Raw genomic sequence first — 59025 nt, forward strand, 5'->3', positions numbered from 1 at the left:
GGCTTGCTTCACTGATAGTGACAGCTCTTTGGATCTCATCTTGAGAGTTGACAGCAACAGATTCCAAATGCAAATAGCACACTTGAAATGAACTCTGGACCTTTTATCTGCTCATTGTAATTGGGATGAGGGAATAACACACACCTGGCCATGGAACAGCTGAGAAGCCAATTGTCCCATTACTTTTGGTCCCTTAACAAGTGGGAGGCACATATGCAAACTGTTGTAATTCCTACACCGTTCACCTGATTTGGATGTAAATACCCTCAAATTAAAGCTGACAGTCTGCAGTTAAAGCACATCTTGTTCGTTTCATTTCAAATCCATTGTGGTGGTGTATAGAGCCAAAAATGTTAGAATTGTGTCGATGTCCCAATATTTATGGACCTGACTGTATAATCATTTGGTTTTACAGGAGGATAGATCCTGATATACCTTTATTTTTTTACTACAGCTCAAATACACATTAGCCCTCTATTAAAGGCTTGTTTATAATCAGATGGCACAGCTTGGATTGTAGCAGACAGCTGAAGCAGAAGCCCACAGTGGAAAGGTGCAGTCCTCACCTGGGATCCGATGTCATGGTACATGGAGTTGACAACATTGTCCAACAGGTTGATGTCCAGTCTCTGACTGAAGTCCAGCAGTTGTCTGGCTGGGTGATCTGCCAACATGGTAATTTCTGCTGGCATAGAGCTTCTGAGGAGTGGGGAGAAGAAATGATTGGACTTCAATCACGGCAGCACTGTAACAGTAAAAACACTCAAACATTACAAACATTTTCAGGAAGAGTTTGAAGTATGAGTGTTAAGAACTTCAGCTATGAGTATTAGTGCGGGGCTATTAATATTTCAATGACTATATTATAAATCAGGGAAAGCCAATGCATGCATAGCTTTTAAAAACAGAGGAGTTAATTGTAAGCACGGTCAGGGTTTCTCTTTCAAATTGTGTAGCACGCACAGACAAATGTCTCAGTAGTCAAAGATCTTGTTCTGACAAAATGTGCCAAGGCAGCCAGCCTGAAGTCAGACCTCGTGCTCCAGTTATGGCATTAAAACTAATCATAACTGGTACAGAGTGCAACAACGCCCCCATCTGGCGAAGTGGGTGCGTAGAGCTGCAGCCAACAGAACCCGACTGATAACGTTGGAAGTGTTTAGCGACTGTTGAGAGCAAATGAAATATGTAAGCAATGATGGAAAACAGACTGAGATGTCAGTCTTATACAATGCGTTATTCCATGTTTACCATGTCTAAGTGCTAGTTAGACAAGCTCCAGACAAAACTAGCAGAGTACTTTTGAAACTGACGGATACTAACGTTAGCTCACGCAGGGTAAGTTCGATTAATGTTGATCGGGTTTAACTTACCTGATAGGTCCTGTCCGCTCGTCGAAGACGAGTTTTGGTTAACTTGCAGCTGGAGACCAAAATATTAATCCTCCCAAAGCGTTAAGACGGTGTAACGCTAGCTCATGGCACACACTGCTTCTTGCTTTCGATAGCCAAAAGCTAATGTTGCTGGGTGGCACTAATCCCTATTTTGAAAAATACCGTTACGGTGTTTACTTCGCAATTCTGGCGTTGAATTTAAAGCTTTCGGCAGTTTACCATTCTTACTAGTTCTTGTCTTCAACCACTCAAACATACATTTCTTTAGCTACTAGTGATTACCGAGTCCCACAAGGCTAATAGCAACTTAGCATGCTAATGGCAAAGTCAATGATGATTCAGGTCCACTGGCTAATGAAACGTTAAGCTAAGCTATCAACACAGATTCACGGAGTTACACTTGGACCGATGTTCCGGCTCATAATAACGAAGTGAAAGAGTCTCGTTTTTATTTCTGTTTCTATTCGCACATACTGTTGGACAGCAGAGATATTTTAATGCGTGCAAATGTGCTCTTCCTCCACGCTCATGCTTCCAACTACAGACCGGTTGAAACCGGTTGAGACCGGGATATATTTTCTCCGTATTTCGGCCCGTCGCACGCGCCGCCTAAAATTTGGACCATGTACTCGCCCCTTCGGCACGTGATTGGCTCTGCCGTTACTGACGTATCGCGTTGTCATATGTTGGGTGAAGCCGTCATTCAGACGCAACTTCCCTCCCTCGGTTACACCTTAAAACACAGACCCTGATCAATATTTCATAACTTAAATTCTTAAAATTAAACTAGTTGTTCTTAAATAAAAGACGGGGGCGCCTTGGGTTCGGTGGGTACAGCAGTCGTCTCCTAACCGGAGAGTCGAGGGTTCGAATCTCGGTGCCTGCAGTCCAGGCGTTGAAGTGTCCTTGACCAAGACACTGAACCCCCAAGTTGCCCCCGATGTTTAGAGTCATCGGTTGAGTTGGCGCCTGCCATCGGTTCTGTACCGGAAACAAATTCCATGTGTGTGTAACATACTTGGCCAATAAAGGTGATTATACTTATTCTTATAAATGTCTTTATTGTGGACATCGCCCAGGTCATGATGACTACAAACTGAAGTATTTCATATTTCTTTTAAATACTAGTCAGTTACTGTTAAGTCATAATACACAGTCACTTTCGGCTTGTCCCATTTATATGGAGATAAAATACGTTCAAAAATGTTACAAATGCGTGTTTAACGTTTTGTCTGTAACAAGCGATTTGTGTGTGTGTGTGTCATGAGGATCACAAATGCGTGCTGCGCAATCTGCACGTATAAAGCCATTTGTGTGTGTGTGTCATGCTGTTCACAAATGCGTGCTGTACAAACTGCACATAAAACACATTTGACAAATGCTTAAAATCGATTTTTCGTGTGCAGTTCTTTAGAAAGTACGTACACATTGTTGCCTACGCATGCGTGGATCGTATAACACACACGAATCACCTTCCGCGCACACACGGATTTTTGAGAGTGTTTTTCCGCACTCTCAAAAGTCCACGATCCACGAATGCACGGTGCGTTTAAGGACACGTGGAAAACTCGGACATCTGAGTTTACCAAACAAAAGTATTTACACAACGCTATTCCAAATGTATATTACATAAAATAAACAAAAATATCTAATACATAACACGTTTTAACAGAGAACATCCCAGCTGCCTGCAGTTTGTGGTGTATGTTCTAAATTTTTATATATTAAATATATGCTCCACGGTTTGTCGTGCTATGCTAGATAAGTGGATGGTTCGATATGATGCCACTAGGTGTCGGGCTAGCTTGTCATGCTGTTAATCGCAGCAGCCATGTCAGGACAAAGTCGGCCTGGCTCATCTTCTCCCGTGAGTATAAAATTAATGATCATTCTTAATCACAACATGCCTGCATTGTCTTAGTAACATGCTCTTATGATCAGTAAACCTGAACATGCGTCCTGTTCACACCAGGATCATATGCTTACAGTGTTTCGTTAGCTTAGTAGCTAGTTAACTAGTTAGTTAACTTTAGCCTTTAGCTACCAGCATTAACTCAATGTAACTTTTTGTCACGCATGCGTAGGTAACAATTTGTACGTACTTTCTAAAGAACTGCACACGAAAAATCGATTTTAAGCATTTGTAAAATGTGTTTTAGTGCAGTTTGTACAGCACGCATTTGTGAACAGCATGACACACACACACACAAATCGCTTGTTACAGACAAAACGTTAAACACGCATTTGTAACATTTTTGAACGTATTTTATCTCCATACATTTAAGGGTCACCACAGCGAACCGTCACACTGACGTTTGGCACGTGTTTCCTGACACAACCGGGCCCTTAACCACTAGCCTACCAGGGACGGCCCAAGTCAAAATGCACACTACTGTTCAAACTGTTTAGAAACTAAACGTAAAGTGAGGATCCTTTAAAAAATGTTGCAGTGAATAGTTTTTAGCACTTAACACCATACAAAGTGCGGTATACAGGAAAAACCTAAATCAGATCCACATCTGCTGTGACCCCCCTTTGCCTTTAAACCAATACCAGACGCCTCAGTACAGGTGCACAGTTTTTCCAGGTATTTGGCAGGTAGGTTGTTCCAGCGTCTGGGAGAGCCTGCCACAGTCCCCCTGTGGGTTCAGGCTTTCTTCACATGATCCCAGACTGACTCCACCATGTTGAGGTCATGGCTCTGTGGGGGCCAAACCATCTGCCGCAGGACCCCGGATCCTTCTAGTCTCTGAGCTTAGTTCTTTATGACTGTGGCTGGAGGTTTGGGCTCATTGCAGAATGCACCTGGAACCAATCATTACATGATGGATAAGAATCTAAACATCTAAACTGTGTACCGTTCAGTCACCTTTTATCTGAAGTGCATCCAGTAACACCAGTATATATATATATATTCTAAAACAAATAACTGAAAGTCATAATCATTACAGAAACAATGGCAAGTTTATTTAATTTATTGTTGTTTGTGGTACTGTTGTAATAATAATAGTAGTATGTTGTAATAACACTGTAAGACAACAAACTGGCCACTGGATAACCAAAGATGTAAATAATAAAAGTAAAGATAGCTTTAGTAACAAAGTCCAGTCAAGGTGACAGATCTGTACTACATACTCAATCTGAGTAAGGTCTTCCTATGTTGTTGCTCTCACCGCAAAATAAAGCACTGCAGACTCAAACCAGACAGAATGCAGACAGTGGATTGTGCCTGTGTGCTGTTACAATAACATAAACCTCCAGGACAAACAAGCTTCTGCTTCAGTGCTCCTCCTCACTTGACATGTTCGGTTTTTGATGAAGGGTTGTGAGATCATGAAGTCTGATGACATCAGTCGCTGGCCTCCTGCTGCCTGGTGTCAGCATCGTGCTCGCTGTCATCTGAATAACCCTCATGATCGCCTGAGTAGTGGTAACTTTCATCAGAATCATGGGGCTCATCGCCCACATCTTCGTCATCCAGGAAGACCTTTCTGTAGAGAACAGGCTCATACCCCATGTCTTCCACCTGCTGGTCACTGATCAACAAAATAACACAGTCAGATCAGAGCACCAACATCCTATACATGTTTATACTCTCACTCATAGTTCATAGATCACAACTGTGTCCTTTTCATTTTTCTTCTCAGCCACTAATCAGCAAGATCATCAAGACTGGATCTTCACCATTTTCATATAGTATTTTACTTAAATGTTAAAGCTGAGATTTGGAAATTCTTTCAAATGTCCAGAGGCTACTCTGTGTTTCCAGTTTTGTTTTTTTGTTTGTTTTGTTTACAGAAGCAGCTGAAACAGTGAAGGGCAACACACATCAGTTGCCCATGACAAGCGATAAAACATTCGTCATTATACATCAGCCCACCCTGTTTCCCAGCCCTCTAAAATAGCCAAGTCATCATATATTAACAGACACACTTCATATGACCTGACACTCTGTGACACGGCCAGTTTGTGTTGCGCTGAATTCAGTTTAGTAGTTCATTAAAAGTAATTTATTTTGGATCAAAACTTTACAAACCTGTTTTTTAAACTCCATACTGCCCGTCACATTAATAGTTGCACATGTACTGTATTCACTTCAGTAAAACACTTCTGCCTTAACATCTGTTTATGAAGCTCAGAATGTTTCAGTTTTTGGTGAAATAGTTCTAAATGTATACATTTAATTATATATTCATTACTGAGGTGGTGTTGTACTGGACTACCTTATATTCAAAGGTGTTCCTAATATTCTGACCTCTCATGTATGTTGCTGGGGACTCGTGAACAGCGATGTTAACCAGCTCCACTGAATCCTTCTGGTCTTTAGCTGTTACTCACTGATGATTCTCCTTTGGACTGATGTTGGCCGGGTGCCCACTCCCATGGAGAACAGCCACGGCACCAGATCGTCTCCATTTATAGACAATACGTCTGGACTGATGAATAAGTCTGTGAGACGACTCTGTGGCCCTTTCCAGCTACACGCAGATCAACAACTCTTGATCGTAGACTCACATCAGCTGATGCTGCTTGTGAACAGCACACTGACGCTGTCTGAGTGTTTTTAAGTCAAGGTCGTTCTAAACTACACCTCCTTCTCATGTCATTGACTGGACTCCAGGTTTGCTAACACCTGACTCCAGCTGACATTTAGTGACATCAGAAGCCTGGTGTTGCATGGCTTTGTCCAAAATCACTGTGTATGTTTAATGGGACTGTTCAATAAAGACATGAAAGATCAGGACTGTTTGTGTTTTATCAGCTTAGAAATATGTTTGTTGATGTTTGTGACTTTGGTGAAGATCTGATCCCATTTCATGACCAATTTATGGAGAAAACCAGGAAACCTCAAACAGTGCCATGACTTTATCTTGTTGGTTACAGTTTTAAAAACATGCTTTCTTTTGAGTTGTAAGATAAATTAAATGATTCAAGATTTTGATTGTTAAGACTAAAGGCAATTTTAAGACATCACATGAGGAGTGAATTCTACTTGTACTTTGCTCTGAAGCACCAGACCAGCTGGGTCAGTAAACCTGTACAGTTTGCACAACAAAGACGTCACAGATTTACCTCCGTTTGCTGTCACCAGATGGGGAGGCTTGGCGTGCAGATCCTGATTTGGCCGCCTTACTGCTGATGAACTCTTCAGTCAGATTGCATCCATGCAGGACGTCTGTGTAGCGCCTCTCTGCAGCCTGTTTGGCATTCCTCTGGTACCAAAGCACACAGTAAGAGAGCTGGTGTAGGTAAAGGCAGAGTAACCAAAGTTCAGGAAATAGCCTTGGCTCACTTGAATCTCCTTAGTGAGTCCCTACAGCCCCCTGGATTACCTGCACATCTCATTCAAAACCAACCCTAAATTATGACTTCACAGCAGTCTGAGACATTTACAGATCCTGGAGTAGGGGTCAAATATCAGTGTCAAATGGAGGCTCTAGACTGCAGTCCACAGTTTCTGCAACAGAAAAAGCTGGTGTTGTTGGCAGTGACTGGATACGTTACATTAAAGCACCTAAGTTTTGACAGATGTGCAGAAAACCCCTTTATGGTTGGATGCACCAGAGAAGTTAAGTTTGCAGTAGTTTTTTCATCTATGTTACCATAATAAAGGGTAACTTTACTTTCAGCCCAGTATCCTCATTTAAATTTGTTATAAACTGGCAGGCTTTTAACACAGTGAATAGTTTATATCATTGTATGTTTTTAAACTACTACTTGTGTTTTAACTACCTTTACTGCTTTTCTTGCATTTGTATGTTTTTGTTCTGCACCATTTTAGATGTAAAACACTTTATCACAGTTAGGACAGGTGTCTTCTAGTCTCTGTTCACCAAGCCAAACAAATGCTCACTGGTCGTTTAACCTTGTGTGTTTAATTCATCTGTTTCACTATAAAGGTTCTGCTGCATTTAGGCTTGTACATGAATTAATGGCACACAATGTGCTGTAATTACAATCTGTTTGTGTGTGAGTAGGTGAGACAAGTCTGGGTGCAAGAGGATGGGTGAGAGATGATCACATGGACACCTGTGAGTTCTGATCCACCTGTGCAACCTGCTCCAGCAGCAGCGGCCTCCCCTTCACTCTTTGCCGCATCTCTCTGACCTCCTGCTGGTACTCCTTCTGGCGCTGGTGGTCTTGTTTCCTGCAGGTAACTCAGGGTTATGGGTGGCCCCGTTCCATTCAGCAGTTCAGGTCATCAGGATGTATTGAGGGTACCTGAATTCCTTGAGTTTGGTCTGGTGGGTCTGTGACAGAGCCTGGTGGGGGTCGTTGGCATGGGCACGTTTTGACACCACCCTCTGCAGCTTCTTCTCCCTCTGCTTCTGTCTCTCCCTCCACCGCTCCTCCTCCACCTCAGCCTTCTTCCTCTGCTCAAGGACCTTTCTACTCAGGGAGACAGTCTGGTCACAGATGGAGCAATGTTTGGGTGGGATGGGGTCTTCTGCAAGGTGGGGGCAGATAGTTGAGGATATGGGTGCAACAATCAGCTATAGGGTGTAAAAATATTAGGATGGGTGTGGGGTCATAAACACACAGCAGGGACATTGGGAAAGGTAGTCCCAGAGAAATCCATTGGTGTGGATTTCAAACACAGAAGGAAGCTGCTGAGCTCACTATGTCTGAGGCTTTCTCTACTAAAATGGTGGAAGACTTTGGAGTCCTAAAGAGGTACCTCACGGCCTCGTGGCGCTTTTTGGTGGCATCTGTGACTTTGGCAGGCAGGAGTTCCATGCTGCCTGAGAGGGACGAACAGAGGCTGGAGTTTGGCGTGTGAGCTGGCCTGGGGCTGATGTGTGGCCAGCGCTGCATCCAAGGGCTGCGCCGCTCCTGTTCGATGTCAGCCAGGATGTGTTCACGATGCGAGGAAATCTGTGACGTCCTCAGTTCAAAGGGTTCACATGCAGTCGTGGGCTTCACCTCTTTTCGTTTCTCCAGGTGTTTTTGGAAGCGTCTGTAGCTGGCGTTGAAGTCAGGGACCTCTTTGTTAATCAGGGGCCTGTGTGTGAAGCTGTTATCCCCTCCCGCTGCAGCACTGCCATCTTTGGTCTTGCGCTGGCTGAGTTGCCGTGCGAGCATGCTGGGAGGCATTGAGGCACTGTGGAGCAACTCCTGGGCCCTCATCTGTATCTTTATAGAGCGGTACAGCTGCTCCTCCTTCATCTGCTCCCCTGATGCTGCTGCGTACACTGCCTTCGGCACAGGCTTGGCCTTGAAGGGTTTGATTCTCTCCTGGTCGGATGGCTGTGGGTGACGCAGCTGGTTCTGCTCCTTCTTCAGCCGCTCCCTCTCCAGGAAGCTGAAAGGTTTCTGTATGCTTTGAAGATGCTGCTTTTCTCGCTCTCGCATGTTTTGCCGCCGCTCCTCATTTCGCTCCTGCAGCTCGTCATAAAGTGGGAGGTGAACGTGAGCAGGTACGGGGCTGGCGTGGAACTTCCTCTGGCACTCTGTTAGTTCTTCTAGCTGCCGTCGCAGCTCTGCATTTTGCAGTTCGATCTCCGAACCCAGCTTCTGCCTGCCAGCCTCACGCAGTGTCATCTGGAAGGGTTTAGGAACAGTCACCCTGTGTTTCCAATGCTCCTGCTCTCCATCTTTAAGCCCCTGCCTCTTCTTCCCTTTTCTCTTTCTATTCTGGTCTCCTGGTAACGAAGAAGACGACAGGTGACGATTGTGAGGGGACATCTTGAAGTCTCGCCACATGTTCTTAATATGTTCTTTGGGAGAAAAAAGCAGGCCTTTCTCTACTGCATCACAGGCAGCTTCATCCTCGTCTAATAAGTCTGAGTGTCCAGAGCTCCGCCTGAGTTCAACGGCAGAGCGTGACTTCCTCAGACCACGTGAGGCTGCTGGGCTGGTGTTTGACCACGGCTGCCTAAAAAGAAATATGGACACCTGACTGTTAATACAGTTACTCATCCTTCACATACAGTGAAATAGACAACGGGAGCTGCTGTCTTTAATAAATTCACATTAAGTGAAATTGTGGGCTGCTATTCTCGTTACAACTCAGCTCATAGGCAACATATACATGCTCAATAAAATTACATTCATTAAACCGCATCAACATTTAAAAAAAAAAAAGTCATCTCAGTTGTTTTATCAATTAATTGATGAATCAACTATCAGAGAATTGTGAAACATGTCCATCACAACTTCTGTGACATATTCTAATTGCATATGACAAGTGCAATCGCTATTTAAACTTATAGTTTATCCAAATTATGAACCTACTGACAGCAAAAGATGTGTTTTGCCATGCAAACAGAAAACTAATATCAGTATGGGAAACTATTTAGACAAATTGCATTTGGGTTTTTCAAATTCATTTACAATTGCATTTCCACCATACTGGTGGCAGGAGGCCAAAGTCAAACAGACTCCAACCCAGGGCACATTAAACAAACCTATGGGTAAATACCAATTCCCTTAACTGCATCTGGTACTTTTTCCTTGGGTCTTAATTCTGCCCACGTAAGATGAAATGTCCTTTCCTCCGATCTTTCATCTGAAGCTCTGATAAAGGAGAGTGTCTGTCCATAAAGGACGCTCTGGTGTGTTCCCTCTCATGTCTCCATGCTCCTCAGAGCGGGTATAAGAGCTTTTGGACAGTACTCAAGATGCCAGATTGTAACAACTTCCAGGTCAAGCAAGGATTGAGGACTGATCAAATAAGGGAATTGGGATTTACCCTGTATCCTAAACACCACTGGTACTGAATGAGAAAAATGTTTTACCAAAATGAGTTAGATCAAGGATTCATATTAGCAGCTCACAACTGTCTTTGTTATATTTGTCTGCCTAGTGCAAAAAGTCTGTGTTAAAGCCATAAAATAACAAGACAAACCTACAAACATGAGAATCCCAGTGCTGTTAACCATGAGTCTCTTGCACCCACCTGTGCCCAGGAGTTGTCATGTCTAAAGGCTCCAAAGCCTTGAGCTGCAGCTTTTGCCGATAGAGGTTCTCAAGTTCTGCCATAGTGTGCAGGTGGGCCTTCTTCAGCTCCTCCAGCTTGCTGTAGTACTCCTCGTTGGACAAGAAGATTTCAGTCAGGTCCAGATGGCCTCCTGCAGCTCTGTAGTTGTTCATCACCAGACAGTCCTCATCACAGAAATCAGAGCCTGAGTCCTCATACTCTGTCTGAATAGAACAACAGTAGACTTTTACCAAAAAGTGGTCTGGGTAGAAAATAAACAACAGCATGGATGGACTCACATAGTGTAATTTATGTGATATAAATAAACTGATATTTGTTTTGAAGTTTCCAGAAAATTTTAGTTTATGTTGGCTTTAGAATACGTGTTTGACCACCAAGTCGTCCTGGAGAGGAGCACCCCCACCCAGCAGCACTAGGGCTCCTCCAGGACTAAGCCTATTATCCTGGTGCAGCAGTGACATGGGCCATATGGTGGAGCACAAAGGACAGCTTAACACGAAAAGAGCTCAGCTGACGCACATCTTCCGTCAGACGTCTGGCTCATGAGGTGTTTGCTGCAGGATCCTACAGGGTTGTTCTCCACAGGAAAATTAAGCATGTTGGATTATAAAGTCAATGTGACATCTGATAATCTAATCGAGGTGGAAGTCCAGAAATAGTCGGGCCAAGAAATAACACAGGTCAGATCCCTTCTACCACACAGACTGACTGAAACTGGCCTGTTAACTGGACAGGAGACTGTCTGCTGTTGACAAGATAAACAAAGTTATACTGGTTAAAGTGGTACACTGCAACGATATGAATTGGTGAAGGGAAAACCCCTTAAATTCAAAAGTAGCTGGTGAACTAAGGTAAAACCTCATTCAGCTGGGTTTCCAGTCCTTATTAGAACAAACAGGATCTTTTTCATTCACAGATATAATACATGTATAGACTAAACTGTGTATATTCAGTAGAGATTTCTCTTTGGTGCTTGATAAAATAATCCTAGTTCTATCAATTTTACCATTTTTGATAGAAAATGTAATAATCTCTAAAACATTTGGTCTAAATTGTACTTTTAAAAGGCCTGAATTAAAATGCTTTAATTTGACACATCATTGTTGGAGCATCAACATTATTAATATCTGAGTTTGGTGGTTTAACCTACTAGACCTTTGGTTAGACAACTAGTTACTTAGGAGACATCGGTCATTTTGAAAGTGTTTAAATCAAAAAGTCCAGGTTGGTAAACGATGCGCCATAGCTTCGTGCTTTGAACCCAGCAGAGTGATTGTGTAGTGTCTTTACCTCCTTCTCCTGGTCCCGGTTGTCCATATGACTCGGAGCCGTGTGTGGCAGCGCTCTTTCCCGCTCGTATGACGCTAACGGCGCTTTGGTGCGCGGGTCTACCGGCGTTTTCAAACACGAGGAGACCATAACGTTTGTCCGGTGGCCGTTCGCCATGGTACGTAAATAATTCAAGTACTGTTAATGTAAAACCAGTGGGACCGATATGTTAGCTAGCCCGTTAGCGCTAATCCAGTCAATGCCCTCGTGCTAGCAGGTGTCAGTCGGTATCCACGCAACAGGTGAGCTCCTTAGCAACGAGCACCGCTTGGTTGGGAAGCAGGAGGTGACGGACCGTGACAGGAAATGACGTAAAGCAGTAAAAAGTACAAGAATTGTCTCTGAGATGTAGTGAAGTCCAAGTTAACATTGTACTTCAGTACAGTTGTTGAGTAAATGTACTTACGATGGATATGTAATATGTATTATTTAGTGGCAGTTACACTTTGACACCATTTTCTTTCAAAATAACATGAAAACCATGCAAAATATATTTTTTCTTTTGCTGTCACCCCCACTTACATTGGAAAGAAGCTAAAGAATAAATGAATGGATTTTACCAATGGATTTCTCTGAGACTACATGTGGATATAATCTGACTAGTTATAAAAAACTGAGAAATGATTAACACGATTCTCGTTGCAAAGTGACATATACACAAAGCCAAATTCAGAAAAATCCCACCCAATTTAATACTTTCAACGAATCCCAGCTGTACTGAAAATCTCAAAAATATTTAAAATGTGCACAATACCCATTCAGATCTTTATAACTTACATATTAACAGTGGCTTTAATTTAAATAGAGGACCACACACACCTCTGTGTGTTTTCTGTCTTACACCGTTTTACTGATCCTTGTTGCTGGTGCTTTGGTTCCTGAATGTTTGCTCTGCTCATCAGACACATGCCAATGATCTGTAATAAACTGAGTGATTGGCCAAGATATTAAACTATTACTGTACCAAAATAATTATTTTCCAGGTATCCAGTGGCCTCTTTAAAAGGTCCAGAGTTTAAAAATACTCTCAAACAATATCTAAAGAAAAGATGCATTGACTCACTGGAAAAATAATCACACAGGCGACAGCTGGAGCATGAACAACAAAAAAACAAGCCTATTTTAATTCAATTATGCAACGTAACAACTCCAGCAGAAATCTGAACAGACTGATGTCGACAGTCCTCTGATCCTTCGCAGTACGAGCAGGCTTAGTGACGGAGTTCACGACCTTTACCGAGTGTTCACCTGTAACAAGAAAAATCACCTTCAGCTCAGACCAAATGGTGTGAGAAATAATGTCACCAGATATGGAAGAAGAAATATAAAGCCAGTGCAGGTAAAAGAATTCACTTTGAACCGTAAATCCAATCAGCGTTAAGGATGTGGAGTCTTACCACGTCGTCAATCTTGAGGATGCTGCGGACCGTCTCTGTGGCCAGGGTCAGTGCACAGATGGAAACCAGTAAAGGCTGCACCACCAGCTCCTCCAGGATGTTGGAAATACCCCCCTGTCACAGAGCAGTAGTAAACCAGTCACAGCTGAGCTACAGCTCATCCTAATGCCGGTTAGAGCAAAAGAAAACACTGCACAGGCACGTAACTGCCGCCAGAGGGACAGAACAATGGCATATGTTTTTCTTTTGCCAGAGCATTTGCTGTGATCGTTGGGTGAGTGTGACTGGAGTGATGTCCAGTTTTAAGACTCATTCCATTCATTTTCTGCTAATATTATGAAATTACTGATCGATCTTAAAGTCAGTAAAAACACACACACACAAAAACCGAATGATGCCCTCATAATTATGCTCACATCTTCAAACGGTCCAAAATCCAAAGATATTCCATTTAGAATATAAAACAAAAAGAGCAGCAAATTCTCACCAGGGACTGGAAAATATTTGGGTGTTTTTACTTGATCATTTCTGATGAACTCTTTTCAGTAAGAATGTACAATCAGTGCAACACAAACGCCGCATGGCACCGTGTAAATGGGGCCTCTTGTTGTTCAGTTCAGCTGGAGCCACAGACCAACACATTTAAAGGTTTCTCAGACACCAAGACGCCGCACAGGGGTTCGTAATATTCCCATGTAGCACTTTACAGCAGTTACAAGTTATTTTATAGTGTCTCAGTGAAGATTAAAAACGCCTGTCATAAGGCCATCTACCAGGAATGTGCACGCATTTCACTGGCCAATGCAGTGTCTTAGTTCATGTTGCAGCAAACCTGAACCTGGTGCAGCTTGTCTGCAGAACAACCCTACCCCGGCTGCCCCACGCGCTGAGAGACCGGCTCTGTTCAAATTAATCAGAAATCGGTGTTTTTCCACTGACGTTGGTCTGAACGTAGCCTTCATTATGCTCCTTCATAGAAAAAAACATTGGGAAGTAAACAAAGCACCGGCGGGGGGGTGGGAGGGACCTCACCTTGCGGATGTTGATGCCGGCCATCTTGTCTCCCTGGGCATGTCTGTTGCGGAGCTCCGTCACAGTGGAGATGGGGTTCAGGCCAGCGTTCTCAGCCAGCGTGGAGGGGATCACCTCCAGGGCATCGCCATACGCTCGCACGCAGTACGCCTCCATGCCGGCCAGGGTGCGCGAGTACTCTGCCAGACGCACGGCCAGCTCGATCTCTGGAGCACCGCCACCAGCTATCAGCGCCCTGAGAGGGGGAGAAACGCACACTTCAATACAAAAATATTAAAATGGGTTTTTGTAACAGAAGGCAAAGTGAGAAACAGAAAAACGCCCACTAACAGTTTCTTTCCTGCCTATCATCACTGACTAGATCAGTCAAAATGCTTTTTCACATTAAACATTCATCAAACTGACCTTCCAGTATTCCCAGGATATGTAACGTATGTGTGAAAACTCCGTGGCCAAGTTGCTGAACCAACCAGGAGTGGACCAACAGAGAGTTTTCCACAGTACTGTACCTCTGCTTGTTACGCTCCTGTAGGATGAAGCAATGCAGGAGCGCCTTTGTCAGAGGTCATCTGGCCTGTCACGGCAGCGTCCATTCAATCAGCAGGGAGGGACACGTTTCTTACTCAGGTTTCTACTTTTCTAAATTATCTCCGTTGTGTTAGCTTGGCCGAGCAGACTGACCTTTTCTTGACCAGGCAGCGGATGACGCACAGGGCATCATGGATGGAGCGCTCGGCCTCCTCGATCACCAGCTTGTTGGAGCCACGGACCACGATGCTCACCGTTTTCCCGGGGTTGGTGCAGCCTGTGATCTGCAATGAGCAAAGGTTTACTGGAAACGCAATAACACGACACCACAGTTTTGTTTTATGAACTCTAAGTCCTTACTGATGACCTGAAAACTGCTGTAACATCCAGCTGTGAATAAACCAGGACCTCAGTGCAAAGACTCAGTCTGATGTGTACCTTGACCAGCTTGCCAGAACCGTCCAGGCTGACCTCCTCTGCCAGCTCCGCCGTGCCGAGCATCTCAGGCACGAAGTGGTCGATGTGGGCAATGGGTTTGGTGCCAATAGTCTGGAGGGAAGCAAAGTCTGGTTTATTTAGCTGAAATACAACAGGTTCATTTAAGGAACACCACACAAAGGAGATGAGTTCTGGCTCCAAAGCAATTTATACATAAGAATTAAACGCTGATTATAAACACCACTCATGAAGAGATGCTGACACCAACCTAACTCTGGCTGTGTGAAAGCCAACTTGTCCTCACATAATGAGAACATCTGGTATGACCCAAACTAACACAGCATGTGTTCCTACACAGACACTGATCACAGCTTCAGAGGGTGAAGGGTCTGCTCGTCTGAGCGCTGTCACCTTGCAGATGAACTCGATGTCCTCTCTCTCGATGTCCTTCACCACCATGATCTTCATTTTGTTGAGGAAGTGTAGGGCGAGGTCACTCATAGCATCTCTGTCACAGGACAGGTTGTTGTTAGATTTCATCTCCGAAATGAGAACCAGCCTCTGCTACTGTGTCAGGTGTGTCCACGTACCTGAGGATAGACTTCTGGATGAGCAGCACATTGCAGCCGGCCTTCTTGATCTGTTTCACCAAGTTGAGGATGTAAGCGCGCTCCTCCCGCAACACACGGTCCATCTGGGCGTAGTCTGAGACCACGATCTGGTTGTCCATCTGAACAAACAGCAGGTCAAACAGTGGACCAGGACAGAAACTGATGTTATATATGGAATAGAGTTTGTTCTCTGGAAAATCACCACGTCAGTGTGAAATTCAGAACTCAGGACTTGATCCTGTTTACTCTACATAGATGATTCATCGACATAAGCACCTTCTGTGGAAGGACACAGTGTTGTGGCTGAAACGCTGTGTAACCTAAAGCGAATTTCAATTTGAAAATAACAGTTTTTTGCTCTGAGATGACTCACATCAGTTTTGGGAGGAGACAGGCAGAACTGGATGAGGCCGATCTTGGCCTTCTCCACACGGCTCACGCCGGTGTGGGACAACCTCTGGGTGAGCACCAGGCCTTCCACGAGCTCACAATCATCGATGGTCCCTCTGAAACAACAAGTCCGAATCAGCTACAGTGGCTTAAAGACACTACTTGAGACTCGTGTCTAAACTATCATAGAAAATTCATTAAATTCACAGCAGTATAAAAATAAATGAACTAAAATAACACCAATAAAAGAACCTCTTTAATAACTCTTTAAACAAGATTATAATGGTAGAAATGGCACTTAAAAATAAGCACACTAGGAAAATGTTTATTACTGTAACACATATTTATACATGTACTAAATAGAAAAGTTCAAACTAGTTTAAAAAACATATTTCTAAGTGGTGAGAAAAACTCACCCAAGCTTCTTGATGATCTTGATGTTCTGCAGGTCGACGCTGGTGGCTGTGGCCGGGTCAATGACTCTCATGACGGCGTCAACGCTCATGGGCGCCAGCAGGCTGGAATACTGCGACACCACCTTGGAGCACAGCGACGTGGTGGCGCTGTTGAGAAGTGTCTCACGGTCGCTCAGATGCACCGGGCGGCTCATGGCCGTCAGCACCTCCACTCCTTTCTCCACCGCCTTCTGGAACGACTCTGAGATGATGGTGGGGTGGATACCTGACCAACAGGGCAGAGTGGAAACGTCAGCGCTGAAGCTATACAACACAGTCATTCTGCAGGGAAGTCATCTAAAACATTTACCAGCCAAAAACCCCAAATAGCAGCTACAGGTTCATACAGCGTACATTCAATCACTGTGGTTTCAGCTGCTAGTCTCTGCTAACCTGGGATTTTTGCCATTTCTCCACTGTTTTCTGCCATTTTATATATCAAATGGTTCGTGAGTGAAAAACACCGCTTATCTCTTCTTTAAGCAAGCTCACCATGTGATCTCAGTCACTGATGCAAACAACAGTATGAACAGTAGTGGCTCAGTTTCCAAGTCAATCAAAAACATGTTGGATGAGCTGCACATCCTGCAGGTGATCATCACACTAACTTCACTCTGGTGTCTGTACTCCTTTATAAAGCATCTCAAAGTAAATATGGCAAAAAAGCTTTTTTCTGAACTTGAACAATCTGCTCAGTCTGACACAGCAGCTATGACTGTACCAACATTTCTACCTCTAGCTTTTCCACTTTTTACCTGAATTTCTCTGACAGCTGGCTAATCAAATTACCAAACCGTCACCACTCCCCACTGATTCTTCATGACAAAGCCCAGCTGCCAAGATATGGATTTACAGTAGCTGCGTGAATTTCTTTTTACTGTGCATCTGTCCCCACTTCCATGTAGCTCTCACCTTTTTGCAGCAGTTTGGAGCAGGAGTTCAACAGCGCTCCAGCGATCACCACCACAGAGGTGGTGCCGTCACCAGCCTCAATGTCCTGGGCTTTGGACAGTTCCACCAGCTGAAACGCACATTTCAATCCAGATTAGTCAACAATATAATCTAACAGTGGGAAGTTTTGCAAAATATCTCAGGAAATAAATAAAGATAAAATTCATGCTCTCAGGTTAACAGGTCAAAACACATCACTACAGTCGGAGACAGTAAAACGCACACCACCAGACAGCGTTCGCACCGCTGCTGTACATCATACCATTTTGGCAGCAGGGTGAAGCACCTGCATCTGCTTCAAGATGGTGGCCCCATCGTTCGTAATGGTCACGTCACCTTTCTCATCCTGGATCTGCAACACAATACACCTCTCCTTAGATACACATGTATGACTGAGGAGCTGGGTAAAGTTAGCCTGAAGCTAAAAGCAGTTCACTGACCATCTTGTCCATGCCTTTGGGTCCCAGGCTTGTTCTGATGGCATCTGCCACAGCTGTCATACAAGCAAGTGATGTGTAAGAACAGTTACAACAATCATCTCAACATCTCTTGGATTAAAAGCATGAAAAATCACAATCACAATATATGTGTGGGGATTTTAAGGGCTGCCAGAACCAACACTGCTGACACACAACAATACATCCTTTAACATCCAGTCTTAATCTTCTCAGTACACTAAAGAAATGCTGCATGTATGTTTCAGGATAATCAAATCAACACAGCACATACAGATTTCACAGAAGTCCGATGTCACAATAAAGAAAATCAACCTGTCAAAATCTAGTCTGCACACAACTGACTGAAAACAAAGTTACTAAAAGATTTTCTGCTTCAGTTTTTATTTTAGATACTTCAGTAAAACCCATTTTAATACGTAGTCATCAGGAGCATCTCGTATGGAGCCAACACCAAACAGAACTCCAGTCAAATTGCTGGAAATTGTTGACTCATGCTGCTCTTTACGTTAAGCTAGACTGGAAGAAGCTTTAGTGGTAAGAAATCCCAAATTTGAGGTAAGTCTTAGCAAAATAAGTGCTATGCCGGGTAAATTCATATTAGCAGAATAGATATAGGATTCTCTTGAATTTTTATTTCTTTTATTTATTTATTTTTTTTATTTTTATTTTTTACCTCCAGTATCTGCTGAAGCCACTAAGTGATGTATATCTATCGCAGAACAAGGCTGTTAAATCGGAATTTCATTGACTGAGGTTTCGGGCCGGGAAGAAGCTACGCCTGGTAACGGTGCCCAGCCCAGTCCAGAGCTCCAAATCTGATCGGGAAGGTGGAATTTTGGGCCGGATATCAACAGCCTGCAAGACGCATTTAACCTACCTTTGGCAGCAGAAATGTTACTGAACCGAATCTGGGCCGGCTTGTCGCGATCCACATACGCCCCTCCTTTGTTTCTGCCTCCGTTTGAGGCTCTCGGTACCGTCATTACTTCAGGCATCGCGACTATATAATCAAGGGAAACTGTTAAGAAGAGTCTTCAGAGTGTGACTGATGAGCCCCGGAGATGAATTACTGCGGTTCTGGTTCGGATGGACTCAGATGCAAGTTCCTCCACCCGCTCCTAGTTAGAACCTTCCAGAGCCACGGGCTTCTGCGTAGAGAAGGACCCGGCTGTCAAACTGCCGGTGCATGGAGATGACGTTTCGAGACATTATGTGTTGAGAACCGAACTGAGAGAATTCATTTATATTTCTTTATTGATTCAAAATAGTGTTATATTTGTTTATATTTTACGAAATATGATTTGCCATCTAAGTTTAACAGAGTATAGTTATTATATTGTTCGTTACGTTTAAGATTAAAGAAGACAATTGATCCGGATGGATTAGTTTTGTCTGACAGGCAGAGAGTAGAGGGAAGAAGATGCCTTTCAGTTCAACATGTTAACAAGTGACTGAACACGGTTTTCTTTATTTTCTGTAAATCTTCTTGAATTAGCCACTTTTGCACAAGGTTGGTTCATTTCGGGTGTTTAGCACCAGCTCACTGTGTTTGTCTGCACATCCTGTCGCTGTGACTTTTAAAAAGTTAGTGTTAGCTAATTTAGCTTCGAGTATGGAAGGCGCTCATGTTTAGCTGCAGCTGTGTTGTAGCTGTTTATTATCCGTGTTTTGCGAGAATAGTCGTTTGTAAGTCCTATTTATGCATTTAGAATAAATATTAAGTTAAAGAATAAACCCCGTAAAAGAGTACCCTGGCACTTCCTGGTCAAGTTATTATTGCTGGACTGGTCCAGTGTTTAACTTACAGGTGCAACGCAACCACAACTAAATGTGGTGAAACTTTCAATAAAAGCTTTTCAGCCTGCTGTTACTAAAAACTATGTATAACATATAGATGTTAGAGCCGAACAGTACTGGCTGTTTGAAGCTTTACTGGCCAGGTGTGTTGGACACGAGGAATTTCACTCAATGTGCATGTACATATCCATGCAAGGCAACAGCAAGGGGCAAGTAAACAAATACCAACATAAGGCTGTGTAGTGTAACAAAATAAACAGTGTAAACAAGCGATAAACAATGCAATAATTAAATTATCAAATAATAATGTATTACCCAGAATTCATTTTTACATCAATACTGTTTGCTTCTTTGTTAAAGACTCGTGACCAGGATATGTATTGAATGAGGCACTTTACAGTGGCCCTGTGTTTGATAATGACTGTCTCTGCTCCTCGCCCTGCAGCCATGCTGCCGCTGAAGGACAAGGACAAACCCATGGTCCAGATGCTTCTGTTGGCCGGCTGCTGTGCTCGCTGCATCCTCAGATTCTGCTGCGTGAGCGTCCACGCCGCCTACAGACAACCACCACAGGCAGGACCCTCATTCCACACCAACATGAAACACGCCTTCTGTGTTCTTTCATGAATATGTTCAAATAGCCCGTTCCCCCTAATACCAGGGACTTACTGATCTATCACTGACTGTCATCTTTTCTCTTACACAGAATACGCTCAAGCAGCTTCAAGCTTTCATCAGTGATACAGAAAACAGCAAATCCCAGGATTCAGCAGTACCAGAGCCACCTGAAGACCCACCTAGTAAAAGAGCTAAACTGGAGCCTGGTGTGACAGATGCTGTCTTAGAGAGAGATGACGAAGCTGCTGCTGCTCCCGCTCCCGTTGTCAGGCTAGAGGAGGAAGAGCCTCGAGTGTGTGTGGTGTGTCTGGGGATCCTGCAGGACATGTGTGGCACAAGTCAGGCTGTAAAGGTGTGTAACACTGTCACTGACAGCCAAGGTGTCAGATTGTGCTGTTGTCCTGATAAGCATATTGTGTGTTCGCAGATAGCAGAGGCAGTGAAGGCAGAAAACTACGAGTTTGACACAGTGGTGCTGTCAGTCTCTCTGCCCGCTCAGCTGTGTGTCCGAGAGGTTGGTGTGTGTCTGTGTGTGTGATGTAAATTAGCAGGTAACAGCTAGAGCTGCAACTAATGACTGATTTGTCGACTAATTGTTTCAGAAGTTGTCCTTTTTTCCATCTGCCTTTATTAACTCTTGATGTTTACTTCTGCAGCACTCTTGTTGGCTCCATGTGAAGAAGGAAGTGAGGTAAAGGATTTTGTCTCGACTCATACACTTTGAACACCGCTATACATGGACTCAGACGTTTGGTTTAACTTTGACACTCTTACCGTACCCCAGAGAGAAGGGCCTGGTGCTTGACAAGGATGATGTCATCCAGGTGAAGGAGGCCTTCAAGTGGATCATGCAGGGCCTGGTGGCCAAGGAGCTGGGGGGCATCGCCGTGGTAACCAAGGTGGGTAACATCCATGATGAGAAGAAAAACATAGTCAAAGAAAGTTTCTTTACAGAGAACATTTTCAAACTTGACTTTATACGTTTTATTTCCAGAGGGATAGAGTTCAGTGTCTTTTTCAGTGACACTCAGGGGAACATGTTTCTGAAGGTCCTTAAAGCCCTACAATCCAGGAATCTGACATTTAGTGCACTTCAGTTTCACACATTTCCAGGCTGTTTTAACATTCCTCTGCTGAAGGGAACTCGGTCAAACTAAAGGTTCACCTGTAGATATCCGCAGATGTCAGCAAACCTCTGGCCTCACAGGAGCCAGAACTAACTTTGCAATGACCTCTGAATGTTGCACGTAATTGATGGACTCTGGTTTCTCTTCACATGCGTCACACCTTTTTGCCAGTATGGATATGAAATTTGTCTTTAATTGGACTCAGAGTGGTCTAAAAAAAGGTTGTAAAAGTCTTTAAGCTAACTAAACCTGCAGAAATCCCAGTCTGTAGTTTCCATTTCCCTCTGCTGTGTCAAAGAGAAAAGTTAATTTTCCACATTAGATGACAGATGCACTGTTCAGAGATGGAGCCAACTTTGTGTTTTGTTTTTTTAGAGTGCGTTTGAGGTCGGTGTGGAGTTCACTCACCCAGAGACAGACGCTGACTGTCACTTCCTGTGAGTACTAGATCATCTGCCATGTCAAGTTGCTGAAACACTAGAGCAGAAATTACATTTCTGAATCACCGAAGTTGAAAGTGACCAAGAACAAGCTGATCCAAAGTCAGAAGTACAGTTAATGTCATGTTTGTCCAGAGGCAGATTGAGGTTAAAGCTGCTCAAAGTCAGACGGGAACCAGGTGATGATCGAAGAGAGAGGCTGAAGTGTTTCCTCTGACCTGAACGTGAAGCGCCTTCTGTGTAAATTGTGTTTTCTGTCCTCTCCACAGAGCAGCAGTGTGTCACGACTGCTTCAAAACCACCAAGGACAAACAGGTGAGGAGGCCACAGAGTTAAGAGGTTTACCTTTCAACATAATACAAGGGAGACTGAGCTCATGGTCTGTACGAGACATAACTCTTATTTTCATCAATGTCTTTTTTACATTTTGAAGATCTTTTATTATCAGTTTAGGTAAGAATTGGAGTTACACTGTATTTGATATGAAAGGAGCTATAAAATATTCCCTGGGCTGAAAAGGTGTCCATAGCTTGTACACTACCTCTGCTGAAACCCCACAGGTCATCGTTTACCGCTTGACTTTAGCTAGGCGTACCTATTAAAGTCTGTCCAACAGTGCCGGACTAAATTGTCCTTCATGAAGGTGATAATGTTCAGTCTTTGTTCCAGCCTTCTGTGGCTACACAACATCCAAAGGGTCACTACAGGAAGTGACTTCAGCAGTGTGGGTCTTTGTCTCTGTCTGCAGTTGGTGTTCACCAGGATGGCTGTGGTCAAAGCTCTGGAAAAGATACCCGATTTCAAGTTTCTGAAGTAAGCATCATCCTGATATCTCTGCTGTTTCTCCAAAAGTGCTGTTTGAAAAGATAGTTTTTTTTGTTTGGTTTAGACACTACCCATGTCCTCCAGCGCAACCGACCAGCAGCTGCAGCCCCCAGGACGTCCGGTGCCTCCATGGGTCTGTCTTTGTAGCAGGTAACGTAGGACACTAATGGGCTGTTCACACATACTGTAGGAGACAAAGTAGTTGGCTGGCGCCGGGCTCTGGCCGTGCTGTGGTTCTCAGCATGTGCTGTGTTGAGCACATCATCTACAGAGCCTATAAAAACTATTCACCCCCTTGGATGTTTTACCCTTTTATTGATTTTATAAATCAGTCGTGGTCAATATAATTTGTTTTGTTGTTTTTTTTTGGACAAAAAAACTCTTTAATGTCAAAGTGAAAACAGGTTTCTACAAAGTAATGTCAATTAAATAAAAAGATACAAATATGTAATGGGGAAATAAGTGAAAACTATTGCTTCCATTTCCACTGGGATCCAGATCATCCCGACCATCGCTGTCACAGCATAAATATGAGCTTTCCCCAGCTCTGGGCTGTCGTGTCACCGGGTTCCTTTTCTCTCTGTCTCACATGACAGTGACACCTGTCGCTGGCCCAGGGATCCATCACCGAGTGTGTGAATTCCCTATAAGAAAGTCTTTTTTGTTGTCTAAAGTAGAGGCCACATTTGTCCTACAGTGACTTTATCTCCTGATGCTCAGGGAGATACAACAAGTTCTGCCGCAGCCTGCCTCAGACGCCCTGGGTGATCGATGGAGAGAGGAGGATGGAGTCCTCGGTGGAGGAGCTGATCGCAGCGCCTCTCCTGGCTGCCTTCAGAGCTGACGGTGAGTTCAGTCTCTAACTCCCTCCTGGAGCTTCTCTGGAAAAGGTTTGTACTATGGATAGACAGGACCGCGGGAGGTCGCACTGCTGCAGAACATGTTGGACAGTAAAATGACCTTGAGTGTGTTCTGATAACCCTGCTTTTGTTGTTTGTTTCAGGTTTTAACTTCTCCTCATCTGGCAGGGAGGATGTGGATGTCCGCACCCTTGGAAATGGTGAGAGCCGACGTATCTACAGTCTGCGCTTGCATAGGACTGTGTCACCTGAAATGTTTTTCATTCTCTGTTCTGGCTGCATTTGGCAGGTCGTCCGTTTGCGATGGAGCTGCTGAATCCTCACAGATCCAGATTCAACAGAGCAGAGATGAAGCAGTTGCAGGAGGTGCTGGCTGTTCACGTCCACAGGCTTCACATGCGTAAAAGACGACAGTGACGCTTCACAGTGATGCTCACTGAGGGATTTTCTCAGGACAGATCTGTGATGCTGGTGTTTCTCCAGCACACGCCAAAACATTAAGTCTGTACACAGCAGTTTTCATAATGTGGCAGGTGATTGCCATGAAATTTAAAGAGCACATTCATGCTCTGAATCCAACCTGGGTCTTTTCCCTCACAGCAAAAACAAGAATGAATTATCTGCTCAGATGTTATGACAACCCGACACATAGATGTTAGTAAGTCAGTGAACGACAGTATTTAGATTGATCCACTGGGGACCTGACTAGTGAAAGCAGACAGAGGAGGCCACACGTGCACATCATGTTTTCAGTCTGGTTAACTCATCTTTTGTCGTTTTTAGACCATTAATAAGTCTTCAGACAAAATCAGAGTGAGAGACCTGCAGATTGTGACCAGGTGAGAACGATGAAACCATAAAAGTAAAAGTAAAAGTACGCTGTGTTAAACTGCATCTACCCTTTATTACATCGTTTATACGATTATTGACTAATAATCGATGAATAATAATGTTTTGACTGTTCTATGTAGCGGTATTACAGTACTAGAGAATCTCATGGCCGACATCATTACATGATACAGTGCTGTTGTATAATGTCTATTAATGTAATAATATTACAGCTGTAGTGTGTGTGTGTGTGTGTGTGTGTTAAACTGCAGACAGGCCATGAGTCGGATGAAGGAGGGCGAGGAGGAGAAAACCAAGTCGTACACGGCACTGATCTGGACCCAAAAACCCATTCAGAGAGAGGACATCACCTTCATCGACGACATCAAGGTCACTACAAAGCACACACACACACACACATGCACACGTCTGTAGGCTGAACACTGATCCTCCCTGAATAAACCTGAGGTCGACTTACAGTCAGCTGACATGTTGACTGACACTATGCTGCGGCAGGAACGATTCATATTATTAGACAAAGTGTCCTACTGACTGGACAAAGATCAAACCAGAAAATCAGCAGTGCAGCTGATGTCTGTGTCACCAGGATCTCACTGTGGACCAGAAGACTCCCCTGAGGGTTCTGCACCGCCGGGCGCTGGCCGTCCGACCGCGAGTCATCCACAGCATGAACGCCCGCTTCCTGGACCCACATCACTTCTACCTGGGACTGAAGACGCAGGCCGGGACGTATCCTCCCACCACAGCTACAGACACATCACTCAGTCATTGCATCAACAAGAGGAAGTTTGATCCAGTAGTGGAAGAAGTAGCAATACCACAAAATACTGTTAAAAGTCCTACGCTCACATTGTTTTACTTAAAAATATTAACATGATAATATACTTCAAGTAGCAAAAACAAACGTGACCACACGTCACATTAACTACCTTATACACTTGTACTGTGAAGTACTTTACATCCTGCTGGGTAGCTGGTTAAATTCCCACTGGGATCAATAGAGTCTGATGATTATTTTGTTTTATTGATCTGATACTGAAATGTAACAGATTATTAATCAGGTGTATTGTGTAGCTAAATAGGCATTAATTGTTATTCCACCATTTATACCGTTACTGGCTATATTTAGTTAGATTTCTGTACCTGTACTGTAAAAGGCTCCTTAACCTCATCCACCAGTTACATCAAGGAGTTTGTCCACGGAGACTTTGGTCGCACCAAACCCAACTTGTGCCAGCTGCTGAAGACAGACACTGACATCCTGGAGCTGGATGTGGAGGTACCACAGGAACTCTGCTTCAATCAGAAATGTCACCCCTTTAGTATTTTATGCGAGAGCAGAGTCTCTCGTCATACTTTAGCAGTGACCTTTGACTGTCACAACCTCCGCTGTCCTGAAACAGATCGACTTCATCAGATCTTTGCACAACAAAAACTTTTTACAAAGCTAAAGCTACTCCATCAGATTAGAGGGTCAAGTGAGATTCAAACAAACTGACACCAGAAGCTGCTCTAACAACAGGAGGCTGTAGGCAGCAGAGGGTCATGGAGGGGGGGGTGTAGCTGAGAGACACCATGTCCTGTCCCACTGTCACTGGGGTCATCAGACAATATACAAAATCTTAGTTACTGCACCTTTATAGAGCAAAGTTATGTTAAATTGTGTTACCACTGAGCATAACTTGTTGTTTCCTCCCCAGTCTGTGGATGTGGACTGGCCTCCTGCCATACCAGAGTGAACGCTGGACTTGCCCTGGATGTGAGGCCACAGGTTCGACCTCAGTGAGGACCCTCATCCATCCACAGGTGGATGCTACACCAACTGTCACCCTGGTTCCAAGATTGAAAACCATGAAGTTGAGCCCCACAGAGCTGCAGGCTGCTTTGTGAAGTCTGATCTTTTTATTTATTTATTTTTTTTAATTGAAGGTCAAACCTGACCATCTTCAGTTGGGTCACAGAACATTTTTGATAACACATTTTAGTGGCCTTTTTCTGTTTAGGCAAACCATTTTGTAATAAGACTTCAAATCTACAGCAGCCGCATGAAGCACTAATGGTCATTACAGCAGAATTATTTCTTCAGACAACTTTGTGGAAAAGCCTGTAAAGTTTGTCGAGTGTGGTGCCAAACAGGGACCAAGTTGTTAAATCCCTGTGGAAATTCTAAGGCCTGTCACACTCAGATCGCCAGACTTCACTGTACTTTGTCGGCCTCAGCTGCACTTCAAGCCTGATATTAAAGGGGACGGTTGGAATTTTGGGAGATGTGTTTTTTTCACATTCTTGGCGAGAGTCGGACAAGACGGTTGACCCCAGTCTCATGTCTGTGTGTTAAGTACAAAGTCAGGAGGCGATTAACAAACCAACTTTGTCATTGTCCATTCAGTGTTTCTGTGGAGCGTATCACAGCGATGGCAGCTCTACGCCAAGAAACTCTTCCAGCTTATAACCGTCCATAAAAATCAGACCTAGTCTTACATTTCTGTTTGTGTATAAATTAAACTAATAAGGTACAACTTGAGCTTTGGACATAAGCTCACTGTTTCCCCCGCTTCCAGTTTGCATGATAAGCTAAACTAAACTAAGAATAGCCTGACTCCAGATCTGTCATCATCTAACTCGGCAACAAACGAGCATTTAAAATAAACGTGCTCAGAGTTACCATGTTAGCAGTCGGTATGTCTGCATGCTAACATTAGCGTGGTTCCTGAATGCACCATTTTAATGCAGCTGACAAAGCAGACATGTTCAACATGATCTAATATTAACTTACTGCTAATTTTCATAGCAAAATGAAGTGAAACTAACTTCATTTTGGAAAATAACTTCACATTTAAATGCTTAACTCTCTATGGAGTTTAGGGACGTGTGAAACTGCAGTACTTTTGTGGTAAACATGAGTGTTTTGATGTTGGCAACTGCTATTGTGGTAGTGATTCACATTTCAGTCACTTCTCAAGCACATGTTCTCTGGTTACAGCTTCACAAGTGTGAAGATTTGCTGCTTTCCTTTGGGTTGTAGATAAAAATGAGCAGTTTGAAGATGTTACCTTGGTGTGTGAGCACCTGATGGGCCTTATTTTGTCCCATAATTTCACACAATAGACTAAATGATGAATAAAAAAGATAAGTGGCAGACTAACAAAAATGGGACTATTAATTAAATGCAGCCCTTCCTGGTTTAAATCAAACATGTACTTTATTAGGTTCTTGTACAAGTGCTTGTGTTTAGGTAACAGTTAACATTTGAGAACTTTTGTCTTTGTTCAATGGCAGAAAAAGTTTTTTCCCTTCTAAGATATAGAATTCTTTTTCTATTTCTATAGCAAAATAAGTTCACATTGTAAAATTATTCCCAGTCCGTCCTCACATCCCCAGTGGTACGCTTTGGGAAAAAACTAACACAAAGTAAACATCGTACATTGTTTAAAAAAAAAAAAAACCTGTGTTGAAGTCCCGTTCTTCATTTCTGTTGTGGATGTGAAGCTTTGTGTTGTCAAATCTGCTCTGGAAAGGACTTTATTTTGTGACTTTAAACCAGAAGCTCTGGCTCTGAAGGCAGGAAAAGATTTGTTCAAGGCTGAAATTAAAAGAGTCACAACAGCAGAAACCCTGAAATGTGTTTCTTTTAATTTAATTCAAAATAAATACTACCACGGCAATGCAAGTCCACCACTGGGTTCTTGCCCTCATGTTTTGGTAAGAAAACAAACAAGCAAATGATACAAAAAGAAAAGAAACAACAAAAAAAAACAGACTTCAGTTAATGCGTCGTTCATCATCATCATCATCATCCCTCAGCGACTCGTAAGAGGTGCTTTTTAATGACATACAAGGTAACACTGCCTAGAATGACAAAGACTATGGTGCAAAATGACAGGGAGGAGGAGGAGCAGCTAGGGATGATGGGATTGGAACAACTAGATGAAACTATCACTGCAAAAAAATATAATAAATAGACAACGTCAAGCCATGGTCCTGCGTTGCGTTTCTTTCTAACGAGGGTGAACAAGAACAATAGTGCAGAGTCCACAGTTACAGTCACATCCTCAGGAAATTTTGGGAGTCAGTCTTCAGGATCCACGGTGAAGGGAGATTTGTTTCCATGGAAACATCCTCCACAGATGGGGGGGGCAGTAGAAAGGTCCGTTCTCTGACAGTCTTTATTTTTCCTTCTTTTAAACGCAGTTTGAGTCGTTTGTGGTGCTTTTTTCAGTCACTATTCTCTTCAGCAAATTTGAAGTACAGTCAAAAGAAAAACGTTTCTCATCTGGCCAGATGCCGCTAACGAGGAAAAAAAAGGCATTGCATATTTACATCAAGACGTTGGGGGTGACTTTTTCTGGCAGTCCTCAGTCTTCGTACATGAGTTTCTCATGGCTCAGTTATCTCATGGTCTGGGACATGATTTATGATTTACCGATACCCTCGGTTCAGATTCTTCTTAAAAATGTTTGTTTATAAATTCATTTTTCTCATATTACTGACAGGACACACAGGGACAGAGCTCCGTGTCTGGAGCTGGAAGCGTTAGCGTCTGTGATAAATAAAAGTTTTTTTTTTACTCTGATTTATCATCTAAAAACAGTCTCATATATCTGTGTGTGAATATTTCTGTTTCCGTTCTCTGTGCCATCAGGGTTCCTGCACAGCTTCAAACATCCCAACCTTTCCAGACATGTCAGCAGACCTGATGTTTGTTCTTGCTGTTTGTCATGTTTCAGTGCCGTTTCTCTGCACCGTGTCACCGCTCTCACACCAGAGGACATCAGGAAACAGTGTTCTAATCTTGTCAGCTGTTGTAAAAAGCTTTTAAGGCCTTTCTCTAAACCTTTCCAGGTGTGTGCAGGAACCCCAAAGAGTGTGTGAAACTGGTTTCAGCCTTTGACTCTAAATCAAGTTGGCAGTGTTCTCCAAAAACAAAGCATGTGATGTGTTTTCACAGGTCACGTTTAGCTTTGCAGTGACGGTATCGATGTCCCATTCAGTCAGCTCGTCTGAAGGAATCAGAGGTTTTCAGGTCTTTGAGTGTTGTGCACCTCACAGGCCACTAGTGGGCAGGACTCACTGACGTTGTGCCGATACTGACCATTAGTCAGAGTCCTACATAAAACTGGGACATCCAAGCTGGACTTACTGGTGCCAGGGAATAGAGACTGGTTTCAAGGTTAAAAGAAGAACAAACCTTCAGACACTTCCATGAATTTACTCTGATCCAAAACATGGCAGTACTGTGCTAGTAGAGTCTAACCAACCGGATTAATTACAAGTGGGATCTGGTCCCACTGGGGTCACAAGCTGGGTCTTGTAGAGCAGGAGGAGGATCCGTGAAGACCTGTCCTCCAGTGTCAACTGTCTTTAGTGCTGAGCACAAAACTGTCCAGAAACCACACGACTGGTTCAGTTTGGTTTCATTTCGTGTTTGAATTAGTTTTCTGATGGACCTCAGCTACAGTCTTGATCAGAAACACCTCCACATCTATCAGCTTGTTCAGTAGGAGCGACGACTACACACCATAAATACGCAGTAGGGAAGACAAGCTTATTTGAATATTTGTGTCAGCGATCACCTGCTGGGCTTTTGCTTCACCAGGCAGGCAACAAGTCACTGGGGACACCGATGTCACATCCCATGGTTAGTCTGCAGCTTGGCGAGTTTCCATTACCGCGGGCTGCTTTCCAGTGTGTTTAGACTCAGTGTGGTTCAGTGTGACTAGTCTAAGGCCATCAGTAAATAAAGGGTGCAGAGCTGTTGCAACATCAGATCATCACTGTGTACGACACATTCAAATCATTTAAACCCGTGTGTTGGACGGGATTTAACCCTTGCTACATGCAAAGATCCACAACATGAAGCGATGCAGTGATTTGCATACACATGTACATGATGCATCACTTGTAGGGTCATATTGACTGACACAAGTGTGGAATCTGAAACTGTGACATTCACAAATCCTGCAGAAATCCGTCTGAGTGTGGAGCTGCTGCAGCTTCACCGGACACACGCTGTTAAACACATCACCTGCTCATCTGAAAAAAAGCCCACACTGATTTTATTTTGGAGAAAACTGCCAATCCCAGTCTGATTAGTGTGGGAAACTCAGCGGTTTCCTGTTTGAGTGAAAATATGAACGTGTGTGTGCTATGACAGCATAAGTTTGACCCCCATTTCCCGCATACATACAGCACATACATCAAGCCAGGTATCCCTGTGTAAACATCCATCCACTAGTCCTACAGCACAATGAGGAAACAGGAGAGAGAAAAGCGGTGGGAAGGCAGGGAGAGGACTCGTCCCCCTGCCGGCTGTGGAAAGCTAGAGCCGTTGGCTGAGTTTGAACACGGTTGTGCTCTGTGGCGCCTGAGTGAACTGTGCAGTTTCTGGCAGTTTAGTGTTTCCTGTTTCAAAATAAAAAACAACAACTCAGTAGTAAAGCGCAAAAAAAAAAAGGGCAGAGTAGTAACACTGCAACGACACAGACTCATCTTCTCTCTTTTTACCCGCAGACAGTGACTTCATTGCCATGGGCCGGGGGAATGTGCACTGCCATGGCAAATGTATGACAAAGAAAATAGTTTGTGTAGCTTTTTTTTTTTTTTTTTTTTTTACCCTGATACTCTTTACTACTTCAGCCATTACCAGGCTAAAGTTTGTTAGGTTATCTAGGATTTAAATGAGTCAAAAGTTGTTGACATGTCTTTACAGCTTTATTTTGAATATGTGTTTTCAACTCTGAACTAAAAGCAGCAGTCATATGGTTTTCTTATTTGAATGTACAAACATGAGTACTTACATTGAGTATTCGTCAATACTGAGTGCCTACAACAAGTTAATAATGGTGCAGTATTTCTACTATAAAAAAATACAATTGCCATAAAGATGCAGTGACTTTAGAGACTGTTTTTATGTTCATGAGCTTCACTTTCTGAGTGTGGGTGGAGTATCAGTCAGCTTTACTTGTTGTCATCTCTTATCTTACAATATCCCCAAACTGCCGAAATTTCTTCTCCACTGCCTAATGACCGGCGTGAAGTTGACTTAATGTCGCCATAATGTGATACTGGTGTGTGTGTACTGGACAACTTTTACAAGTATAAGCATAGGGGGTGGTATCGGACCCAACACCCGGTACTAGTACCGATATCAGTGCATTGTTAAATACCACCAGAGCCTTAAGCTGAGGCCTTAAGAAACCTTGATTTATGAATGTGAAACTAGTTTCTTTGGGTGTTTACTATATTTACTCAATTTTACCTGCTAAACATCCTCACTCTCTCTCATACGCTCAGGACTCAGGCCACAGGTCACAGGTCACAGGACCGGCCTAGGTTCCTCAGAACCAAGTGAACTCATCCTCACTCCCTCTCATACGCTCGAGACTCAGGCCACAGGTCAGAGGTCGGGCCTAGGTTCCTCAGAACCAAGTGAACCTGTGAAACCTTTAGCTTGACAGTCTTGAACCACAAAAAGGTTTTCCATCGGACTGAAACAGCTGATCAAATACTGAATGACGTCCTGAGAATTCTCCTTCAGAGCCTTCATCAGCTCAGACTGTGGTTTGACTGCAAAGCTAATGACATTCCCATTAACCTCAGCTCTACATTGTGTCTAGTGCTAATTAGCTAATGTTAGCATGCTAACATGCTAAACTACGATGGTGAACATGGTAAACCTCATGCGTCAGCATGTTAACTTTGCCACTGTGAGCATGTTAGCATGCCGATGCACTTAATATCAGGCCACACAGCATCGATCATCTCTTCATCACCCTGTTTCCCACATTAAAGATGTCACCTCTTCAGAAAAACACCAGTTTCATCACATGAAATCCCAGAGTTTTAGACATGCTTACATTTTTCTGGAGGAGTGATGGTGATGGTCTGTGCTGTGAACTCCTCGTCGAAGTAGCGCGTGTCCGTCTCTGAGCTGACCTGGGGCTGGAAAGGCGGGACCAGCTGGAACAGACAGGAAGGTCAGTGAGCTGCATTTTCTTTCTGCAACAGGACTATGAAAGGATTAAAAAATATTATGCAGGATGAATATATCCATTAGACTGGCACCAGCTGCTACAACCCTTTACCAGAGAGGAGGGTCCCTCCTCAGACTATGGTCTGAATTTTCCTTTAAAGGTCGAGACTTTGGATGTAAACTTTGTATAGGTCAAGCACATGTAACATTCATTGGTTTTATTACATTTAGGGCATTTGTTTCCTTGTCTTTGGTTTTCTTATTCAAGTCTGTCTGGTGACGTTGGGCTTGCTGTCCTTCTCCTCTAAATATCTAGGAAGTTCTTCAGATCATGTCTAGTAAAGGGAGATGGTGGTGTGTGGACTGCATCATGTTGCTGAAAGGAGATACAGTTTCTTCTCTGTTCTATTTTGGAGTTTACATTTTGTAAAATCAGGTAACCCTGTTACCAGAATATCTCAGGTAGGCTGATTGAATACATTACCACTGAAGATGAGATGACGTCTCACAGCTAAATGCTGCTCTCACCTTCTTGTCGTAGACATCCTGCCAGTCGATTGTGCCAAAGAAACTGTGTCGCATGATCTCCTTAGCGTCATCCGGCCCGCCGCCGAGCCTGTCAGCGAGCAGAGAGAGAGGAAGAAGACATCCGGGTGAGAGATCAAACACTGCTTTGACAATGTCTCCATCAATGGATCCACAATATCCACCTGCTACTGATCCCAAAATAACTTTCTGGGATGAGTTTGTTCTGTGAAGCTGCAGTCGCCTCATTTCACCGTGTTCTTGGTTTGAGACAGAAAACGCAGCGGGGATCACCACCTTAACTGGCTGCTTCAATAGTGAAGAGCTGGCAAATGTAGGCGAGTACAGGACACTATGGAATAAATCGACTTTATTTCCTGTCCTGTGATTATGAAACACGACCCTTCCAGGCCACAGATTTCCTTCCTGCATCTTCAGCTATTTCATTTACAGTAAACCACAGGGATCTGAGCTGGAGGCCTGGGAACAACGTGGCATCCTCACGGAGAGAAGGCTGCTGCCACACACACAGTCAAAACATGTTCTCTCAGGCTTTGATTGAATCAGGCTGTACTACTAATAGACTTCACACCTGGTAGGGCTTTAACGGAAACAAAGACCAAAACCACAATACAAACGTCAACTGTCTCATCACGCCCCAGACCGAACTCCAACCCACTGCCTCCGCTGTCGAACTCTTGTTACATCAGTAATGTAACAATTCATTTTCATCTCAGTTAACTCTATAACACAGTGTAAGTCAGTTATTCTACTTGATAAGCTGTACATTTTGTAAATATTACACATTGCACCTATTTTATTATCTTGTGACTATTTGGGTCCAAAGTTAGGCCAGTTTAATTAGCTCCAGATGGATAATAACCCTGGGTACATTCAAGCCAGTGAGGTATGACCCGGATCGTGGATCTGGTCATCTGATCATCTCCCTCTCTCTCTCTCTCTCTCTCAAATACTTCTGCCAACTTTGCCTGTTAACTTTTTAATAACATGACAGGAAATGAGGGGAGATGACGATAGGGAAGGACATGCAGAAAGGTCGCTGACCCGACTCCAACAGGGGGCGCTGTGGTTGTACCCACTAACGTCTTGTACTCACTAACCCCAACACTTTTCTGTGGATTGAAACACTCTTGAAGTTCTTTACACCATTTCCCATTCACACACAAACAAGTTCACACACTGAAGACATCACCGGGGGGCAACTTAGGGTTGGGTGTCTTGTTCAAGGACACGACACATGGCCACGAAGCCGGGGACCAATCCGCCGACACTATGGTTAGGAGACAACCCGCTCTACCTCCTGAGCCACAGCCTGCGTTTATTGTCGATCAAATGTGTTAAACACATTTCCTTTATCACACAGTGTTTCTAAAGAGGAATCCTGGTTTAAAAACCCAAACTGTTTATATCCACATTTGCTTGCCAGCAGCCACCTACCACGTCTTTCCAGCGGGCCTTGGTCGGCCAACACTTTGCTTCCTTTCATGGCCTTTTATCTAAGGCATCATGCAGCTATTGGAGAAGCGTACGTCTCCACATTATCCATGTGTACCGTTTGTTGGGGTCCTTGATGAGCAGGCCTGACAGCAGCGACTTGGCGTCAGCCGACAGGGTTCGTGGGAACTTGATCTCCTCCATGAGAATCAGCTCAAACAGCTTCTCATGGTCCTGGTTGTAGAACGGCAGGCGGCCGCACATCATCTCGTACGTCACCACGCCTAAACCCCACCAGTCCACCGCCCGCCCGTAGTCGTTGTCCTCCAACACCTGCTGACACACAATATGCACAGAACCACTTTACCTTAGTGTTCATGGTCTTTTCATTGATTTCCTCTAAAAACTACTTATATCACTGAACCGTCTGTTAAAAAAAATGAAATAAATTATATGTATGAGCAGTTTTACTGACCTCCCAAAACTCAAAGGGCCATTGTAACAATTCAACATAACCTCCGTTTTCTTTCTTATGCAACCGTTTCTGACATATCGATGTCCTCTTTCATATCCTCCCAATGGAAAAATAACCTCCAAAACCTCCACCACGCTCCACATTAGAAGAAGTGAAACTAGTCACTGACATTTTACTTTGTAGTAAAGGAAACATTCAGCTGCCACTGGAGGAAGTGCAGCTTAGAGGAACTTCCACTTTGGTTTTAACACTCAACCAAAACAGTTTCTCTCATGGTTTCATCACATGGGGCAAACACAGAAGATTCCAAGGCTAAGTTTGGGTTTAGATTCGTCTCAGGCACAGCTCTCAGTCTTACTTTACTTTACTGGTTGTAAATGATGTATTTCACCAACTTCCAAAACCAGAAACCTAACTAATCATCCGTGTTTGGTGTGACCTCTGACCTCTGGAGCCAGGTACTCCGGTGTTCCACAGAAGGTCTTCATGGTGGCAGTGTCGGTGATGCCTTCTTTGCAGAGGCCAAAGTCAGTGATCTTGATGTGGCCATCTTTGTCCAACATGAGGTTCTCCAGCTGAAGAGGATCACAAGAGAAGTCACAACCCTGGCTGTGTTTCTCAGTCAGTCAGACTTTGTTTGTATAGCACCGTTAGTACAAGGTCCTGCATTTCAAAGTGCTTTACAGACGAATGACAAGCTGATAACAGAACAACTGTGAACAGTGCAAGACCAATTATTGCCTTATGGATCAGCAGAAGAACTTTAAAATCAGTGTGAAAGCCAGCTCCTCTGCTCTGCTTCTGGTCAGCATTCGTACAGCAAAATACTGGATTAATGTTGGCCGATTTATTTTTGGTCTTTGGTCGACCTGAGAGTCAAGTGTGACAGTAGTGTCGCCGGCTAGTTATAGCTGAGAGAGAAATATTTTATTTAAGAAATATTCTTCAAATGATAAATGTTTTTGTGACACACTGCACAAGAGCTTTGGAATTAAATTACTGCCTCACAACTGTGTGCCTCCACTAACCATATATTATGGGTAGGACGCAAGGTCACAGTGACCTTGACCTTTGACCACCAGAATGTAATCGGCAGACAACCTGGAAACATTATGCCTCCAGCCACAGCTGTCGCTGACATAGAGGCATAAAAATCAGTCCAAGGTTTGCTGCTTCTTGGCTTGGGGTGAGAGCCAGTGTGTTTAGGTCAGAAGCCATTTTCCCTCTCTGACATGGTGGCTTTTATATATCTCTAAAACTCCTGTGTCATCTGTATGTTCAGGCAACAACACTGAACTTGCACAGTTGTCTGATCCTGGACTATCCTCAGATGACATCCAGAGCAGGTGTAGTTTACCTTCAGGTCCCGGTACACGATCTTGGCAGAATGTAGGTAGTCGAGAGCTGAGACGATCTCACCGCCATAGAAACGAGTGCGGTCCTCAGAAAAAACCCTTTCCCTTGATAAGTGGAAGAACAGCTGCCAAGATAAGAAGAACATATTTATATACCTCAGACCTCTTTATCATATCAAGTTAATTTATCCAGTAAAAACAAGAAGAAAAGATCAAAATTACTGCAGTGGATGGGTTGAGGGGCTGAGAGGTGGAACAATACACTCAGTTATAGTCAGCTGCAGAGCATGAGGTTTGGATACAGCGGATAAAGAAATGTCTGTCTGATAATGAAAATATTTCAAACATTCGATGTGGAATCAGTCTGAATCCTCATCCAAACACAGAGAAGGTCACCTGATATACAACCAGCAGATTAAAGAAATATGTTGGAGCGACTGGCTGCTTGTATGAATAAACAAACCCAACAATGAAGAACTCACACATCGTCTTCAACAGTTCCTAAGGATTATAAATACCAGCCTGCTGCTTTGCACCAAACAGGTCAGATTTGCATTTTAAGAGCTTATGCATCTTTTCAACACCTCCCCTGCAGCGAACATAATGCAAAAGTATAGAGTCAATTGATCTCTAAATAGAAACATTTCAAGGTAAAACACACTGGAGACGCACTCACATCAGCTGACTGCCATTAGTGGCGTCATGCATGCATCATCACCACTGGCTCATTCACAGCTGAGTGGCAACCAGCGGACCAGTAACGTCCAATCAGAGTCATGCAGGTGTTCAGTGTAGTCATTACAACCTACAAGCTCACCATTACCATGCTCATGCTGCTGCTGAGCCAAGCCTTTGAAATGGACGTGCTTGTTCAACATTGTTCCATAAATCTTCAAATAACTTTCATGTTCAAAGAAGACAGAACATCTATCAGCATCAAAAATGTGTTTTAAAGTGATTCGTTGCCTCTCACCTCGCCTCCGTTGACGTACTCCATTACAAAGCACAGCCGGTCCTTAGTCTGGAACGAGTACTTCAGAGACTGCAACACAAGATATACATAGTGCTTGTTAGCTCAGCAGTGCTCAGTTTTTAAGAAAAGAAGCTTTGTGGTCTGAAGTCAGTGGCTCCTTGACACTTGTCAAACAAGCCTCAAGTGAAGTTGGTGAACACAGCTTCTGCGGGGCGGGTTCATCCTAACACAGCACAGGTGTGTCTGCGTGTAGTACGTCACACAACCTGCACAGTGATACTCACAGTTAGGAACGGATGTCGAGTGTTCTTTAATACCCTACTTTCTGTGAGTGTGTGAGCAACTTCATCCTGTGATAAAAAAGGAAAGAGGCAAGATGTTAAGTCAAGACATCAAGGAGCTTGGCCACAGAAGGTTTATGTCAAAGGACTGAGGATGTAGAGGAACTGGAGGGAATATGTGACACTCAGGCTGATAGTAGGCTAAAATACCAAATAGTAGATATCAAAGAAGAAAAACGATTAGATTTTTGCCGTTTCTACATATAAAGACTGCTTAGTGGTGGTTACTGCACCAGTCGGCAAAACAACAGCAAATAAAAAGGTGATAAACATTAAAAGGACCTTGGCAATAATAACTTCCTTCTTCAGGATCTTCATGGCGTAGTAGGTGCCGCTCGCCTTCTCCCTCACCAGAATGACTTTCCCAAAAGTGCCTTTGCCCAGAAGCTTCAGATAGTCAAAGTCGTTCATTGTCTGAACAAAGAAACAGAGAAGGCGCATGAAGACGCTGGCTTTCCAACATGTAATACCTGGAAGCAGGAGCATTATGTGTCTATGCTTAGAAAGGCTGGATGGTGCACGGCAAGAAGCTCCAACATTAGCTGAAACACTTTGCTTTCAGACCCCAGAGTGACTGCTGAAAATATCCAGACACAGTGTAGTACTACAGTACCTACATCTCACTAGTTACACACAGAAAGAAGAAAAATACATCAACAGTAAAACAAAAATGATCAGGTGTTTTAGGTTGATTTTTAAAAACTGAATTCAACAAGGTTTTAATAATTAGAAAAGTGGTAGTTTATCCAAATGGCACATTTTGTATTCTTGCAGGAGACCAGACAGGGGTTGTGTGTAGAGGAAGCATAGAGGAAGATAAGAAGTACAATTTATATACTGTATAGTAATATATTACTACCTCTATAATTAGTAAAAGCTCATCTTTAAGGTAAAAAGACTTTACTTTCCCAGGAGAAATAGCAACAGCCAGTCAGGACTTGTCTGATTACAGACAAGTTGACTGGTGTGATCTGTCACCTTTCGTTTGTAGTGGCTGATGGAGGTGTCCATCTCCTCCTCATTGACGTTCTCGGTCTGGGAGGTGGGACTGCACAGGATGCCCTCCTCCTCCTGCTTGGCCAGTGACTCCGCTACCATCTGGATGGCCTCGGCCCACTCGTCCCTACAGAATACAACAAGGAGTTAAATTACTAGCAGAGATCATATTTATTCTTTTATTGTCAGGTTTCCTGTAAGTGTGGCTCCAGCTTTAGACCAACTACAAATCAGAGATGTTAAGAGGAGCGTGTTTCCATATTTCTGACAGACTGCCAAATTAAACTACACCCTCCCACACTAACACTTTATTTTACAGGGCCTGTAGAAGCCCCACACCCCAGTATCCTGTCTTTCTTCTCACAGTGTTGAATGACTCCTGTTGGGTCCAGTGAGAACAATTTAACACAGAAACCCTCCAGTGTGGCTCCGGACTGAGAACCGGAGACTTTATTTTGTTTTTATAATGTAGTGTATGTAGTCAGAGGAGGAGACCTCTCTCTCGACACAGTGGAGAGTAACTGCAAAGCGTTATGGCTGTTGGGAGGAGGAACTTCCTGTAATGTTCTTTATCACAGCAGAGCTGAACCAGTCTCTGGCTGAAGCTCGATTTATGGTACTGCGTTGAATCTACATAGGGCTCACACCATAGGCTATGTGACGTATGCCATTGTGAGCATTTATGTGCCTGGTGTGTCTGCCGCCCTGCAATTACACCACCTAAGCACTAGTTGGCAGTGACGTGTCTATGCCACTGTGCTGCGTTTCTTTGCCACTTACTAATAGTGGTGATTGAAACTAAGCCGGTCATGCTGGAGTTAAAACCACTGAATGTATATAATAAAAAACAAAAACTGGACAAGCCTACTGCACCGTCAGCCACTGGTTTTCTGAAGAATGGTCTGGTCATCGCCATATTGGTGGCACTTCACTCCGCCTGCTACAGCTAATCCAAAAATGGGCAAAGAGGCGGAGCTCGCTAGACAGCTAGAGGCCAGCCACCTATGGCGGGGTCCTCCCACTTATCAAAGTGGCCACGCCCTTAATCACTAACTTTTTAGTCTCAATATAATTTAAACAGGTAAGTTTTAAAATAAATTCACCCCCATACAGTTGTCATGGGAGGGGAAATTAGCTATAGAGACCCAAACTGTTTTTGTAGCAGACTGTAAACATGTTTATTTCTGCTGTAAAGTTTGGCATTTTAAAGTGGGAGTTTATGGGGACTGACTCCCTTGTGGAGCCAGCCTCTAGTGGCCGTTCAAGGAACTGTAGGTTTTGGCTTCATTTCTCAGCCTCGGAGACTGGAGCTTAGTTAAAACTAAAAGATGTGGAACAGCAGTTACTTTGACCGAAAATACTGCCAGAGGACGTGGGAGGAGACGGTCTCTATCGGACCAACTGAGACAGAACAAGGCGGGATTTTCTGTGCTTGTTCAGCCACAGACACATGAACGAGGAAATGCAATGCAACCAATCACAGTTGTTGCAATCTCCGTCACCAAGACATGCAGGAGTTTTTCCTCCCCACTGTTGCCAAGTGCTGCCTCAAGGAGGATTTGTTGGGTTTTCCCTCTGTGATAATAGTAAGGTCTAGACCTGACTTTGTCAAGTGTCCCGAGATGGCTTTTGTTGTGATTTGACACTATACAAATAAAATTTGATTTGACTTAGTTCCATTTCCGGAAAGGTGTGGGTCAGGCTATGGCATAGATTCAACATAAAACCATTCATCAAGCTTGAAAGTGCCCCACTGCTTGGCCAATGTGAGGTGGGGTGTGAGTTCTGTCCAGCATCCTCCTCTCCACCACCCCCAGAGATGTCCCCAGCATAGAGCCAGCCTTCCTGATCAGTCTGTTCAGTTTGCTAGTGTCACCGATGCTGCTGTCCCACACAGCAGCAAACGGCAGTTCAAATATTGGGTTTTGAATTTGAACCATGGATGGATAGTTTTGAATTATAACACCATTTACAAATCGTTTTATTCTTTAGAAGTGTCATAGAAAACCACTGACCAATAACTAAAGCTAATAAAGCCAAATTACACCTGTCTGTCAAATGAATACAACCCCCAGACCAATCTGACTTGTGTGTAAAAAGACCTGCTGAGGAGGAAGAGGAGGACGAAGGCCTACCTCTCATCAGGAGTGTCAACGTGAAAAGTCCTCTCAATAACGGTGGTCCACTGCAGACAGCGGATGATGAAGGTGTTCGGCTTGGGCCGCTCCGTCTTCATCAGCTGACATTCTGGTAGCCACACGGAAACAGAAAGACAAAGCGTCACAGAGACACAGTTTGTTTTTAGTCTCTAAAATACACAATGAACTCTTTGTGTCTCACTTGCTACAGAGAAGTTGTTGAGCGGGTAGGCCAGGTCAGAGTCTTGGGGCCTTTTTCTTTGTGTCGCCACAAAAAGCGGCTCTGTCTGCAGCAGGAAGTAGCGCGGTCGCCAGTTCTTGATGTACTCACCTGCAGAGAAAGAGTGACACCATCAGGGTACATCCTGCTGCACTCGCTTCTCTTCAGCTCTTCATGCATTCAAGTCTACAAAAGTGTGGAGGAAGAGCCAAATATTCAGACTTTACTGTCATTTAATGTCATGTTGTTATTCAGCGTCCATGTTAGTGGTTTTCTGTCTGGGGGAGTGTTGGGCCCTAAACATCAGCAGTGACCGAGGTGCTCGTCATGCAGATAAAAACTGTGCTACTGGCTGCATCAGAGCAGCACACGTAGTTTTTCCACATCATTCAAAGAAGGGTGCCAATTTGAGGATTGTTCTTTCAGAAGGTCGACTAACAACAAGCTGTACAGCTGCTCGGATTGATTGGTCCTAATACAGGAAGATAATGTCCCAGTTCTTAATCCCATGTACAAACCTATGTGGTGTGTTTCCAACCAGAGAAACAGACGCCGATGAACACAACACCTTTTGGAATTACTGAAAGAGATCAAGATCTAGGCAGTGATTCTGAGACTTTATTCTTTATTGTCACCAGCTTTTTGTTACAAGGTTTAGTTTTAACCCAAATTCAGCCATGTGCTCCACTTCGAGCTGAAGAAAGAAACCTTTTGATGATAAATCCTGCATGAACACAGTGCTTATTTAAACACAGTGCCCATGAAGTGCTGGTCCCCTGCTGTTCTGACTCACCAGATTGAGACAGAATTACAGCAAATGTTGGAATACACGAGTATGTTTTGGTGAGATGCTGACATCTTACGGAGTCATATTAGCACCAGAGCTAAAGCACAACAAGGCGCTGGAACCACTGATCCAGTGAACCGCCTCAACATCTAAACAACAAATCAATCTCTGACGAAACTATTCTCACATCTGATGGCTCACACAGAACAGCAGCATGAGACAGAAATCAGATCGCCCTGACAGTGAGACAACTGCTTCTAATGGAGGGTAAGAAGGAGCTCTCACAGGTAACACACCGTCACTAAATCACCTGAGCTGCAGGTTAACTTGAAAATGAAGGGACTCTGTGTTGGGTCGTCCTTCAGTTTGTCACTGTCTGTATATTTTTGACCACGTTCTACTAATCTCATTAGGTTCCAATATCAGAACATAATGAAAAATGCCCATCAGGAGCCAAATGTCAAAGTCTTGTTTTGTCTGATGAACAGCAGTGTCAGAAAAGCAGGCTGCTCACCAGAAAGCTGCAGGGTCGATGAGCCAAGTAACGAGTCATCAAAACTGGTGATTTATTTTGTGTAGGTCAGATTATTGACATATTGGTCTAGCATCATTAGAACTGGAGCAAAGTTACTGCATTTTCAGAGTATTTACATTATGTTTGACCATCTGAATCATCCTGTTGTGTTATCCGCTCAGTTTAAAGCGATTCCTCACTGAGTTATGTCACAGTCACTGTCCTGTTTCACAGAAAATACATCACATTAAAATAAAAAGCTATTTCAAGAGGTCTTTCATCCACCGGACAAACTTGGTTGGCTCACATCACTGACCCAGGTCCATGTGAACAGTCATTTAAATAGCATTTCTAACATGAACAGCTTAAAACTGCAGAGTCTCTGCTGGCATAAAATCTGCCCTTAAGAACAACTGTGTTGTCCCACAGTTTAAAACGGTTTTCTTTCTGCCTTACTTGAAGCTTTCACAAATTCAGTTCAAAACCCCAGTTTCCAAACTGTCCTGAACGGTGCATGAACTCTGGGTTTTGATCCTAAAGAGCGCACAGAGCAGCTCAGGGCAGTTTCCCTCCAACCAGTAGGCTGAATTATAAGAGCACACAGAGGTGCAATAAACAATTCAGGGACTTGAGGAGGCTGCAGAGGAAGGAACCAGAGTGTTAGGTCATCCTCTGTGTGCTCATAGTGCCACAGAGAAACTTCCCCCTGCCTGCCAACCAACCGCCCCGAGCTCAGACCAACACACCTCCAGCACACACACACACACACACAAACCAGTGTGGGAAACAACATGCCAGTCAAGTGTGGCTCAGAGCGGGCTGCAGCCCAGCATGGCCTGCCTCTCTGCTCGCCGGCTGGCAGGTAAACAGCTAATGTTTTGAGTGTTTGGAGGTGCTGGTCTTCAAACTAGCAGCAGGGCTGAGGACATGTCCACACTGGGTAAACACAGCTTTTCTGACTGAAACCTCTGTTTACAACAATGAAAAACCATGTTCTTCCTAAGCACCTTTCAGAGTGGATGCATGTGAAAACACTGCTATGTGCTCGCAGGGCTCCAGACTGCCAGCATTTAGTGACTGTTTTTAGCAACAACCCAACAAAATTTTATAAGTAGGCGCACCAGTGCCACTTGCACATACACCCCGATTAATCATTATCATATACCATGAAACACCTGGAGGGAGCAACAAACTGGTGTGTGTGTGTGTGTGTGTGTGTGTAATAAAATTAAGATGGGAAACAATATTAGCATGTTGCACGCCGTGAAGATGTAAATTGTGCACCTAAAGTTTGTGTGTTCTGTTCATGGACACTAAAATGAGAACACACTCACAGGTGCTAAAGATGAAAACAGTAGATGATCATAGCTCTGGACGTTTTAAATCTTCATCCTTACTAAGTTTAACTGGCAAAAGGACTCCAATGTCACCATTTGATTGGCATCAATTTATACAGAAAGTTGAGGATTTCATATCAAGTTCTTCTCAAACCAGCCCCACAAACTTAAGTCAGATAAAAAACCAAACCCACTGTGGCGTGTGCGCGCATGTAAAAGCCTCTTTCTGGTGGAGAAATAACACAAGATTCATAATGTTCAGTTTTTTAGATTAGCACAGAGAGACACACACCAAGCAGGTCAATTTACTTCATCTGCAGCATTTTTATGTACGTTTTAAAGACTAGACTGCTGCACTTGAACAACTCAAACCTACAATAACTCAGACTGTTCATGGTGGTGTATTAGTTTTCATTTCAATTCTCAAACGGCAACAAGATTGCAGGTCTGAAAAGACAGAACTATAGTGTAAGTAGACGGGACTCCTTATCCTTATAATATCCTTAGTTTGACCTACACATGATTGCTTGACCATGAAAACCTCCTGCTGGCATGTGGAGTGACGCCGATGTCATTAGCAAATTCAAAGTTATTCAAGAAAAAGGATCAACATGACAGACATCCACTCATTGTTTTTGTGGTAAAACAGGGACCTCGTGCGTGGAAGACAGGGACAAAGTGGTGAAGACGCCGCATTTCTGCAAGTCTGTGTTCTGCTTGTTCAACAGTCATACAGGCACCGTTACTGGCTGATTGTTGAACTATGGAGTGATCCTTCACACCTCTGCTCAGGTGTGTGTGTGTGGACGTGTTTTTCCTTCTACGTGGGGACTTCTCCCTGACTCCATACCAACTCATGAGGACCCATTTCACGGTGAGGACCTAAATTGAGGTCCCCATGGGCAAGAAATTGAATTTTAGGGTGGCAACATGGTTTAGGGTTAGGATGAGGTTAGGGTTAGGTTAAGGTTAGGGTCAGGGTTAGGGTTAGGCAAGTAGTGGTTCTGGTTAAGGTATCCAAATTTTGACATGGTTCGGCACCAAAATCAAAGCACTGGTTTCCTGGGCCATACCCTACTTCTCCAAAAAATTCATCTAAATCCTCCAATTACTTTTTTGAGTTTTGTTATTCACAATCAAACATTGGTAAAAATATAGCCCCCACCCTCGGCAGAGGTTAAGTGTGTAGTACGCACTGGGACACAACTAGCAATTTTTCACATTATTTAATAAATATATTTTTGATGTATCCACCTCAGTGTGGACAGTCAGTCCTGTAACAGAATGGTCACAGGTTCAACAGCTGTGGTGCTAATAATCTGATTTCAAGTGTTCTTGAACAAAGCGCACGTCTCCGCCTGAACACTAAATGAATAAGAACGACTCAAATTAAAAATGGAAACCGGTTGAAGGACCTCAGAGAGCAGCAGCCATCTGTGGCTGAAAGTGTTTCATTTTCCATCCAGATGAATGCAAAGCCACGACAGACACAGAAACACACGGAGATAAATAAAAGCACTGAGACAAGCACAAACACAGACAGCCACAAAGACCAGAGCACAACAAACATGTTTCAGTTCAGCTGTCATGTCTGCAATAAACCAGCTTCCTCAGAGCGAAAAATGAGAAAAAAAAGGGAGAAGTGTGTCAAGAACTGGTCGATGTCATCGTTTCTGTTCAGTAAGAAAATGTTGGACATATTCACGCCTTCATCTGAGGGAAAGTAAAGAAAAGCACTGTGTAGCAGGAGGGCACGACCCTGGTTCAAACGATTCAACTGCCCTGAACATGTTATACCTTTAACATCCTGACTTCTGTCAGCACATCTAGCCTGAGTTCATCTAAGGCTTTCAATGAATCACCTCAATGTACATTCTGAACCAGAGTCACTCGGTGAAATTCAAAGTGATAGGCAGTGGTAATCACGGTGTTAACAACAACTATACAACATTTAGGTACAGATAGGTGACAGACAAATGGAAAAGTCCCACTGTGACTCTCCAGAGCCAAAGGTGGCATCTTTACATCTTGTGTCCAACCAACAGATCCACAGCTGATTCTCATGTCTGACAGAGAAAAGCATCAGCTCCTCACGTTACAGAAGGTGGAACCAGAACATTTGGTGACTGTTGTCGGCTAATTTTCTGTTAATAAAAGGTTAAAAGGATAAGGCCGCTCATTTTCTATATTAACAGTGTTTTCAATATTCCTCATACAGAAACTGAAGCAGACTAAAGCCTCTACTCACAGTTAATGTAAACATAGCAGAGCATTCACACAAGATCTCGCGCATGTGCAGCTGACTGACTCGTTAATTTCAGGAACTAATGGCCGCTCGGAGGACCTGGGGCAGCACGGTCAGGTCAGGGAATTCATAATGAAGAAACATTTGATCCGGTGCAGCAGTGTGTTTTACTGATGTGTTTGAATCCTTTGTGAACAACAGAGATCTATCACACAGATATACAAGCTAATCCAGGACTGACAACTGACAGACATTAACCGTGAGTAGAGACAATTCATTGTCCATTTTAGTCTCTGTGTGGAGACTCAAATACCTACTGAAAGCAAACTTTAATCAAAGCTCTCAACCTACGATTTAACTTACTTAATCACAAATGTGTTTACCACAAGGCGTACTGTGCAGCAGTATCAACCACAACAAAAAGACGTTTTTTTATTGTCCACAAATCAAATAAAGATCTGAGTCAACAGTGTGTTAGTCGACTGGTTCCTCCTGAAAAGTTCATTCTTTTAAAAAGGACACAATTACAAAGGTTTTGTAATCAAACAGGAGGAAACCGTGCATTTGTTAGGGACTATTTTCAGCGGTGGATGAATCCACATTTGGCCTCTAGTATTTGTAGCAGCAGGATGGTGTCAACATAAACTACAGTGTGTGTGTGTGTGTGTGTGTGTGTGTGTGTATATACGTGTGTGTGGTGATGAAGGAACCTGACACGGAGGAAGGAGACATGTCTGTGACACAAAGATAAAACTCTCAGCGACAGGTTTATTGTTGGTTTTGGTGTTTTCATAGAAATAAAGAAAAAAAACTGAATTTTGTTCTTTAGAAAACAAATTTGAAAAATATAAAAAAGAAAAACTTACCTCTTTTCTGGACCCAGCCTTCCTTGACGACGTTCTGGTCGCTCATGGTGGCTTCTCCTTGTCACCAGTTCTCCCAGCTCTCCCAGTGTGGTGACCGTGAAGGGGCAGTTGTTGGAGGGTTAGCTCAGTCAGCTCTCCGTCTCGACCTCCGACCTACCTGTGCCTTCTCTCACCTGACCTCAGGTCCCTACTGAGTTGTGGTGTCCCTCTCTCTTTCCCACAATCACTTTCTCTTTCCTCGTCTCCCTCCGCTGACCCAACCCAACTTTCTCTCTCTGCCTTCTGTCTTGCTCCCCTCCTCTTCTCTTCTTATTCTTACTCCCCTCTTTCACTCTCTTCTTCACAGGTTTCTTCGCTCTCTCGTTCTCTCCGACTTCTTCTCCTCCTCCCCGTATTCAGGCGCTCCGGCGGTGAGTCAGCCTGGAAGGAAACGGTGGCAGAGAAAGGAGAGAAGGGAATTAAAAAAAACAACGTAGAGCAGGTCAGTGGATAGTTTCCCTTGCACAGCAAACACAGCAGGCCACCACTCATTGTTCAGAGCCTTAACACACTTCCTGCCTCCTTACCTCCTCCTCTCTTCACCATGTTCCCGGCCTCCTCAAACCATCTTCTCCTTCTTTCTTTTCCCATCTACTTCTAGCCAACTCCTCTTCTGTCCCTTCTTCCCTCTTTCCTAATCTTACCTTCATCTCTCCTTTGTCACATCACTCACCTCCTCCTTTCCTTCCTTTGCTCCCACATTCTTCCCTCTATCAGCCCTTCTAAATACTTCTCCCACAAAGGTTTCATCTACTAAATTATTGGTCTGTTTACTCCAAAACAGAATATTAACCTTTATTCTCATGAAAGTCTAAGACTTCCCCAAAAATCAGCTGTAAAATGATCATATTTGTCCTCACATTCATTCCTTGTTCATTCATCACCAACATACAGTGTCAGACCAATTCCTACAGACCTAATGCAATCAAAGGTTTAGTAACAGAAGAGAAGGTGCTACATTTCCCAGCTGAGAAAGCAGTTTTGCACCAAAGCAACCAGCTACATGTCTGAGCCCACATTTACAGTCTCATGACTTCTCCGTAGAGTTGACAAACTTCTTGTACAAACAGTGATTAGAGTGCTGGTCCATTTCCTGATGCCAAACCTAGAAGTCAGGATCACTTCACACCTCCATGACAACAGCCATATCTAAAATTGATGAACTCCTTTAGGTAGCATGTGGGACAAATAACTGATACAGCAACATGCAATGTCTTGTGATACAACACCATCAGATAACCCCAGTGACAGTGTCTCCCAGCTACACCCCCCCCTCCATGACCCTCTGCTGCCCACAGCCTCCTGTTGTTATTCCAGCTTCTCCACCCTGTGTTGTCAAAGTACGGTCTGTAAATCAGCCCCGCCTGCCGCCTAGCCAAGGTTAGAAGAACACATATATATTTCTAATGATATTTTCAATATTGATCACGATATGGCCAACACATGGGAAATCACTTGTAACATAATCAAAACAGGGTTTAAAACAATGAAAACTGTTCCACTGTTATGAATTACATGAGACCAAACTCTTTATATGTGCAACAGACTTTGCAAGCAGCTGTTCAAAACAAAAGACTGCTGAAAATGAGCATCACATTTCTTCCCAATGAGTCAAAAAATACAGTGAACATCTTGTAATGCGTTTTGTTCTTTTGTAGTATCTCTGTTTTTACAGGTTATACTGTCCCTGTATAACTTAGATGTAAATGCTTCCCTGATCAGTTTCACACATATATCATCATCATCATCATCATCCTTTATTAGCAGACTCAAAATAAAAATCATAAAAGACATTTATACCAATGTTTCCACAGAGAGGATTGGTAACGTACTACACTAAAACCAGGATTAGCCAGCATCATTATAAGACTGTTCTCAGAGTTATTCACACGACAGATAAATCTGTACATCAGGTTTCTCATTAATGCCTGAAAGGTACTAACATGGACCTGTGAACACAACAGACTGGCGCTGGTGGACCTAGGCTTCTTAAGCAGAATCCTCAAGGCATCATTATAAGCAACTTTAAGTTTCTGTAAAGTAGCTACCTTATATTTACACCACAATGGGGCAGTATACAACGGTGTACAGTATGTTCTGAACAAATGAACTTTAACATTAGCAGAACACATGTGAAATTTCCTAACCAACATATTAGCTGGAGCATACAAAATGCGACACTGCCGATATATATCCTCATCATCAGAAAGCTGATCTGTAATGAAATGTCCTAAATATTTAGTTTTTCTACAGACACTCAACCTTTGTCCAGACAAACAAAAGTCTGGCAAACAAAGTTCTTTGTCCCCTTTAGTCCGACAGATCAGTACAACACTCTTTTCTGCATTATATTTCACATCATACTTCAATCCATAGTCCGAGCACACATTCAGCAGTTGCTGAAAACCAGCACTGCTGGGCGAAAGTATGGCCAAATCATCAGCATACATAAAATGATTTACAATCATAGAAGACTATAAAAATAGGAAGGAGTAAGGTCTATGTAAACAGTGTCACTATGACACAATCTACTGCCAGGAAAAAGGAACATTCTGTGTCTGGGGAATCACAAGATTTATCATTAACTTTTACTACGTCATGGTGTCATGAGATGCTTTACCTGACTGGCAGGTGCTCCTGTATCTTGGCTATGAGTCCCATGGAGGGGTCAGAGCGAGTGTACATAGTAGCCAGGATTGCTATAACCACAAAAAGCCAGGAGGAAGGGCTGGCAGGATATACCCCAGTTATCACACTGTTCTGTTCACATGACAGAAGACAGATTGGTTTTGGGATATCAACACAGGCTAAGCATTAACAAACAAAACAGACAACCGGTGCACCGCCCAGGGTGGTGATACCTTGAGTCTGATGACACGCTTCTTCCAGGAGCGCACACCAGAGAGGTAGATTTCAGTGAGGGCCTGGTGGGATAGCTGCAGGTTAATGCCCTCCGGGGTAACCGTGAACTGGAAGGCCACAGCCTGGTGGGCTTCTGCCATGATTACTGTGCACAATGAGGGGGACAGGAGGGGATACAGAGGAAAAGAGAGGGAAATGTACATTTTTCATTAATTGACAATTAAAACAGCCAGCGAATAAGCATTAAAGAGCTCTGTGATAGACTGGCTACCTGTCCGGGCACTGGGCAGTGGGGAATTAACCCTATTCAGAGCCCTCACCTCATTCCAAAATCCCAAAACATTATTGTGTGCCAATTTTTCAGCCATAGCATCCGCTCTCATATTCTGTTCACGTTTAGTGATATAGCGAACAGCATATTTATACCTTGCCCCAGTGATCTTTTTATTCTCCAGTTCCATTCCAGCCCTGGGTCTACCTACCTACTTGCACCCATTCCTTATACGCTTTTACCGCCACATACTTCTTCCAGCCTGGCTTGATGTTTTTAACCTTTACACCCGTAAAGTATGATCTACTACTCTCATAGATAGCATCAGCAATACCTTCATACATTACACAAAGATCCCAAAAGATATAGTGATGATTCATACCGATCAAGTAGTTTCCAGTTACCCATCATGAGACAACCTGCATGTCCCCTTCCTTCTAATGTTACAAGGAATGTAATAAGAAAACATGAATTCAAACCGACTCCCTGTACAGTTTAATACTCACATTCCCTGTTGTGACTGTGGCTCAGAATGTGCCCTGTCAGCTCTCTGAGCTCAGACAGTAGGAGCAGAAGATGCTGAAGCAGACTGGACGTGTGCCCTCAATGCACTGTGCACAGGTTCGCTTTCCGAAGCTTGGAAAACAAACGTGAGCCTCCAATGACAACAAAAACCAGAAGCCGGTTCCAGAGCTGCGGCCTTGGGAACCACAAACGCGCCACATCTGCGATGTATTGGTTATGATCGAGTCCTGCACCGCACACAAACAAACAAACACTGAAACAACAGCTTTGTTTCAAGGGCGTGTGGTGTCGTTATCTGTTACATAACAACATCCGCTCGGCACGCACCGTGTTCTAACGGGGGGGGGACGTGAATAAAGGTCTGGCTGTGACTTCAGTACCGATTAGTCGCTGTAAGTGGCGATGAAAGCTGGTGTGAAGCAGCAGGGTCAGGGTGGCCTGTGATGGCTCGGTTGGAGGATGCAGGTTAGCCAGGGACGCTAGTGGGGGGAGGGGGGTGATGCTAGCTGTTAGCCGGCTAGCTAGCTGGGTGCCTGGATGGAAGGCTGCCTAGCACAGCAGGCTGGCTAACTGATAGTCGCAGGCGGGCGGTGGAGCTGGGGGGATTTTCATCTATGTGGTTAAAGAGCTCCCGGTTTGTTGGTTGTGTTATTATTCAGCTCGAACAGAGACGTGCCGCTGTGGTTCCCAACGGATGCGAGAACAGGGAGGAGGGGGAGAGGGGTATAACGGGGAGGTTGAGGGTGTCGTTCATCACGCAGATGGGCCGAGGCCAAATGGACGGTACCGCTATCATTCCTAGCACTCCCCTCCCTCCTGCAGCAGCATCCCTCCCGGACTGGTAAATGACGAAGCAGCAGCTGCTAACAGCAGCTAGCTAGCAAGCTAACCTCCGCTCCCACCCGCTCCGGGCTCGAGACAAACACGCTCCCAGTGCGCCCAAAACGACGACCCTAACTCCCGCTCCCTCCGTCCCTCCTCTTCTCCCTGTTCCTACCAACAATTCCCACACCCACCCCAGGCGCGTTATAGTACACAATAACAACAATTTTACCTGGTAGTTGAAGAATGACAGGGATGCCCCGTGCTCCTCCTCTACGGGTACTGGAGCATCCAACGGAGTAATGTCCCTCAGTGGCGCAAACAGGAGCAGGACAGAGACATATCCATAGCCGCTGAGACCGTGTCCAGACTGTGGAAGCCGAAAAGAGAAGGTATTCGTATTTCCCAAAGAGACACAGAATGCGGCGGCTGACAAGCAGACAGACCCTCTCGGCTCCTGCTCTCCGCAGGTACCCCGGGAAACCTCGCTCGGCTCCGAGTCGGCGCGTCACGTTCAGACCGATCTGACTGGAAATGGTGATACCTTCAGGGACTGCCGGAAAGCCGCGTGTTTATACGGCCAGCTGGGAAAGGTCACCGAATCGGGGAATTTAGGGCACTTTGTCCGTCCGGTCCCTGTTCTTAAAACTCTTAAAAGAAGGACTAAAATCAGCGGGGGGTGAAGTACATTTATTCAAGACTAGTACTGTCAGTCCAGTTTTCAAGTACTTGTATTTTACTGGAGCAATTCCATTTATGATATTTTATATTTCTGCTCAACCACATTTTGGAAACAAATATTGTAATTTTACTCCACGTTATACAGAGCAAACAGAAAAAAAGCTTTTTATCTTATAAATATTGGTTTCACATCACAGCACAAGAATACAAGTTTATTCTTGACCTTGAGAAAATGATTTAACAAAATAATAATCATTTTAAAAAGCAATGTCAGCTTACCAGACGTTTCTGGAACTTTCATTGACATCTCTCACTGTCTTCATCAACACCGGGAAGACCATGAAATGAGGTTGGAAAAGCTAATAGCCTAAATTATTTTAACAAATTAGTTTTAAAGATTAAAACAGAATATTAAAATATTACCAGTTCACCAGAGTTTATGTTGTCTTGAAAATGATTATTGTCCAAAAGCTAAAGTTATTAAAGACATCAAATCATCACATATGAGAAACTAGAACCAAAATTGAAACATCCATATAATAATTGTAGATTCATTTTCTGTTGATTATCAAATTAATTAATCATGGAATCATTTTGATTACTTGGTGCAAAGGGTAATTTACTGCACGCCAAGATTAGCTGTCTCTTACCATGTCTCCCTCTCTGATGCGGAGGCAGATTCTACGGGGAGCACGTGAATGCAGCATCTCTCTCTCCATGGCATTCAGAGCTTTTGTTGTCCTCCCCCCCCTCCCCCTTGCTGGATGTATGTGTTCACATTCACTTCCCTCTGATAAACAACACATATCCGATCTTATTTATCTGCTGAGTGAGTCAAACCAAAGCGGTTTAGCTGGTTTGTACACTCACAATATTTTTTCAGACTTTATTTTGTTATTAACTTATTGAGGCTTTCCAAGATGTATAGCACCCCTTCCCTCCCTCCTCGCCTCTCTGTAAATGGAGGCTTTGTTTGAGGATCCTGGTCCCAGTCTGGCTGCTGCTGCTTTGCATTAATCAATTACAGTCTGTGAAATAACAATTCAGTCTGCCAGTGATCAGGTCTGCCAGGGTCAGCTGTGAAATGAAACCATTTATTGTTCGCTGGCGTCTGCTTCCTGTCAACAAATGGCCCCAATAGAAAAACTACACAATAAACAAGCAAATCTGTAATCCATCAAAACTCCAATAATGGCAAACTGAGGAGGTTTCATTGATATATCAGTTGTTCAATACACACTTTGCTTTCTTTATGAATTTGGTTAATTATTTAATCGCCTCAATTATTTATCACTTCATTTGGTTGTTCTGTCTACATAAGAGTTTTACATCCTCTAATTCAAAAGTTTAAAAGCTTCAGGTTATTTGTAATGAGCACAAGATGTCAGTGACAGCTGTACACTGACATGCTGCTCGTCGTCTGTGGTCATTTCTGGTATTTTATGTGCTAGAAACTAAAAACATTAAATTGGTTACAATGAAAACAGACACTAGTTGTGTTTAGTGCATAAACGTGAATGAAGCAACAACCAGAACATGGGAATTGTTTATATTTGTTCATCCATAACGATGCTGACATTAAGATGATCCAGAGTTTGGCACTAAAAGGTCATGAAGTCATTAAAATAAGAACAGTAACCACTTCAACGCTGCTAAAGCATCATGGGAACCATAGTCTTTCAATGCTAACAAACTAAATGGTTCACTTCTCCTCTTATTCCAGCAGGTGGAGTTTGTGGATATGATGATACATGACCACTGAGCAAGATCAGCTGATGATGATGATGTTTACAAAACCCCACTGATGAAGCCACTGTAAAAAGGCCAAAAGCTCTGGCACAAGTGACAAAGAGGGTCTTGAGTTGAGACTGGTTTGTCAACTGCTGTTCCACAGGGTCACGCAAACTAATAGCTTTATTTTTTAAAGTATGAGAGAGACAGCATACAGTAGGGCTCTCATTCATTATCTATGTATTTTTATTAGTACCAATCTAAATTAAACTAATTCATGTTTTCTGTTCTTGTGTGCTGTTTTGAAAAATATCGCTATTTGTACAAGAAAGGCTATTATTTCTATTGGGATTTCTCCTCGTTAAGTTATAATTCATACACACAAACACTTGTTTTTCTTCTCTATTAAAATGTTGTCAGTGTTAATAACAAAAAGAAAACATGGAGGACTAAAGACTGAATAGTGGACATTTACCCAACTAAAGCTGATTAACCTGAACTGACCTGGCTGAGGGAGCCTTATGTTACTAGTGTCAGATTACTGTGTTGTCACAGTGTCGGGTTTCTCTGTCCTGGATCCTGTACGGAGACAATATCTGAAGAAGAGACACAAACACCAGAGGTAGGTCATTCGAGTTGTATAAACAAAATCAAGTTATTCAGAAAGAAAAGTATGTTAAAGAGAAAAGAAAAGGTTCCGGTTACCTTCTCTTTTAAGAAGAGTCCAGGTCGGCACAGACATGTGACTCCTCTCTGGGTGACGCTGCAGCATAGGGGAAAATTTAACACGTCTGATCCCGGTTAATGTAGTTTTATGTCAGCTTAAATACAAGGTGTGTCAAAGTTTTGAAATAAAAGTTTCCTTCACTACTGAATTGCAGTGGTCACACTGATCCTGACCTTTAACAAGAGTGAAGTCAGGTTATTTTATACATGAGAGAAAATGGGACAAATAAGTTTTCCCATCTTGGGCTCTGTAAGTATCAGCAGCCAGTCATCACATGTTATTAAACTGTTGCTACAATTCTCCTTTAAATAAAAACAGTTTTGATTGGTGCGAGGTAACTAGGAGGGACAGAGGAGTGAGCGCCCCATGCATCCGTTAAATCAGGACAAAACATTCAGCTAAAATGAGACATTTTTCTGGCCACCAGTGTCATAAACCCATATTACAAACTAGGGACGGGGAAATGTGATTTTTTTCTTGATATGATTTGATGCACGATACTGTGTGTACGATTTTATTCAATGATAAAAGTGAAAATTCAATGCCAACAATGTCCAACTAGCTGCCGGATACTTGCACTTTCTTCCTCTTTCTTCCCCTTTTCTAGCAACCAGATATGCTGACTTACATTCTGTTAAGGTGTCTTATTGCCTGACTAAATGATTCATATTATAAGGTTTTTGTATTACGATATATTGAATTTCGATACATTGTCCCATCCCTGTTACAAACACTGGCTTTTAAAAATAATGTAGTGAGTACATGTCAGCCCCAATGGAGCACATTAATTACATATACTGAAGGAAAACCCTGCAAAAAATCAAGTTCACTGGAAAAACAAAATCTGCCGATCTTCTCTGCTGATCCTGTGAAATGTCATATGGAGATGAAGTGACTGAAAACCATCTGGATCTCCTGTGCAGAAGGGGTGACAGCGGGATCCCAGATGATACTGATATGCTTGCAGAGAGTGGAATAGATTTCTGATAATATTGTTGAAATCTGTTTACATTCTTATTTATTTTAATTCATAGGATGTTTACAGCTAACCGACAGTTTTCAAAAATGATTTAATTAACTGAGTGAACTTCATTTAAAACAAACATGAAATACACTTGTTCTTTAATTGAGCTGAACTGTTCGGTGACTTGTCCCATTTACCTGAACATGTCGTTGCAGTGAGGTGGGGGTGCTCAATGTGTTTGAAGGTCCAGACTTTCTAAAGCAGATTTTTTTACTTGGCAACACATTTCCTTTATAGAGATGTAGCAGAGATCAGTAACAAGTTCTTATCTTCAGAATTAAACTGAAAATTAAAAACTTTAGCTTCATTTCCTGTGAAATGCGCACCACGTTTCCATAGCAACAGAGCTGATCTGTGCTGCTGACACACAAACCCACTGTAAAGCATCAAATCAACTAATCTTTTAACTTAATGTAAATGTTTACATTTTTCAATGTCAGGCTATAAAATGAAAATGAATGAACTCATTGAAGCCATTAAATTAAGCTTCCACAGAACCCCCCCCCCTTAGTAGATTTCCCAGCATGCACTGTCTGAAGGCTAAAACTCTGCCGAGGCCTTTTGTTGAATGAGGAACCAGATACAACAGAAACTTGCTGTTTGCCTTTCATACGTGTCCAAATACCTCGCAGTAGTTTCTTGTCACAATAATGAAAAGAACACGTGAATTCAGTCCTAACCTTTTACATGTCCAAGTCATGGGAGCAGCCTGGCACGTTGTCTTTGTACTCACCACAAAGCATCGGCAACCAGAGCAGCTGTAGCTACAAGCATTTCATGTCCAAAGTCATGTATGAAACTGAGAAAGTGTAAATAAAATGCAAATTCTACTGCAAAGGTCACTGTGTGGCCGAAAGGCGGTTGAATTTAACTTACAGTATATCTTAAGTTCATGGAGCTTGTTTCTCATGCTCAGTGAAATGTGCTGTATTGGTTTTATCCTGCTCTGAGTAATAGTGTTGGTCAGTGAAATAGAAAGACTTTATTGTCATTGTTCTGTAAAATACAATCAAATACAATGAAATTATAAATACTATTCCTGAAGATGGCAGTAATTCCTGGAATCTACAGGGACGTCTTTTGTACTTGTGGTGTTCAGTAACAGGTTGGTTGATGAACACCACGCCATCACTTTCTGGACCTGGTCCCTGTAGTCAGACTCGTCTCCTCCTGAAATGAGTCCGACTACCGTGGTGTCATCAATAATGGAGTTGGTTGAGCGGGTTGGTGTACAGTCATGGGTGTAAAACTGGACAGGATGGCGGTGCTACTAGATGAATGGACTAGGAGGTCTCTGAAACCATCAGGGGTCATCCTCTGGGGATAACGAACGTTCAGATTTTGTAGCATTTTGACCAGAAGTCGCTCAGAATGTGTATCTTGCTGTGGAACTGTGTTATTAACACATCTGAGCATTCTTGTTTTTTCTTGACTTTGAGCTGCTGTGATTTCTGTCTGGATTCACTGTCGACACTCTGGACCTGGTCTCGATATCGACCTGGACTTGGCAGGTCAGCAATGACAGGATCTGGTGTTGCTCTAAGGCTTCATGAGTTCAGGGAGTCTCAGGAGACCGGGACTACGTTAACACCAAGGTGAGTGAGCAGGACGCTAAACCCCGAAGGAGTAAAAGTAGCTAAATAAAATACTTTATCACTAGTAACAGTCCTATAAGTATAAAGGTATTAGCATTACAATATGACTGAAGCACAAGAAGTAAAAATACTCATCATGCAGAATCGCACATTAATTTATAATAACTGATGCATTATTGTGTTAATCACTTCAAAAGCTGCACCTGGTAAAGTTGGAGCTAATTTAAATCACTTGATACACTGCTAACCTGTGAATACCCCCTGGCACCCAGTCAAGGAAGCCGGAGCACCCGGAGAGAACCCACACAGGGAGAACATGGAGACTCCACACAGAAAGGCCCTGGGTCGGCCAGGGCTCGAACCTGGCTCTAACCACAGCTCCACTGTGACGCCTCACTCAAATACAAGTTACTCCAAATTGTACTTAAGTACAGTACTAGAGCAAATATAATTTCCAACAGTGCCAGATGATTTTATTTAGAATTGTAGGAAATTCCAGGACACTACTGATACAATCTTCAGAAATGAGTTCTTGTCAGTGTAAGATTTGTTCCCGTACAGTGTTAAGTTTAAATTTGTTATCATTGAAAGTCGCTGCATAAAAACTCAAATCTGGGTTAACTTTAACTGGTCAATGAATTTATCTTTTGTTCTGATTTGTATAACTGTTGGATGTTAGATTGTTTTTATATACCTGCAGCAGATTCCAGCAGCTCACAGCCTCATGCTAGACTTGGTAAAAAAAACATAAATTAAAAAAAATCCACTGTGTTCAACTTTATTTGTGACTCCCTGGTTTTCTACCCATGGGTAGCAACAATACGCCGGTGTTGTGTTAGTGGCATTTAGTGTGGATAAGGTTATAGACTCAGTAATTATGTTGAACTTCTGACTGCTTTTTCTCTCCAGAACGTCACGTCTAGGGAGAGATGTCCATGGATTATACCCAGGACAACTGGGTAGAGTCCATGTTGTCCACTCAAAGGATTGTGGGTAAGAGTACATGTGTGAATCTGTGTGACTTTTAATGTGGTACATACCCGATGAGGGTCAGACCAGAGCGCTGTTTGTGTGTTCATATATACAGCTGAAGCATGACAGCGAGCTTCTTACATTGGTTGCTCTGGATTTTCTCCTGTGTACCTGTCATTTATTCAGGTGCACAGGAACTATTTGATTTGTTGATGTGGTACAATGAAATCCTCCATCACAAAGATCTTCATCCTATATGATTTCTATAGTCTGAGAGGCAGTAACAGTCTGGGGTTACCATTGAGAGATGATTATACAGAGGACACTGAATGCAACACTCTCATTTGTATCTAAAATAACACTAATTATATTAAAAACTGAAGTTAAAGAACAGTACAACACAAGAAAAAGGAATCCTTAATTAAACAAGCGCAGATCTTATTCTCTTTGATGGACTCTTACAAGACTAAAAGACTTGACCCTGGTTACACAAACACACTGATGTTCAATACTATTCCCAGTAAATGTTGGATGGGATGACATTGTTCACGTTGCTGTTTTTAAAGCCTTATCTCAAGTACAACTATGTTTTGACCAAGGGGAATGTTTGACCAGAGGTTGATTCATAGTTTTAGCTCCTGATCACAGAGTGTTGGTTAAAGGTTTAGGCTGTCCAGGGGGTGGCGCTAGAGAACAGTCTGTGCAGTGTCCAAAGTCTTTGTGTAAATAAAGCCTGATGGTGGCACTAGAGGAAGGGTCCGGTGATCGTGAATGTCGCTGGTACATTTTACAGCAATCTGGACTAAAATTGTTATTTCCACCTACAGGCCACAAGGGAAGTAGCATAACACAGGAAAACACGTCTACGTTTTTAACTCTAATCACAACCAGAATATCCAGGAGATATTTTTTATCGATATGTTGCAGCTATAATCTCAACACTGGAAGGTCTCCCTCCCTCCATGAGTCTCTTCTGTCTCCAGAACCTCAGCATGAAAACTACCAGCAGAGTTTTGATGTCTGCACCCTGAGAGCGCTGGCCATCCTCGGTCACAGAGCTGTGGTCCAGGAACAGCGCCGCCACCAGACGGCCTACCAGGAGCAGTTTGGTCTTCAGTCTTTGCTCTTCAAACCATG

At 43.3% G+C, this 59025-nt stretch overlaps 6 protein-coding genes across 12 annotated transcripts in view; 1 reads left to right on the forward strand and 5 right to left on the reverse strand.

Annotated features, from left to right (window-relative positions):
- xpo1a (exportin 1 (CRM1 homolog, yeast) a) overlaps positions 1–2049 on the reverse strand; it is a 19114-nt gene extending 17065 nt beyond the window's left edge. Inside the window, exons 1-2 of the mRNA XM_020625212.1 lie at positions 1374–2049; positions 567–699 (exon numbers count right to left, since the gene is read on the reverse strand). Coding sequence (XP_020480868.1) covers positions 567–692 — 126 coding nt within the window. The 5' untranslated portion in view covers positions 693–699; positions 1374–2049. The remainder of the gene's footprint in view (positions 1–566; positions 700–1373) is intronic.
- A 2310-nt stretch (positions 2050–4359) lies between these two features.
- fam161a (FAM161 centrosomal protein A) lies at positions 4360–12014 on the reverse strand. 3 transcript variants are annotated; one of them, XM_020625199.1, is made up of 7 exons: positions 11626–11972; positions 10294–10538; positions 8074–9270; positions 7617–7784; positions 7443–7542; positions 6468–6607; positions 4360–4930 (listed from the first exon to the last, which is right to left on the reverse strand). In XM_020625199.1, exons 1-7 carry the CDS (start codon positions 11779–11781, stop codon positions 4744–4746), a joined length of 2193 nt encoding a protein of 730 aa, XP_020480855.1. In that variant the 5' UTR covers positions 11782–11972; the 3' UTR covers positions 4360–4743. The 3 variants fall into 3 exon arrangements, with proteins under 3 accessions (XP_020480855.1, XP_020480854.1, XP_020480856.1); XM_020625198.1 differs by having other exon boundaries at positions 7425–7542; XM_020625200.1 differs by lacking the exon at positions 4360–4930 and adding an exon at positions 5609–5830 and having other exon boundaries at positions 7425–7542; positions 11626–12014.
- A 740-nt stretch (positions 12015–12754) lies between these two features.
- Positions 12755–19102, reverse strand: cct4 (chaperonin containing TCP1, subunit 4 (delta)). Its single transcript, XM_020625205.1, has 13 exons — positions 18802–19102; positions 17907–17959; positions 17729–17818; positions 17428–17536; positions 16477–16741; positions 16044–16176; positions 15650–15789; positions 15471–15567; positions 15060–15170; positions 14775–14905; positions 14094–14328; positions 13062–13175; positions 12755–12912 (listed from the first exon to the last, which is right to left on the reverse strand). Exons 1-13 carry the CDS (start codon positions 18917–18919, stop codon positions 12898–12900), a joined length of 1611 nt encoding a protein of 536 aa, XP_020480861.1. The 5' UTR covers positions 18920–19102; the 3' UTR covers positions 12755–12897.
- A 194-nt stretch (positions 19103–19296) lies between these two features.
- pus10 (pseudouridine synthase 10) lies at positions 19297–30893 on the forward strand. 4 transcript variants are annotated; one of them, XM_020625202.1, is made up of 18 exons: positions 19297–19371; positions 20167–20294; positions 20428–20691; positions 20767–20853; positions 20996–21030; positions 21124–21238; positions 21842–21903; positions 22176–22221; positions 22655–22719; positions 22796–22881; positions 23452–23577; positions 23735–23791; positions 23881–23957; positions 24375–24430; positions 24692–24809; positions 25027–25169; positions 25620–25719; positions 26141–30893. In XM_020625202.1, exons 1-18 carry the CDS (start codon positions 19362–19364, stop codon positions 26177–26179), a joined length of 1614 nt encoding a protein of 537 aa, XP_020480858.1. In that variant the 5' UTR covers positions 19297–19361; the 3' UTR covers positions 26180–30893. The 4 variants fall into 4 exon arrangements, with proteins under 4 accessions (XP_020480858.1, XP_020480859.1, XP_020480860.1 ...); XM_020625203.1 differs by having other exon boundaries at positions 19307–19434; XM_020625204.1 differs by lacking the exon at positions 19297–19371 and adding an exon at positions 19485–19508.
- Positions 30894–32267: 1374 nt separating this feature from the next.
- Positions 32268–51729, reverse strand: akt3b (v-akt murine thymoma viral oncogene homolog 3b). Of its 2 annotated transcripts, none has more exons than XM_020625220.1 (13): positions 51391–51729; positions 46640–47059; positions 40873–41001; positions 40668–40779; positions 38515–38659; positions 37819–37950; positions 37480–37545; positions 37196–37264; positions 36225–36347; positions 35314–35442; positions 34511–34725; positions 32941–33028; positions 32268–32399 (listed from the first exon to the last, which is right to left on the reverse strand). In XM_020625220.1, exons 2-13 carry the CDS (start codon positions 46683–46685, stop codon positions 32283–32285), a joined length of 1371 nt encoding a protein of 456 aa, XP_020480876.1. In that variant the 5' UTR covers positions 46686–47059; positions 51391–51729; the 3' UTR covers positions 32268–32282. The 2 variants fall into 2 exon arrangements, with proteins under 2 accessions (XP_020480876.1, XP_020480877.1); XM_020625221.1 differs by lacking the exon at positions 51391–51729 and adding an exon at positions 50318–51235.
- Positions 49279–49721, reverse strand: LOC109974816 (carnitine O-palmitoyltransferase 1, liver isoform-like). The gene is made up of 2 exons (XM_020625222.1): positions 49540–49721; positions 49279–49438 (listed from the first exon to the last, which is right to left on the reverse strand). Exons 1-2 carry the CDS (start codon positions 49678–49680, stop codon positions 49295–49297), a joined length of 285 nt encoding a protein of 94 aa, XP_020480878.1. The 5' UTR covers positions 49681–49721; the 3' UTR covers positions 49279–49294.
- Positions 51730–59025: the final 7296 nt, after the last annotated feature.

This window comes from Monopterus albus, unplaced genomic scaffold (assembly GCF_001952655.1).
Source record: "Monopterus albus unplaced genomic scaffold, M_albus_1.0 scaffold349.1, whole genome shotgun sequence".
In the NCBI taxonomy this organism is placed as follows: domain Eukaryota; kingdom Metazoa; phylum Chordata; class Actinopteri; order Synbranchiformes; family Synbranchidae; genus Monopterus; species Monopterus albus.

Coding starts and splice junctions, on each gene's coding strand:
- fam161a (XM_020625198.1), bottom strand. CDS start 11,781: ATGGCGAACGGCCACCGGACAAACGTTATGGTCTCCTCGTGTTTGAAA. Junction 10,539..11,625: donor ACCGGGACCAGGAGAAGGAG/GTAAAGACACTA, acceptor TGTTCTATTCAG/ACAGAGTATGAGGACTCAGG. Junction 7,785..8,073: donor AAGCGCCACGAGGCCGTGAG/GTACCTCTTTAG, acceptor CTCCCTGAGTAG/AAAGGTCCTTGAGCAGAGGA.
- cct4 (XM_020625205.1), bottom strand. CDS start 18,919: ATGCCTGAAGTAATGACGGTACCGAGAGCCTCAAACGGAGGCAGAAAC. Junction 15,171..15,470: donor ACATCGAGTTCATCTGCAAG/GTGACAGCGCTC, acceptor GCTTCCCTCCAG/ACTATTGGCACCAAACCCAT. Junction 14,906..15,059: donor GTTCTGGCAAGCTGGTCAAG/GTACACATCAGA, acceptor TGCTCATTGCAG/ATCACAGGCTGCACCAACCC.
- pus10 (XM_020625202.1), top strand. Junction 20,854..20,995: donor CTCAGCTGTGTGTCCGAGAG/GTTGGTGTGTGT, acceptor TTACTTCTGCAG/CACTCTTGTTGGCTCCATGT. Junction 21,031..21,123: donor CATGTGAAGAAGGAAGTGAG/GTAAAGGATTTT, acceptor ACCGTACCCCAG/AGAGAAGGGCCTGGTGCTTG.
- akt3b (XM_020625220.1), bottom strand. CDS start 46,685: ATGAGCGACCAGAACGTCGTCAAGGAAGGCTGGGTCCAGAAAAGAG. Junction 38,660..40,667: donor GTTGACACTCCTGATGAGAG/GTAGGCCTTCGT, acceptor TGTATTCTGTAG/GGACGAGTGGGCCGAGGCCA. Junction 33,029..34,510: donor ATCAAGGACCCCAACAAACG/GTACACATGGAT, acceptor GCTCGCTGACAG/GCTCGGCGGCGGGCCGGATG.
- LOC109974816 (XM_020625222.1), bottom strand. CDS start 49,680: ATGGCAGAAGCCCACCAGGCTGTGGCCTTCCAGTTCACGGTTACCCCG. Junction 49,439..49,539: donor AGCGTGTCATCAGACTCAAG/GTATCACCACCC, acceptor TCATGTGAACAG/AACAGTGTGATAACTGGGGT.